Source organism: Lepisma saccharinum, chromosome 19 (genome assembly GCF_977018435.1).
Source record: "Lepisma saccharinum chromosome 19, izLepSacc3.1, whole genome shotgun sequence".
NCBI classification, from domain to species: domain Eukaryota; kingdom Metazoa; phylum Arthropoda; class Insecta; order Zygentoma; family Lepismatidae; genus Lepisma; species Lepisma saccharinum.
In genome coordinates, this window is record NC_139247.1 from 15,231,913 (window position 1) to 15,304,001 (window position 72,089).

The 72,089-nt window shown below is 39.0% G+C and overlaps 1 protein-coding gene across 1 annotated transcript; it reads right to left on the reverse strand.

Moving 5' to 3' along the window:
* Positions 1-5,127: 5,127 nt before the first annotated feature.
* On the reverse strand, positions 5,128-52,052 carry LOC146002808 (uncharacterized). Its single transcript, XM_083140765.1, has 2 exons — positions 51,904-52,052; positions 5,128-8,649 (listed from the first exon to the last, which is right to left on the reverse strand). The coding sequence occupies exon 2, from the start codon at positions 8,509-8,511 to the stop codon at positions 6,196-6,198; it is 2,316 nt and encodes a 771-aa protein (XP_082996891.1). The 5' UTR covers positions 8,512-8,649; positions 51,904-52,052; the 3' UTR covers positions 5,128-6,195.
* Positions 52,053-72,089: the final 20,037 nt, after the last annotated feature.

Sequence of the window (72,089 nt, forward strand, 5' to 3'; positions counted from 1 at the left end):
TTGTTTTAGGGAACGATAAGTAACATTAAACGTCATCAGCGTACAGATGGCAATTCCTTGATTGAAATGTTTCCGATATATCATATCATTTATGTACATGGAGAACAGTAGCGGAGACAAAACGCTTACCTTGGGGTACACCGCAATTCATCGGTAGCCACGACGACTTATTGTCAGAAACGAATGTGCATTGCTGTCTAGCTGCCAAGAATGATCGATTCCAGTCAACAGCGGATTGGGAGAAGTTGAAATAAAATAACAATTTTGCCAGCAGGATATCGTGGTCGACGGTTTGGAAGGCTTTGTTGTAATCGTGGAGAACTAGCATTGTCAGATATATTTTATCGCCGACCTTACATCATTCACCACTTTAATGAGTGCTGTGGTTGTGGGCAGAAACCGGACTGGAAGCTGTTTAAACATATTTATCGATTGTACATAATTAAAAACTTGCTCGTGCACGATGTGTTCAAATACATTTGACAAAATGTGGAGAATACTGATCGGTCGAAAATCTTGAGCGCTTACTGGGTTGGTGATTTTAGCCAGGGGGTTAATGTGAGCCAGTTTCCAAATATTTGAGAATGTGCCAGAGTCCAGGGATGTGTTGAAAACGTCTGCCATTGTGCATGAGATTTGGAAAGCGATACATTCTTACCCGATGCATGTCGGAAGAAAATTTCTATCATTAAATAGTATTTACCATTTTTCAATAGTAGACTTGGAATTAGATGACGTCGTCTTTTATCGATTTTCTGTCATTTTTAATTGATATTAATGACTTTTTTATTCATTATCGAGGGGTGACGCTATTGTTAATTAATCAAGCGGAGAGTATAGGGGGAGGGAGAGGGAGATGAGTCATGGATGACTCATGCGCACGTGGGGTTTGGATTTTTTGATTTTTCCATTAGTGCACAATAGTTACTTTTATGTATCCCGTTTTTACCCTAAACTAACCCTATTGTTGTACTTTATATATCCGTTACAGCCAGATACGAGTCATGGATGATTCATGCCGTTGAGGGAGCTTGAATTCATGGTTTTCCATTAGTGTACAATATATACTATTAGGGAGTCCGTTCGGGCCTATTCTAACACAATCTATGCTTTTCTTATACGTGACGATGAGTCACGTATGATTCATGCACACGTGGGAACTTGCAGTTAAAGCATTGGAACAATATTCACTAACGACGAGACGGTTCCGGCCTATTCTAATCCAATTTTTGGCGTCATCCGTGGTTTATTTTATTATGAAACATAAACGTAACGTTTCAACCTTCTAGCAAGGTCTTATTCAGACTCTGCTCCAAGTACAAATGTAACAAGGTACAGTGTCTCTCAAAAGTTTTAGGACAACGACATTTTAAACTAGGCAACCCAATTTACACAAGGCGTTGGTGGGTTGCGTGTAGAGATAGGTTCAATTTCAGGGTTGCCACATGCTCCTTGGTGGGGGAGAATCGAGATTCTTTCCACTGTTGAATCGGCTCCAGCGCCCACCCAGCGTCGTATAAAGTGGGTATCTGGAGGAGGAGTAAAGGATGCCAGGGACGTGGTGCAGATCACATCAGCCTAACCTTCCACCATGATCAAGAAAGTTTGGAGTTCTAACTCAACACCCCTTATACGGCATCATGGCGTCGCCCAAAGCACAGGAGAGTACTTTATTTTGTAACAAATTATAAATATACGAAGACTTATATTATGTACCACTCAATACCAGCAACATAAGTAAAAGACATGTTAGTCTTCACAAAATATGTTATTACAATTAATGATCGATTTGTGTAATTTGGTTGAAATAAAATTTTCAGCAGAAAGTATCTGTAAAAGTAAGAAGTAACTTACAGTTGCTTTTGAAGTATATGTAACTAACTGAGTTACTTTTTAAAACGAGTAACTGTAACTGTAACTGTTACTTTTTTTAAGCAAGCAACTGTAACTGTAACTAGTTACCTTTTTAAAAGTAACTTTCCGAACACTGATTTAGGAGACTTTACCAACCCTAACCGTAAGAAAATACCGATGAAACTAAAATAAACAAACTTTCGTACGTAGCATGCATAACCTGACTTAAATAAATATATAAATACAAAACCAAAAATAGCATAGTGGAAGCCAATGAACCCTAACAACAACAACAACAACAACAACATTCAACAACTACATCAACAGCAATAATAATAATAATAATAATAATAATGGTTTATTTTAAGTGTTGAGAACAGTATGAAACCTAATACAGCACTAAGTCAAATACAAAAGTACAAAGTTACAAGAATAAAACATAACATAACAAGTGAGAGTAGCATATTTACACTTCAAGTTACAATTTTCAACGATATCTATTATATCTCTGATACTAATAATTGTTCATTGTTATATATAATATTGTGCAATTAACTGTGTATTGTTTTAATAATAATAACAGTCATATTTATTTAAGTGATGATCACGATTAAACAACCAGGTATATCACTAAGTCAAAATTGGTTATACAAAATTAAAAAAATGAATACATAATTATGAAATAAAACAGTGGATCCTACAATCTTATCCATCATCATAAATTCAATTGTAGGTTTCAACAAGATCAGCTACTAAACCTCTGGCTTTGTTTAGGCATGTGAGAATTGAGATATACCTATGGGAATATCTGGGAATTTTATAAGCTATATTATTCAAAAAATATTCACTGTCAAATTGGAAAGTTAAGATCTTCTCTACAAAATTTATTCTTTTCATTTTTCTTCTTTCTTCTAAGGTAACCATATTCAACTGCGTTAACCATTCAGAGTAATGTGGTTGTAGTATTTTTTTAAACTTTGTGCATAATAACCTGATAAAAAGTTTTCGAACTGATTCAACTTTTTGATAATAATAATAAAAATAATAATATATATGTGGCTTATGTTTTAGTTAAAAATACTTCTTCCTTAGTGATTCGAGAAATTATTTAAATAAGAAACAAAACTCTAAGTTAAAAATTAGTAAATATAAGATATAAAACGCGATAAATAGAAAAATTAATACAAGGAGTTGAAAAATCTCTTTGTGAGTTCAAAATGCAATAAAAAAAATGTTGCCTGAATAGACGAGATTGTGTTAATAGAATAAAAAAAATAAACCTAAACCAGTTAAAATTGAAGAAACAGACTTTTTGTGTTCAATACTTAATGAAAAGCACGTTTATATCGTGTTATTTGAGTAAAAATGAGTCTAAACTTGTAAAATAATCAGATGAAAGTTGAAAAAACACACTTTTCGTGTCCAAAATGCAATAGAAACTCTTGCTTCAATCGTATAAATAGTGTAATTTGAGTAAAAATAGGAATACAATTGTGTTATTAGAGTACAAAATAAGCCTAAACTTGTAAATAATAAGTTAAAAGTTGAAAAAATCTCTTTGTGAGTCCAAAATGCAATACAAAATGTTGATTGAATAGCTTAAATTGTGTTATTTGAGTGAAAATTGGAATAAACGTCAGTTAAAGTTGATGAAATACACTTTGTGTGTTCAATATGTAATAAAAACTCTTACATGAATCGTATAAATTGTGTTTATTGGGGTAAAAATACGCGAAAATTGTGAAATATTAGACATAAAGTCAAAATCTGGTCAATCTTATATGTAAAATATGCATTAGCAATCGATCTGTAGCTTATAAAGCAACAATCAAAGGGTCCGTGGTTAGAAACCAAGTAATAAAAGGAAATAGAGGATTGCATCTGCTCTGAATTGCCTTGTTACTAGTTCAGACAAATCTGTTACGCTTTAGGTCAAATAGTCTTTACAATGTTACGAAAGGAGGAAGAAAACCCCTCTAAGTTACTGCCGCAAAACAAAATTGGATCCTCAAAAAAATCAATACAAACGTGTTAAAATATTGGTGCCACGCGACTTCCTTCACATCCCATATAGTTCCGGTAGGTGACCGCTGGGAGCTGACAATGGCTTCTTTCTCCCCTTAGCCCGGCGGTGATCCCTCACTTGGCAGGGAGTGGCGGAGGATATATTCTTCTTTACTGGTGCGAATTCGTACGATAGGGGCTCAGTTATTATTAATAACATGCATTCTGCTCGTATACTTCGTTTTCATATAGGTTACATCGTTCAATTTCTTCACCTTTATAAATAATAGCCTCTACCCTCGGCCCCTTCCAGCTCCTCAATTAGACCAAATATGACTCGCCACTGACACTGAAATGGCGGCTCATGACGTCATCGGCGACTGCAAACCACGGATGACGTCAACAATTGGATTAGAATAGGCCGGAACCGTCTCGTCGTTAGTGAATATTGTTCCAATGCATTATCTGCAAGTTCCCACGTGTGCATCCTCACGTATACGAAAAGCATAGATTGTGTTAGAATAGGCTGGAACGGACTCCCTAATAGTAGCTATTGTGCACTAATGAAAAACCATGAATTCCAAGCTCCGTGGACATCATCAATCATCCGGGACTCATATTCGGCTGAGACACACATAAGAAAAGCATAAATGAGGTTAGATTAGGGAAAAAACGGGATACATAATAGTATCTATTGTACACTAATGGAAAACCATGAATTCCAAGCTCCCTCAACGGCATGAATCATCCATGACTCATGTCCGGCTGTAACGGATATATAAAGTACAACAATAGAGTTAGTTTAGGGTAAAAACAGGATACATAATAGTAACTATTGTGTACTAATGGAAAAATCAATAAATCCAAACCCCACGTACGCATGAGTCATCCATGACTCATTTCCCTCTCCCTCCCCCTATACTCTCCGCTTGATTAATTAACAATAGCGTTACCCCTCGATAATGAATAAAAAAGTCATTAATATTAATTAAAAATGACAGAAAATCGATAAAAGACGACGTCATCTAATTCCAAGTCTACTTTCAATATCTGTATTTCACAAATGTACGTTGCGAAATACAATACTTTAGGAGAATCCTTGTGTATAGTGTACCAAAGAAATGTCACAGTTTCACTTAGTTTTGAGTGGGCGAACTCGCACTTCTTTCTTGAAAGAAACGATTGATTGAAAATGAAAAATTGCAACTCTTTCTTACAGAATTGAAATAAAATAAATATTTAAAGTTCCTTTCAATTCTTTTTATTTGTTGTGTCAAGAAACATAATTTTATGGTGCAACGTTGAGGCTACCTCACTATTCCCTACTTTTATTTTTTCCGTATACCATATTTACTTTTTAATCATTTATTTATTGTTGGAGTTTATTTAGCATTTAATGCCATATTACAGTAGTTGTATACAAAGAACACATAATATACGATTACAAGTTAACGGGAATAACAAAAATTCATGTAAAACATTAAATTACAGATAATTAAAAATATAGAGAACGATATTTAAACTAGCACCAAAATAATAAAAAGCAAAGAAGATAAACATTAAATCCTAACAAAAGAGATACACAACTAATATATTTTAATTTACTTCCTGTGTCTTTTCTCTAACTATTTGTATATCATGTTTGTCCGTTATTATCATTTCAAACTGCTGTAAGTAGATTCTAAGCTTCTTTCGCCAGTCTAAACTCTTATACAGGGTGTATCATAATAGAGTAAACAACTTTAGAATTTATTTCGACTAAACGATATGGAAAACAACAGCGATATTTATTGTGCATCAATCAGTAATACTTCAAGTTTCTATGAATGTCTACAAATAACTACAAATGTCCACTGTGGCTTCCAGCAGTTATGCGACACACATCGCATAGAGATTCTTGCCACACTTTCCCCAAGAACTTCTCATCCACCAAAGCAAGGGCGTTTCTTATTCTCTCCTCTGGCTGTTGCACATTCTGCGGCATAGACTTTGTCTATCACAAAGCCACAAATGCAGAAATCAATGGGGTGAAATGTTTCGCAACTTTAAGACAGCCTGCTTCTTCTGCACTTGTGACAGTTGCCATTTTCTTCAACACTACACCAGCGCCACAATGACCGTATTTAGAAAAGCCTTACGCATGAAATCAAAACTTAAAGATTTTCTCTTTGTTATACAACGAACTTCATTGTTGCGTTACAGATATTTAATAAAAGTAATAAAAATTATAGGTTGTTCACTGTATTATGATAAACGTATGGAAAAAGGCTGCTGTAGCTTTTCTTCGAATACCCTTGGCAGTTCTTGAAATACTTCAAAGTGACTGTGAACACCTCTTCAAGAAAACAGTGAGCATAATCCGAGGAGAGCGAGCAAATCCAAGCTCCAACCCTCTACGTCACTGAGCGCTTTCCCACGCACTAAGGAAGGTGACTGGCAGGACAAGTCACCAAGTTCTAACCCTGCAGTTGAGAAGTCCTTGTTCTTGAGGATAACATCCCTGTTGGCTAGCCGTAACATACGAAACACACCACATTCGCAGGAAATAGGATTGTTTGTAATCGACACACTGGCATTCCAGAAGTAACACTTGGGGGAAGGTTCGAGCTCCTTTTCGTCCACCTCAAAGAAAGTTAGCTGATTGTGTGTGACGTTAGTTACCGTGATCGGGGTGCTGTAGAGAAGGTCGTCACTAGTTAAACCATCTATGTCATTGTAACTTAAATCAAGAATTTGAAGATATCGTAAATCTTTCCTCCAGTCTGACAACATCGATTTTATTCTGTTGTGAGAAAGACGAAGAACTTCCAAAACACGGTAGTTTCTCAATAACCACGAAGTGAAACAAACATGTACTGGATCCACTCTATCGCTGATAGAAATAAAATTATGCGATAAGTCTAGAGTTTTCATTAAAGGAAATTTAGGATATCTAAGAAAGCAGAAATGTGTCAGATTATTGTTACTTAGATTGAGCTCAATCAATGACATTGTAATATCTAAGATAGATACTTCATGCAGTTGATTGAAAGAAAGATCCAGGTACTTGAGTTCTATAATATCTTGCACGATGCTGAAGGAAAATTCCTTTAACAAGTTGTTACTCAATGTGAGTTCGGCCAAAGGTGCTGCATATGGCATGCTAGGCACTTTACTTAGCATATTGTGACTCAGTATTAAACTTCGCAGTCTCAATAAGACTTTGAAAGTGTCATTATTGAGATTGCTTAGCCTATTGTGGCTTAAATCCAGAATTTGTAACTTGGATAATTTCTGAAAGTGTTCCGCATTTACAACGGTCAAATTATTGTTATGAATAGTCAAATTCTTTAGCTGGTCCAGTGACTGAAATAGTTCTTCATGCAGGTTTCCCAACATGTTGTTATTCAATAAAAGATTCTCTAAGGAAATCAAGCCTTGGAATATGTCTTTAGGAAGCTCTGATATATTATTGTGACTTAAATCCAGGATTTTTAGTTTAGTGGCGTTTCGGAAGAAGTCTGGTTGAATCTGTTTGATATTTGAATGACTTGAGTAGAAATTTTCAAGATTGTTTAGGGTGAAAGAAACGTTTGTGTCCACATCCTGTACTGATATGTTATTATTAGTGCATTCTCCAGATGTGGAGGAACCGAGGCATTCAATGTTATTCCACGAAATGTCAAGTTTTTCAATGCCGGAGAATATTTCAAAATTTCTTGAAAATTTCGTTAGATTGGTTGAACTAACTTCAAACGTTGACAAAGTCAGGTTAGTGAAATAATCTAGTTGCAGGTCACTTATCATATTCCCATCCAATTTTAGGAATGTTAATCTAGGGAGGGGTAGGAAAGTAAACTCGTGTAATTTATTTGCTGAACTGTCGACAAACGACAATCTATTTCCCCGCAAGTCAACATAGGTGAGACGGGTCAAACCGAAAAAGGTCAATGGGTGCAAATATTCCAGCATGTTAAAACTCAACTTGACGCTCCACAAATAGACCAAATTGTGAAAAATGTTCCAGGGAACTGACTTGAGTTTGCTGTGAGTGATTGTGATGTATTGGAAATAGTTTCCAGCGGAAAAGAATTCGCTGCTCAAGTTGGTAATCTGTGAATTCGTTAACGAGAAAACTTGCAAGAGAGGATTGTCATAAAGTAAATCCGAAAGGAAATCATTGACAAGGGCGCAATCTATAAAAAGAAATTGTAGTTTTCTCAAGTCAGTTAAATGATACCTTTCAAGACTGAAATTTGCAATGTCCTCACACTTTATGTCTATTTTGTATGGGGTGTCGTTGCTCACTCCGGACAATATTTCTGCTATGGATACATTTTCTGGTAAGACGCAATCAACTAACTTGAGCTGGAAGTCATTTTTCACTGAAAATGGAATAACGCCGTCCTGCTTCGGAGAAAGATGGGTGCCCTTGCAGTTCAATTCAAGGCTGTATCGTGCTATGTTATACAGAGGGTATGATACATTTTTGTTTATTTTGTAGCTAACATTGTTACTACAGTCAGCCACATATTCGAGTGATTCTTCGAAGCAATTGCAGTTTTCGTTCTTTTCACATTTTCCTGTCATATACAGATTGCCATAATGAAAGAAACCAATCAATAAAGCACTTCCTATTATTAAATGCAAGTATGTGTTATCGTTAAGTTGCATATTATTTAATGTTTCTTTCCTGAAGTTTATCCTGTAGATCACGCAGTTCACCAACTTTCAGCGTATAAATGTATTAGTTTGTTCGGAAGATTAATTTGGGCGCCATTTTCTATTTATATTCCAATTTGTCTCACAGACCTGTAAAACACACAAAAAAGTAAAGTAAGTAATTACATGCAAATTTTATTGTGTAAAGAAACAAAAAATAACTATTAGTAGAGTAAAGAAGTGTACATTCCAAAAGTACTAAACCTAAATACAGAGTGTCCCAATAGAATGTGACGGTTTTTAAACCAATTTAGTGAGATAGTAATTTGCAGGGAAAAAGAAAAGTAACACAAGAGAAGATCCAGTATTTGCAGCTTAGTTTACAAGTTTAACTTTTTGAATATGGCATCCGGTAAGTGGCCACCCGACGGCGAACACATTCAGTCAAATGTGCAGACAAAATTAACCATGACTCGCTCCAGTAAAGTAACCATTTTAATTAGGTGTTCCTTGTTGGGATGAAAGCATGCCGAGCGATCTGAAAACGCAAACGAAATTCTCTCTGCACTTGTAAAACACTTTTACACTTGAAAAACGCCAGCCCTGAAAAGACGCCATACTCCACCTACCAGTTCGCCATGCTGACTATGGGACACTGCTGCTACAGAATTGCGCGGTAGGTCGAAATTAGCTTGTCACGCGATGTTCAGCCAGCGAAGGAATGGACTCTTTCCAGATTCGACCGGTGACGCACTCTTGGGCGTTCCGTATTTCACCGGTGTCCGCCAAAGCTTCCACCAGGTTAAACCATGACGTCATCATTTTACACCTGTCTCCAGAGCTGGCGCGGCTGGGGAACCCATGGTGGTCTATCCACCATGGGTGAACCAAAATGGGTTCGTCTGCTTTGAAACTTGTTCTGATTCATTATATCCGCTCTGAAGGCAATGTACGGAATGTCTCGCAGATTTTGCTGCACGGAGGGCGAATAAACTGGATGCAAGTATAAACTGTCGACATTTTTAATAGTACTGCTCCTTCACTTGCTTGCAAAGTGATATAAAGTATGTCGATGCATCAGAACATGCGTCCGTGTTCTTCTGTTACATGCAGGAAAGCCTCTATTCACGATATTCGATATGTTTACAAAAATACCACTCAAATTCGTAGTGCAGATGTAAATTGAGATGTAATTTAGTGAAAATATATGATATTCGTGAAATGTCTTCTGTGATTTAGTCACTATCAGTGACTTTTTGTTAATAAACACAAATATGCGTGCGCTTTCCTAATCTAGTATTCATTTGCTTCAGTATGAAGCTTTACGTGTTTCACCAAAATTGACGTCATTATTCGTTCACCACTTTAATGCACGCTGGTGAATTCTGGAAAGAACGAAATGCAACCGTTCCAGCAATGACCGGCGGGCGACAGTAGTGATGGCAGGTTGGGTGGGTTGGACAAGTGCGCTTCGTCTCAAATTGCACGTAATTCAAGGTCGCAAGGGACGCTACCATAAGCACGTAATGTCCAACAGCTGAAGGAAGGCATTAGGGGTGTGTGGGATCCCGAAAAGTCGGGATCGGGAAAAATCCGTCCTGATCCCCACTTCGGGAAATGACTTCCTGACTTTTCGGGATCCAGAGCAGTCGGGAAATACCGAATTGTCATTTTAAAAAGTCGTTAATTCTCGACGTTTTCTGCAATGTAAACGTCTGGAACTTATCGGAAATTGTTAGTTTTTATTTCAGAAATGCAAAAATAATCACAAGTTGGAAATGTGTGCACGACCTGATAGAATAGGACTGTGACATGAGGAAGGAATTCTGTGAATTAAAGTTAACCCGATTAAATGGAGCTGGTGGTGATGCCCTTCAGTCTCTCATTCTTTCTGATGAGACCACGTTTCATGTATCGTGAAAGGTGAGTAGACACAATTGCCAAATTTTGGGGGTTGAGAATCCACATGAGTTCGAGACATGTAAGCGAGATAACCCCAAGTGTTTTAAGACAATTTCTTGGGGGGTCGTAAAGGAGCATTTCCTGCCTTGGAGGAAGCCTTATGGAGAACATTTATGTCAGTGAGTGAGTGAGTAGTGGGATTGAGAATAAATATTTTGTACTCGCGCCCTCATGTTAGAAATGGGGTTCTCCATAGCTCGTATTGTCCTTGAAAATATCAGCATGTAGTATTAGAGGAAGGGAAACGAGTGAGTACGTTCACTTATTTAAAAACGTTAGAAAGGAAAGTTGTGTGTGTGTGTGTATGCGTACTCTAATATTGTACAAATACTATAAAAAAATGTATATTTTCTTAATAACGAGTCGGGAAAATAGTATTACTTTCAAAATAAGTAATTAGAATTTTTCACATATACGAATTTAATAGCGACACCAAATTGAATAATAAATATTAATTTTGTTATTTTTACATTATTTTGTTTTGCCATTCACCGTAAAAATGACTACCTTGCCATTCTTTAAGTTTTCTAGCAACCTCCGTTTCCATGGTCAACAACAAACATGACAAACACGAAAGTCTCTAAACATTTCATACTGCCACTTTATTTGGGGAAGCGGGGTGTTGGGTGGGGTGTGGTTCCAATCCATTTGTGCCACCTTTGAACAAGATAGAGCCAAGTACAATTGAAATTCAAGTATTGGTTTAAAAACGCAGTGGTGGAAACAAAAAACGTCAGCGAACTGAAAGACGGACCCTCCTGACTTGCCACCGACTCACTTGGGAATCGTATGGACGCCCTCAGACATTGAAGGGAGGGGAAAGGGGGACGGTCTGAGCAATGATCACGAGTCAAACTCGTCCTTGCTTCGATAGACGAACTGAAGCATTGAAATCTGGAACATGACTATTTACTTAAACCTTTGTATATCTTAAGTGCACACTTTTCCACTAGAAGGAACTCTCCAATTGCAAGACCAAGTGCATCCACTTGGGCCAAGACAACGCGTGAGACCGGATGCGGTATTGTTCAACATAGGTTACAGTAGATAAGGAGTGGCTGTGCCTATTTAAGAACTGAGCACTTTTGGTTTCGAGGATACTTTGGCAAGTCTTGAATATTTTCTTGCCTTTGAGAACTAACCTCTCTTTATAGACCCTAGCACACAAAAATATCATTGGCCATTCGATTGATTGATTATTTTGATCGATTGATTTGTTTTGTTTTAATTCGCCTTTTGTGCCACGTTTGGCTAATTTGCGAAGATGTGGGTGATTGGTGATATGATAAAATTGATGAATGGACATTCATAAACATCCATGACCAGACCGGGATTCGAATACGAGACCATTGGCGTCGTAGATCGATGTGCTCACTACTCCGCCACGGGGGCCGGCTTTTGGCCATTCGAAAAGATGCACATGATTCTTGGAATTTCAAGTTCTTGTCATTGCAGTAAGTATATTTCTACATCAACTGGGAAAGCGAGAGAATAGATTTGTTTGTATTAATTGTCAATAGAATACATTTGCCGAAAGTACGTCACGCAGAAAGATCACTATTGAAGTGGTCGCTTGATATATGATCATTACAGTGGTAAGTTTTAGTTCTCTCCTTTTGATTTACATTATTTTTTCTGTGCTAAGGGCATATTGGTGTCTTCAGGCTCTTGGCACAATAATCAACATTTCTAGAGAGGATGACCGCCTCTTTAGTTTTCCTTAATTGTCAGACGTCAGAGGGAGTGAGTTGTCTGAATTAATTCTTATGCTCATGGACTATTTATTGTTAGTTGCGGAAGAATGATCAACTGATCATTTAAAGATATTCAGTTCATTATGCGATATAGCCCGAACACTTCTCACTCATTTATTTTGTTAATTTTAGCATTGATACTTACCTATTTGGAATTGCGGAAGATTCTTTAACTTGAAGTTATGGCTTTTTCCATAAAACTTTTCATATTACGAGTCATTATTTGTCTTCCTTGTTCCGCTTGGGTAACAGACAATATGGCGTGCACTCGTCATGGATCATCGCGCGTCGTGCTTGTGTTTTGTCGATTTGGAGTGGGTGTGCAGTGCTTCAACCTTCTTAACCGAAAAATACCTACTTTCCTATTCATTATGTCATCACAAACCATTGACGGATAGCCTCAAAAATTATTCACGATAGCCCCTCCAACCATTGACGGATAGCCCCAAAAAACATTCACGATAGCTCCACGAACCATTGACGGATAGCCCAAAAAACCATTCACGATAGCCCCACGGACCATTTCCGGCAAGGTTAGGTTAGGTTGGGTTAGGTTAGGTAAGCATAGTTCAAAAAAGAAAAAATCTCGAAAAAAAAAGGCACGTTTGGAAAGACTGGCGATACGCGTGACTTTCGACGCTCGCGCCATCTGCAGGTACATAATGGAAACAACGGCATAATGTTGTCGCTTTACAGAAAATGCAAGTTCTATACATAAAAAGTGATTATTTCTTGTTCTGCCGCATTCTATGGTGATGTTTTCAGTTTCCGCGAAAGAAAATACCTCGAAGAACTTCGACAATCCTACAGAAACTGATTTCAGTAAGTAGTTTCTCCTGTAAATTTGAAGAAATCCGTTCGGGCGATATCGCATATTTACCGATATTCAAAGTTGCGACGGGGTGAGAATCACCACCATACGGCTTCTGGAGTAATATATTTTTTAGTTCCTTTTCGCATCAATTGTTACTTTCCATCAACCAAAATATTATCAAACCGTGTCAGGCTGATGGAAGGAAATGACGATCAACCAAGTAGACGAATAGCGGTGTGCAAGTTCAGAAGACCATATATTCGAAAAACTAATAAATAATGTAAACGCAATGAACTGTTGTGTAGAATTACCCCACCTTCCTCCACTTTGACAAAACAATATATGTACATAACGATGTTGAACTTCTCCCTCAGTCTGATTGTCTATTTTCTCTACAATGAGAATACTCAAGATAATCTTCAGGAACAAGTAACAGTAGTAACCTACTCTAGATGGATGACTTAGAAATTAAAATAGAACCACCTACAGTCAATATATAGGACATCAGCAGTAATCTGAACATCGTCCGACCACTACGAACAGTCCGTCTTGCAATCAAACCTGCACACGGTTGTCTAACTTATCTTGTGGGGGCTCCTAAATCGGGTAATAAGTGTACTGAGAGTAGGGGTACCTCAGGAGAAGAGTGACGACATGTGGTCAACTTTAGGGGGTTACCTATGAAAGTAGCTCTACTATCAGTACACAAGGTCAACCAATATTCTGTCAGTAGTAATATTACGAATCTCAACCGACTAGTTCCTACAATACCGTCTTAGCACCGATTGTCTAACCCTCGTGATCACTCTGAAGTGTACGGAGGGGATGATAATCTTAGTGGATTACTAACGAAACTAGATAAGTTAGTTACAGAATAAGTGATACGGTCCAGATATTGAGCGTATGGCTACAAGGCTTGGTCTTCACGGCTGGAAGAAGAGAAATCATAAGCAGATGATGTTAAATCTAATTCCAGCCTACGATTACGAGGTGTAAACGAAGGATATGTACTTGTGACAGCACAAACATCCGTCAAACTAAACAATAAGGATTATACTTTACCTGTCTTTCTCTGTCAGGAGAAACTTTGATATCCATTGATCGGTCGTACATGGTTGGACATTATTCAACCATCTTGGAGGCGATTATTAGTTACAGCTAGTGTCCTTTCAACTAACACCGTACTAGGTACTATTACTAACGCTGGTGCCGACGACCTAAGGCGAGAAATTTCTTCTAGATACGAGAAAATCTTTGATGGTGATTTGTCCAAGCCCGTTGCACCTTATTTGGTCGATATACCACTGAGATCCAACTCTGCACCGATATTTCGTAGACATTACGAAGTTCCTTACGGTATTCGAGACCGTGTTCAGGATTCTATTCAAAATCTAGTGAAAGTAGGGTTATGGGAACTGGTCGAATATTCTGATTGGGCCTCACCACTTGTCGTTGTTACCAAGAAAGATGCCTCACTTCGCCTCTATACTGACTTCTCAGGAACGGTGAATAAGATGACTGAAAACGTCAAGTTCCCCATTGCTAGAGTCGAGGATATTTTCTCTAAGTTGGTCAGGTGTAAATACTTTACGGTAATTGACCTTCAAATGGCTTACGGACAGTTGGAACTTTCTGAAGCTGCCAAACGCATCACTGTCGTCAACACACCTTGGGCATTATATAAACCTTACAGACTACCTTTTGTTGCCATAAACATAAGTGGAGACGTGTTTCACGTGACACTGCAGATGGCGACGACTTCAACGTTACAATACCAAATAGAAATTCAGCCAACCCCGGTGAAACAGTACCAGAACCTACTCCAGGCAGAGGCGGATACCCAGGACAGGTCCTAGCACACCTCACTCGTCTCCGAGAAGGTCTACCAGGATTCGCCACCCACAGGACCGATACGGTTATAAGCATACCTGATTTTTTTTAATGGGACACCTGGAGTGTTGATACGGTCCAGGTATTGAGCGTATGTACCACTTATGTCAATCTACATTACCATGTCCTTCACTCCGAACCTATCAATAAGTCTATCCTCCAGTGCCCACCTCTGTTGGAAACTAATATTCGGTGAGCCATTTCTTTTACTTTTTACAATTTTCCTACAGTAAATGGTCTCCAATAGATGGCATCTAATTTTATCGCCGTCACTATCTCCAAAATCTTGAATGATGAAGTCAGGCTGCGGTTTCTGCAACAGACATATTTCTGAGGACGTAGTGGACCTTACATCCTTGATCCTAATGCTTACAACTCATTATAAAACCATTAAGCCTTGTTTCCATGATTATGAAAAACAATATACTGACCAAGACAGTAATTTATTTTATTAAAAACATAAACTAAAACGTAACGTTTCAACCTTCTAGCAAGGTCTTCTTCAGACTCTGTATCAAGTACAAATGTAACAAGATACAAAAACAGGGCATTATATATACATAAACATCACTCCCTCCAGACTATCAAAAAGTTCTTATGGGACTTTGTAGCAGGTGGCTTTTCCATGTAAACTGTACTTTCACCTAAAAGGCTAAACATATTTACTTCCATATATCGAATGTGATTGGACTTTTTATCTCACGCTCTTTTTCCTTCATTTTTCTTCCTTCTCCTCTCATCTTTCTCTGTTGTCTTTTCCACTCTTTCTAACACCTTCTTCCATTCTTCGTTTATCTTCAGTCCCCCATTCCAGTTCATTGTGTCTTCTTCACCTTTCTTCTCTATTTCCTTGGCCTCCTTCCATTTTATCACTAGCATTCTCTTCTCTCTTCCTATCTGCTTAGCCTCATCCAACTCTATGTTATGTCCTGTTTCTCTCGTGTGTTTAAATATCGCATTTCTCTCTCTCTCTCTCTTAAGTCTTACATCATCCCTATGTTGTTTCAACCTGTCTTTCAGCCTCTGTTTCGTTTCTCCTATGTACACACTCTGACATTCTTTACATTTCACTTCGCAGATAATCCCTTCCTCTTCTCTGTTTTCCTTTTTCTTGTTTGAATTCTTCGCTATTCCTAAGATGCTTCTCCCTCCCTTCCTGTAAGTTTTAATGCTCGCTTTCCTAAACACTTTGCATATCTTTTCTGTGGCCTTCCCCATACTTCTTACTCCAGACCTTCTCTCTTTTTCTTTCTCTTCCTCTTTTTCTTTGTCTACCGATTCTCCCCTGCACACTGAAACGTTACGTTTTAGTTTATATTTTTAATAAAATAAATTACTGCCTTGGTCAGCATATTTAGTTTTTCGTTACAACTCATCTGCATTCCTGGTTTGCATTTATTCATCCAATTCAAAGTTTTCCATTTCAAACATTTCCATTGAGCCTCCCGGCAGTTGCAGCACTTTGCAGGAAGCAGCCGATTTTGTTTGTTTGACCCTTAGTTTCAAATTGTTTCAATTGTTGAACGACTGACATTTTCAAAGATGAATTTTCATTGTTGCGAACTCTATTTGCTTTGCATTACTGTGTATTACTTTCATATTTGATCGGTATTGCTGCTACAACCATTTTCCGTCACCTTCTTCTAAGTGCCAGCAAGCCTAACCTAACCATCACAGATTATTACTACCCCAAAAGGTTGCCAGCCAATGGCAATGCAGACAATTCTAGCATCAATCACAACTTTTATATTTAGCCATACACTTGTTACCTTTTTCCTCTTATATGTCAAGACAAAGCTTTATTGTTTAAAAGTATTGTTTAGTTGCTAATAATTGATTAATGCTAAATGAAACATAATGATGCGAAAGTATTGGCAACCCAAGATATGGCCTACTTTCATAGATAATGAGGCTATGGCAGAGTTGATTTTTTTATGAAAATTAATTATATACTTTCTTATTATTATTTTCTTTCAAATTGAAATAGTTCGGTGGATTTTCCGCTCATTGGCAATCCGATAAATAACCATTTTATAGCTTTATCTTGCAACCGTTGAACACGACAGTTGGTACTGCAAAGATTCAAGCACTACATGCAATATGCATACGTGATGATAACAAATGACCATCATAATGCATGATGGATCAATATTAAGAACGAATTACATTTCCTTTAGAGTGTTTCCATTCCCATCCTTGTATTTTCCTCTATTGATCTGCATTTTCAATGTTTGATTGATATAATTGACTAAATGCGATGACTTTTTCTTCTCACTAAAATAAATTCTTTCTGGCTCCAATACTACCTCAAGCCTTGGATTTCTTATAACCTAAAGAATGGCAAAAATTACTGCGTACCTCATGACACTTGAGTGGTTGAATAGTTGGAATGGATATTTATTGTGAGTAACCTAGACAAACCATTAGAAAGTACTGAAGATGGCCATGCTATATTTTGAGAATAGCCTTCGAAGAGACTTCGAAGCGCCGTAAACAATTACACAAATATATCTTGTACATTTGCTGGGAAGAGAAAGAGGAAAACTCACGTATTTTGTTGCAAACTTGGGATATCATTAAGCGAGTGTTATTCGTTCCCATTTCTGTTATTGTCTACGTGGTCAGGCGATCATAGGTAGAAGAAATAGCCGATTTCGAGATTTCCGGTCTCAATATAAGCAAGTTGAGGTTCTAACAATAATCGGGTGTATAAAATTCATATGTGGAGAAATGTCGAAATGTCGTAAAATTCCGAGGATGTCAAGCAAGAAAAACATGTAACGCGAATAACTGTTCTAAAAATATGAACGCAATGAACGCTTATCTAAAATTATCCCTCCTCCCACCACTTTGACAAAACAATATCCGTACAAACCGATGTTGAACTTGTCCCTCAGTCCGATTGTCTAATTTCTCTACATTGAGAAAACTCAAGTTGAGACAATCTTCGGGGACAAGTATCAACAGTAACCTACTTCAGATGGATGACCTGCAAATTCAAATAGGGCCACTTACAGTCAATCTATAAGACATCAACAGTATTGCCAATATCGTCCGACCACTACGTACAGTCCGTTTTGCACTCAATCCTGCACACGGTTGCCTACCTTCTCCTGTGGGGACTCCAAAATCGGGTAACATAAGTGTACTGAGAGTAGGGCTACCTCAGGGGAAAGAGTGACAACATATGATTAACTGTAGGTGAATTACCTATTAAAGTACCTCTACTACCAGTACCTAAGGTCAACCAACATTCTGTCAGTAGTAATATTACGAATCTCAACCGATTACACCCTACATTACCGTCTTAGCACCGATTGCCTAACCCTCGTGATTACTCTCGAGCGTAAGGAGGGTATGATAATCTTAGTGGATTACTAACAAAACTAGATAAGTTACTTAGAGAATAATGTCTGGCGTCTAGTCCCCACCTCTCCCTCCATTCTGTACTATTATCACATTCACATCATATTAAAGCACTAAAACAGGAATAATAATTTTACAATATTCTAAGTTTCCATACTTATAAAATTCGGTAACGATCAGATATACCGGAAACACATTTCTTGAAATTTACAGGAGAAAAGACGAGAAAGTACTTACGGAATTTAGTTCTTGTGGACTTTCTGAAGCTGGGAAAAGTGTTTCTTCGAATTGTGCAAGTTATTCGCCTGTAAATAAGGTATTTTTCGACATTCATGTATCTCCGTTGCACTTTAGTTCGTGCCACCATTACCGTCGACAACGTGAATCAAATGTTCCGTGCGTTCGATTACATAACCCCCTAATAGTGTAGCAACCACGCGGTAGTTTTATAAGATGACGTGTGAGCGGGATTTTTTTTTTTCCAATTTAATTTTCTATGTTTGCCTTACTGAACCTAACCTAACCTTCCGTGAATGGTTTGTGGATTAAAAATAATCATTTTTCGGTTAATAAGTGTTAGTGTAACAACCACGCGGTAGTTTTACAAGATGACGTGTGAGCGTTTTTTTTTTTCAATATAATTTTCTATGTGTGCCTAACCTAACTGAACCTAACCTAACCTTCCGTGAATGATTTGTGGATCTATTTTCGCCTAAAAACCTTTTGTGAATAGTTTGTGCGGGATTTATCGGTTCATAAGTTTGGACACACTGCATATGACCTAACGACACAGCATATCAACTGACGATAGACAGCGTGAGTCAACATTGGCCGCCAATTAGCAACGACCAATAAATACTTATGTTATAAATAACGCTTTTTTTATTGAAAAAAAGTAATCCCTAGTTGAAAAATGTTCCGCTATGCATATGAGGTAAGTAGAAATGAATTTTATTTCAAAATAAACGAGTTAAATGTGTTTCTGGTATATCTAACTGCTACCTAAAATTCCTAGTATCAAACATGTATTCGCATCAGCATTTTAGTTCTGTTTATTTCTTAAAGTTCAACTTAATGTAAATACATTTAAATAACATCTATGTTTCTCGATATTAGATAAAGAATGCACATAAACACAGACAACATATTACATTACAAAACTTGCAAATATCACATACATATTGAAACATCACATTCAGTGAACCATTTCTTACTTTTTACAATTTTGCTGCAGTAAATGTTCTTCAATATTGTTGAATTCTTGAGGGAGAGATGGCATCTAATTTGATCTCCGTCACTATCTCCAAGGATCTTGGATGAGCAAGTCAGTTTACGGTGCCTGCAACAGACATATTTTTGTGGCACTGAATAACACCTGGGAAACTGTATGGTTCCACCTTGATCCTGGTTATGCTGGATTCCTTCCTTCGTAGTGCAACCAGAAGAATGGCATCGGTATCCGATTGTTTGTTTCTGAACCCGTGTTCGTCATCTGGGTGACTTGAACGTTGAAGTGTTCTCCAATCGCGACTTTGATGTCTGAAGACGGGGTATCGGTGGGCAGTATTCTCAAGACAACTTAAGTGGCCTTTTCCGTCGAGGATGTTCTATTGCATATCCAATCTTTTGCTCCTGGCAGAGGGTGACTAGCTTGTCGAAGGCAACTCTGATGGGCATCTGTGTTAGACCATCATTGAAGAGCTTGGCTATAGACTCCTCTGTGTTCCCTTGGCTACGCTACAGATGAACATGTAGTGGTTAGCAATTCTGTGTACGAAGACAGCGAGTGGCTTTGTAACTCGATCAGTCTTGCGACTCTAACAAGCGGATGACATTTCAGTAAAGGCTGATTTACATTGGTCGAGTGAGCGGAGAGTTACTGGGACGAGTTACTGGCCTGTCTGTTCGACTCGACACTTCTGTAGCGAGTAGCTATTTACACACTTTCGCTTTTGGCACTTACCTCTTTTACCTCTTTTAGTCCTCAATTCTTTATTTTCAAATTTACTTCTCCTACGCAAAATAGCCCCATATCCTGCACTTATGGCCTCATACGCCCGTAATTTCTATATTTTATTTATTTTTTTATTTCCCCCCCCCCTAAAATTATATAAATTTATAATTGACACAAGTTTTACAAACTTTATATAGTCGGATTTGGAGCACCTATTCATGGTTGATTAAAAAAAAGCAAACTCACAACACTTTACCACAACACAGACGCTCAACTCTCCTCAGAAAATGTTTACATTGAGTGGTATGTCGAGTTTACGTGCGAGTGAAAAAACAATGGGGAAGGAAGCAACTCGGTCGAGTCGCTGTCCTCCGTGGACAGTCACTCGACTGTCCTGACTACTGGAGCTCCAGTACTCTCCCCAGTTGTTTACACGGGGAGAGTAGCTCGCTTCACCCTACTCGCTCCAGATACTCTCCCGTCTACTCGACCAATGTAAACCAGCCTTTAGCCATTTCTGACAGAATTTCCTGTCAACTCAACACCAAGGCCGTCGTCTGTCTTTGAGAGTGGCACATTACCCCAATGCTTTATATTGCATGAGATGTTTACATTTTGGACAATCACTTTTTATATGTTGTGTTTATAATGAATCCTCCATCCATTGTTGAGCTTTGTTGATAATTATTTTATGTCGATTGACCATTAGTTTCAATTGTTGAACCAATAAAATTTCGTGGGCACGTCCGCAGGGGCATTTTCATTATTGCAACTCTATTTTACTTGCGTTAGTTTCATATTTAGCCATTCACTAGTTACCTTATTTCTCTAATATGATAAAACAAAGCTTTATTGTTTAATAGTTTTGTGTTTAGTTCCTAATAATTGTTTCATTCTTGCGTGTAATTTCGCATATATATCACCTGGAAACGAGTGCAGTCTTTTCATTTCAGGAAGTTTTGCCACAAGATGAATGAAAGAAGCAAATATTTTGTTACATTGTAATTGATTCACTGAAAATAATGCTGTCCCAACGTATCCATAGGTACCTGAATGAATGGTACCGAATTCGTTACAACAAGTACACTTTTTGATTATTCGGCTCCCGTATTGGGCGGGATGTCTGATCGCTGGCTACAAAAAATGGATATTTTACAACGTCAGGCACTCCGCCTTTGCCTCGGCTTAATGGCCTCTAGTCCTAATGTTAGCGTTTATGGAGAGAGTACTGAACCGCCTCTCTCCTTCAGATACCAATACTCTACCATGAAATACATATTGAAAACATGGGAACGACACCCTCACCCCTTCAATACCGTATTCGCTATTCAACGACAACTGAACGAAACTTTAACCCTCGATCGCTTTCGCCCTCGGCTTTTCTTTTTGTCTTGTTATAATATTGATCGAGACGCCTACCATCTCAGCTTCACATTTACATCTCCTTTGATTTACACTTTACCGATACTCACCGCCCCTCTCCCTAATATTAATTATACCGATTTCGGTCGACACGAATACTACAAAGAATTATGGCCCGACTACACTTTTATTTACACAGACGGTTCCAAAGATGCCGACCGCGTTGGATGTGCCTTTTATGTCCCTCGATACAATGTTGTACGTCAATTTTCCTTATCGTCAGAAGCGTCTATTTACTCGGCAGAGTGCTATGCCATTTATCAGGCTTTGCTCCACGCTCGTGAAGCACACTACACGCAAACTTTAATTCTCACAGATGCCCTCAGTGTATTATTTACGATCGCTCGTTGTGGTAAGGCAGCTTATCGTTTGCAACTCTTTCCCACCTTAATTTTACAGGAGTACTTTCACCTCCACCACAACGACCAACGAGTACAGTTCACTTATGTCAAAGCGCATAGCAATCTTAATCCTTATCAACACCTAGTGGATCTTTATGCCAAAACAGCTGTGGACGTTCCTTCCCCCTCTCCTATCCGACTTGCCTATACTGATCTTTTACCTCGGGTCAAAAAAAAAATTCATTCCCAGTGGGAAAATTGGGCTCATGCCGCAGTGGCAAAAACCACTACTTATAAATGGTTCAACGATAAACTCCTTATTCGACCCTGGTTTCATCACCTAAAATGCCTCGTGAAGTGATCACTTGTATCCTACGCCTTAGAACGGGACACGTGACCACAAACGATCATCTGGCAAGAATTCACCAAACTCCCTCTCCCAATTGTACCTGTGGAGAACATAAACAAACCCCCACCCATTTATTTTTTCAATGCCCGCTATGGAATACACAACGTCAGGCACTCTTTCACAGACTCCTTCGAAAAAAGGTTCCATTTCCTCTCTCCTTGCCCTCTTTACTTTCATCACCTTCCCCCTCTATTATGTGGATTCTCTATGGATTTGCTCGACAGTGTGAACTTCGCTTTTGATATCATGCCTCATCATTGCAGTGTTATAGTGACAGTGAAGTGAAGTGGAACAAAATATTGTGCTGTTTATATTAGTGCGCGAATTTCCAGCCCTCAATGTTTTCAGACCGTTGCCCAAGACTGCTACCATACAAGCGGTGAGGGGCATGAAGAAGAAGAAGAACAACAACAACAAGTATCATGTTCTATTCTCGTCTCGCGCAAATAAATGTCTAGGTACTTCTCTGGCAGAAAGGTGATCTGATTACACTGGTATACGACCATTTTGCTTCAAGGAGAGTGTGTACATATTCTCATAACTTGCCTTTATGTCTGTCACCCACCATTTATGAGTAATAGGGAGTTTTCAAAATTTTGACCCCTAATCTACCCACCCATTGGGCTATTATAGCGTCAGTTTACTATTGTTAATTTGCCTTGCAGTTCGTGCATTACGTATGTTATCTGCATCGGTGATGTCTGTAGAAACTGTTGTCAGGTTTAAAAAAGTTGTCAAAGTCTGCAGTAGGTTACAACCAGTAAAGAAAAAAGTAATCAGGAATTAGTATACCGCGTGAGGCACCTAAAAGTACCACCTGAAATAGCGAAGAAACCAGAAACAGTAGCGATGTGAGGTTTGCGGGAAACAATAATATCAAATGGGGCTCGTAAATCGGAGGTATGGGGTGGGTCGAAAAATATCGACAAATGGGGCATCTGGAGCAAAGTCATATTTTTTTTAAAGGGAACGATATACAATAACATGCATAATATAAAGGAGCACACGCAGAGAAACACAACGCCGTTGGTCTCATGCATCTACTGCACAGAGGAACGAAGATATGGCCATGTGAAAATATGTAAACAAACTAACAAGTGGCCCACTTGACCCTCAGTACCACGGCATGTACAAGTATGAGATGTAAGAAGCCATTGGATAAGATGAAGACAGAACGTGTTAAAGGAAGAAAAAATACAGTAGACATCGTCAGCACCATGTATTTGACAGTGTTACAGCATAATGAAAATGACCATGACAGTATGTCGAAGAACCACTGCGTAAGAAGCGAAAACCTGTCAAAGTGTGTGTTCAAAGTGGTGGCCGTCAGCTGCGATACAGGCAACGAGGCGCCCACGCAAAGATCGTTGCACAGAATGTAGCATCTCGTAGGGAATGTCCCTACAGGCCGCAGTAATGCGGTGTTGCATATCCGCTGGAGTTGTTGGCACATCCCGGTAGACAATGTCCTTCAGCTTTCCCCACAGGAAAAAGTCTAACGGTGAAAAATCTGGGGAACGAGCCGGCCATTTGACAAGCGCTCCACGTCCAATCCAACGATTTGGAAATGTATTTTCCACACATGCTGTAGCGCGTCTTGCACTGTGAGCTTGGCACCCGTCAGTTGGTACCAAATGTCCCTCCTTGTCTGAAGTGGTATGTCCTCCAATAGTACAGGCAGTTCATGTTGTAAAAACTGTATGTATCGGTCAGCATTCAGTGTCCCTTGTATAAAAAAAGGGCCAATGAGATGTTCACCCACTATACCACACCACACGTTCACACTCCATAGGCGCTGGCATTCCACTTGGCGAAGCCAATGTGGATTTGTCACCGAACAATAGTGCATGTTCCTTAGGTTGACATTTCCATGATTGGTAAAAGTTGCCTCGTCAGTGAAGAGGATACGTGACAAATCGGGTGTGTCGTGTCGTAACAACCATGTGCAAAACCGAACACGGTCCACAAAATCATTCCCGTGAAGTTCCTGATGGAGGGAGATATGATATGGGTGAAACTTGTGTGTGTGCAGAATGCGCAATACACTTCGCTGACACATCCCAGTATCCCTGGCAATTTCACGGGAGCTAACGTGCGGATTCACAGCAACAGCGGCGAGAACATTTGTTGCACCTGCCTCACCTGTAGTTGACTTGTTCCGTATACGTGCTCGTGGTGTTACACTTCCGGTGTCTCTTAATTTAATAAATAACTTACCAAACAGACGTCGAGATGGCTGTCGTCTGTCCGGATATCTCTCTGCGTAAACACGGTAGGCTTCTGAGGCATTCTTTCGGCATTCCCCATAAATCAGGATCATGTCCGCTTTTTCTATGTTTGTGAACACCATAATCTTCGCTCTTACCACTACGACTGCTTGCTATGAACTAACACGATCTCGTGGACCTGCTATCAAAACTTGCTCTGCGTAAAGGCAGTTCTGTCAGGCACCTGAGAAGTCTTACATGCCGTGGTACTGACGGTCAAGTGGGCCACTTGTTAGTTTGTTTACATATTTTCCCATGGCCATATCTTCGTTCCTATGTGCAGTAGATGCATGAGACCAACGGCGTTGTGTTTCTCTGCGTGTGATCTTTTATATTATGCATGTTATTGTATATCGTTCCATTAAAAAAAATATGACTTTGCTCCAGATGCCCCATTTGTCGATATTTTTTGACCCACCCCATACCTCCGATTTACGAGCCCCATTTGATATTATTGTTTCCCGCAAACCTCACATCGCTACTGTTTCTGGTTTCTTCGCTATTTCAGGTGGTACTTTTAGGTGCCTCACGCGGTATAGAAAGGAAGCCGAGGGAAAATGTTACACAACAATCTTCAACAAGTATGTGGTCATGGAAAAAACAAGTGAGTACGCGTAAGGTTATGTTCGGTTGTGGACATGTGACTTTGTGTTCATGAATTTCATTAACACTTGAAGTGTTCTGTTACTGTAGGTAGTGACAATATCACGACGTGGGTGTTAAATAACCCGGACTGTTTCTGCTACCCGTATGGACTGTACACTCCTACAAAACAAGGAAGTATTACTGCCTTCTGCAAAAGATCTATCGGGCATATTTTGGTGTTCATGTCGGTGACCAAGATAAGCTGTGGTCGTTTCCAACACACGTACTGTTAATCTACGTTAGTGGTTAAAAGCCAAATGGAATAGTTTAAGTTTGGGAATTCCGATATATAGGATGGAACCACGTGCCCATTCAACAGACTGTTGTTTCTGTATAAGTGGCATAAACAGGAAGAACAATAAAGCGCCACTGAAAGTCGATTCTGCCCTTTGTTCAAATCCAATAGCTATCTTTCCTGTAAATCTGGAATCCGATGTCTCTTTTGATTCTTCTTCTGACAGTGACGAGAATTACAGTGTCACACAGACATCACAATCACTTCAGCAATTCAGTCAAAGGAAGTTCAATGATTTGGAGAGGGACTCGGAATTACCAAACAATTGGGGCAGAGCTCCTTACTTCACGATTGAAGGGGGAAAATTATCTCTCCTGGTATCTTTCTGGTGGAACAGAGAAAAAAATTCGTACCATATTTTACCATACATGAAAAATCTTCGTTATTGTAACGATGTTGAAGGTTTGCTACGTGCTATTGGCATACAATAAAACCCATCAGAGTGGCGGTTATTGTGTATATTTCAGTGAGAAGTCTAAAAATATTTTTCCTAAATAATAATAACAGTATCTTTGAAAGATACATGGTAATCTCAGAGTATTCTTGAAGAAAGTAGAGAACATGACACATGTGGATTGTTTCTGACTACCTGAAAGTAGGGGAAGGTCTCATAAATTGTACCGGCATGTAAATTGTACCGCTCGCATATCTGGCGACTTATCCAAGCAGTGGCGCTGCCTATTGGAAAGATTGTGTATTAGAAGAAGTTGAGAAGCTCGTGTGAAGACGGGTCAGTTAGAAGTAGTATTGCCTTGGAAGCAGCAGCTTGTTCATTTTTGTGGTCCACGGAGTAAATAATTCCTCGAACATCTAAGCCTCTACACACGCACAGGTAAGTCTGAATCTAGTCTCATGTCAAATATAAATAACTTAACTATGTTAATATTTAAGGGAAGGGTTATTTGAAATGGCTTTACTCCGTTGTAAAATGGGCCTGTGTTGAAAGATAATGGCCGTGTCGTTTAAATTGTACCACTAGCTTTCTTCCAAATCTACCGGTACATATTAAAGGAACTTTTTAAAAATAATTAGAGAGGATATTTATACAAGTTTAATCGGCAGAATAGTAAAGAAGAAATTACATAATTCTAATTATTAACAAGAATAATTATATTTCATAATAATAATACTGATTATTAGTATTCTTCTTCGTATTAATATTATTATTATTCGTATTCTTCTTCTTCTTATTATTATTATTATAATCCATATTATTCTTATCCTTATTAGTATGATTATTATTATTATTTTTTACTGTTGTAGATGGCGAAACCGAAGAAATATGGTTTGCGGTCGCAAGAAGATATGATGAGAGCACTAGATGCCTTCCGAAATGGTGATGCTGGTATTAATGAAATATGCAGAACTTACGGCGTTCCGAAGCTCATATTGAAGATGAGGTTGCAGAACAAAAACCAGAAAGCCTGCAAAGATATAGAGTTTTGGACGTGGCACCGATCTTCCTAGTGAACTGGAGGATGAGCTGGTAAGTTACGTTCTTCAGGTGGGATCCCATATGTTTGGATGCTCTCGACAAGATCTTCAGAAATTAGCATATGATTTAGCTGAAGCCAATGGTATCAAACATAGGTTCCAAAACGGGAAAGCTGGAAAACAGTGGAACTACAGTTTCATGTCGCGCCACCCGAGTCTGTCCCTCCGTCAACCAGAGGCTACTTCAGCAGCAAGGGCTTTTCGGTTTAATAAAGATGATGTAATGACGTTTTCTAATATTGTGAGTTGAGTTGAGTTGTTGTTGAGTTGAGTTGGTGTTTTAAGTCCACTTTATGCACAGTAAGGCTAATCGGGACTGGACCTACAGTTTAAAGTGGGATCCGAACCACTTGTGCCTCCACCGAGTATCGAACCCGGCACCCCTTGATTACAAGGCGACGACGCTACCACTGCGCCATCGGGGAGGCCTCTAATATTGTGACAAAGATCATTGATGAAAATCGTTTTGAGGCTAGTCATATATTCAATGTGGATGAGACTAGTCTCTCAACTGTTCAAAAACCGCAAAAAATCCTTGTTCGGAAAGAGAAGCACCAAGTGGGCGCTGTAACCATCGGAGAACGAGGAACAAATACCGCCTGCGTTTGCTGTTTCAGTGTTGTCGGCATGTATGTGCCCCAAATGCTTATTTTTAAGAGGAAGAGGTTCTGTGATGATCTTAAGCATGGTGCTCCATCTGGAACACTATTTGTTATTTCTGATAGTGGATGGATCACAAGTGAGTTGTTTGTCCAGTGGATGCAGCACTTCATCAAAACAGTAAGGCCCTCTGTCGATAGGAAAGTGCTGTTGATTCTAGATGGACATGTCACACACACCGAAAATCTTCTAGCCATAAATCTAGAATGGTGTGATAATTATCTGCCTTCCACCACTCACAAGCTCCAGCCGTTAGATGTGCCATTCTTCAAACCACTGGACACATATTATAACCAAGCAGCTGACAAATGGCTTCGCACAAACAAAGATAGTAACATTACTCCGGCAAGAGATGCACCGCTCCTTGGAGAAGCATATGGTAGAGCTGCAACTGTGAAGAATGACATAAGTGGTTTCTCACATACCGGAATTTGGCCTTTGGATCTTAATGTTTTCCAGGATTCAGACTTTGTGCCCACAGCTTCTCACTTGGTGCCAGATTGTAGGGATGAAATACAACCTGAGCAAAAAAATCCAGAAGCAGCGCCAGAACGTCGCAGCCAGGAATCTCCTAACCAAATGCCGAAAGTGACCCCAGAGCAAATATCACCAGTTCCAGTTCAACAGAAAAGAAAGAGAAGCCGACCTACTTCTTCAACTGTGGTGCTTACAAAAAACATCTCTCGGACAACTGCAAACCTTCACGGGGTAGTGCAATGAAATCACTAACATTGCCAGAAGCTGACAACTCGACTAGCTGGTATTGCAATCAAGGAAGAAGATATGATAAAATGTTTGAAGTGTAGTGTCTGGTTTCATACAAGGTGTGCGAGAGTAAGTCCAAAGAAGAAAGTATTTTCCTGTGATAAATGTGGATCAAAATAACCTGCACCGATAGTTACATAAACTTAACAATTTGTTTTTGTCAAGTAATTTTATGAGAGCTTACTTATTTTCATTTTACAATATATTAATATGTAACAAGAATTTATTGCATTCTATGTCGTAAATAAAGTCCCATTACTGAATCACACTTAACGATTCTGCATGTTATTAATGGTACGATTTATAAGACTGGTGGTACAATTTATAATACATGCTCATAAATTGTACCACTTTGCATCTTCACACTTTGCATCTTCACACTTTTTCCGTCACCGCCTTTAAACCCAAAACATATTAATTGATTACTTTTATATATATATATGCTTACATGACCGGGCTACTGTATGGTATCATTGCATTTTGTTAAGTTGTTACAGTCTCCATGAAAACCTGAAAAATTCTGAAAGTGGTACAATTTATGAGACCTTACCCTACCGAGCATTCTTCCTGGACTTTCAGTCTGGGTTCACTAAATACCCATGTGTCTTATGGAACAGTGAGGCTAAATCCCATCACTGGGACTTAATAAGATCGCTAGCAAGATCAGAACTCATGCCTGGTGAGGAAAACACACCACATGAACCTCTTGTTTCTCCAGATAAAGTATTATTACCCGTCTCCATGTTAATTTAGGTTTGATGTATCCCTTCTTGCCGACAGTGAGACATTTGTTTACCCGAAGACCAAATTCACCAAAAAAGTGAGCAATGGCGGCGGTTAGGGGGGCGTGGGAGGGCAGTTGCCCCCTTTTTCCCCCAGCTCTATGCTAACCTTACCTACCAAGGAAAAGTAAAATGTCCTTGCCCGGCCTTCAGTTTTGGAACCCATTGCACCCATGAATAGACGGGCATATTGTTGGATCGTCACATCCCGGTATATCTGACCAGTGACGGAACGCCTAGCAAAGACATGGAGAGGTGGGTGTAAGAGTGCTCATCATAATAGATCCCAGCACCTCGGAAATTATCAAGTTTAAAGATGTTCTCTTGCAAGGACGTATTTAAGGGAAGTCCGGACCCCCCCCCCCTATGACTTACTAAGTACAAAAATTAAATATTGAAAATAATAAATTTCTACCTCCCTTTGCGGGTGAAAGTCCATAACGCGCAGCCAAAAAGTGCTGTGGGTCGCACCATTGATGTATCAAATAGACCACAGGGGCATGGTAATAAGCTCACAGATTGAGAATCTGTTCGGAGACCCAAATTTATATCGGTCTTTCCACTTTTTACAATTTAGTATATACTTGCATTTGAGAACATTGGCAATTTCACATATAACTTTAAGAACAAAGAGAAGATATAAAGATGACAAATTAATACACTCTATTTTATTACACCATTAAGCCTTGTTTCCATTATTATGAAAAAATATAAATATGCTGACCAAGGCAGTAATTTATTTTATTAAAAACATAAACTAAACGTAACGTTTAGAAAATGGAAGGAAGCCAAGGAAATAGAGATGAAAGGTGAAGAAGAAACAATGAACTGGAATGGGGGACTGAAGTTAAACAAAGAATGGAAGAAAGTGTTAGAAAGAGTGGAAAGGACAAGAGAGAAAGAGGAGAGGAGAAGAAAGAAAATGAAGGAAAAAGAGCGTGATATATAAAGCCCAATCCACATTCTATATGGAAGTATATATTTTTCGGCTTTTAGGTGAAAGTATAGTGAAAGCCACCTGCGAGAAAGTTCCAAAACAACTTTCTATTAGTCTGGAGGGAGTAATGTTTTGTGTATATAATGCCCTGTTTTTGGTATCTTGTTACTTTTGTACTTGATACAGAGTCTGATGAAGACCTTGCTAGAAGGTTGAAACGTTACGTTTAGTTTATGTTTTTAATAAAATAAATTACTGCCTTGGTCAGCATATTTATATTTTTTCTATTTTATTATTGTTTATCATTCTAATTTATTTTTACGCCTATTTACACCATCATTTATTCATAATACCGCAAAATATGGATACCGCCGTATCCATATATTGCTGCAGTTGCTACAGGCTTTAAAGCTAACTTCCCTCCAAAAATTCAACAACGTTAAATACGTTTAATAAGTCTCTGCTTTCGCTATATTTCCCTATTCATCATGAAATGAAACACTTTGCACTGAAATAGGAACGAACTTTTGACAGCACTAAACAATTTTGCAACGCAGTAACGCAGTCACAGGCACATAATGCAAAACATCTGGCTGATTGATGTGTACACTCCCTCTGCACGGGTTGATAATTCGGCTACTGCACCACAGAGACCGCTTATTTTGGCCAAGATGCATTCAGCAAAGACAATATCAGACATGTTTAAAACACCCGTTTCGCTGCTCTCCTTCCCCTTTCTTCCCCTGTCATGTCATGTCATGTTCCCAGAATCGGAGGGACAATATACCATCGAAATTTCCCTTTTCTAAAATTAAAAAAGAAATAAAGAAAAAAAAATCCCTCAATTTGCAATGATGTATGGGTTGCCTCGACGACTCCCTCACACGATCTCTAATGGAATGGGTTTGCAACACTACATTTGCTAACACACCGATAGCTGCGTTCATAACTTTCCTAAATGATTCAACCTCCCCTGGCACGGTGCCCAAGCCAAAATACCCAATAAGCGTCCTCTACGCAACTGCTGAAACAGCGTCAGAGGGAACGAAACTAGCATTCTGAGAAAGCGGCTCGGTCTACACAGGTTGATATCACTGATCGCACGCTTCACCACCATCTCTCTTGGTGAGCGGCGTGGGAACACTTGATGTTTCGAAGGAGATAGAGTTCAATAAATAAGTATAATAATAATGATTTCCATTACAGGTTTAAGCCGCTACTGGTGTAACATTATACACATATGTATATTTTATTTATTATTTTATAGTTTGATATTTTACATAGGAATATATTGTTTATTTATTTTCAATTTTCCGTTGCTGCGTAATGACGAGTGGTAGGGGGGTCGAAAGGGAGCGGCATCTGCTGCGGTCGCCCAGGGCGGCGAAATGACTAACGCCGGCACTGGCGACATTCAAATCACCTATATCACTCACAGTGCTTTGTGCAATGTCCTCCAAGATCACCAGACCTTACACCATGTGACTTCTTTTTGTGGAGTTTCATGAAATACAGGATATTCGTCTCATCGATGCCGCGTGATATCGCAGCCCTAAGGGAGCTTATCATAGCAGCGATAGACACTATCGACAGTAGGGATGGTCAAAAAAATCCGGATTCTGGATAGTATATTTTCCGAATCCGGATTTCGGATAAAATCTGGATTTCGGAGGGAGAAGAATTACAGAGGCAAAACAGGTTCTTGAAGGATAACGGATTACAGAGGGAAAGCGAATTTTGAAGGGAAAACTGATTTTGATCCATATATTCAATAATTGTCTCATGAATTTAACAATATACTCTAATCTACCAACTCAATGTCAGACTGTCTTCCTCGTAATACACCATGCACTGCATTTATCAGACTAACGAGACTATGGTGTCTGGTCTCACAGCCAGTACAATCCTACGTGGAGCTTTTTTGTGGTTTTGTGATCTGCCCATGTGTGTTTGTGATTGTCACTTCGTCTGCTTCATCTTATCACAATTCATCCTCATCTTCGCGATTAGCCAATAGTGCAAGAAAGGCGAAGTTAAATACAACAAATAAATCAATTAATGTAATATGTCGTTTAACTATTAAAGTATGGGCTATGATAAATTTCTTCTTAATTTAAAGGGATAAGATAAAATATCTCCTTTACAGTTCCGGGTTATAACAATTCCATTAACTTTCAATTGAATCGTTAGAACTCAGAAGTGTCCATGACTGTACAAAGCAAAGTACATACTGAGCAATTGAAGGGCATCAGGGAAAGGACACATAAATGAGAGAAGTAGGGAGGCCATATCAAGATTCACACAGGAAAGATAGATTGATTGATTTGGTGGTTTAAGTCCACTTTATGCCAGTAAGGCTAATCGGGACTGGACCTAGAGTTTAAAGTCTTATCAAAAGACAGGAATGATAGCCAAGAGGTTTTACAACAGGCGACGACATCGGTTATTTTCGCTACTGTTTTCTAGACTGGAGGGGATGGAGAGAATTTTCATCAGAACATTTGGTCAACGGATTACCCTTGCACGCAGATATGTATTTTAAAACACAGAGAGATGGGGGGGCGGGGGTAATACAAGCAGCGAAAAATGGTGGAAGGGAAAAATAAGACTTACAATAGCAATGAGAAAAGGTGAAAGAAATCCAAAGGAATTCGGGAGAGCGCGAGGGAAATCTGTGTGTGAAACTCAAAACTTTATATCTGACAACCCTAATATTTCACTATTTGGCTCCTGCTCAGCCGGTCAAAATTTTCTGGCTCCGCGCATGAAAGAAGCCGACTGCGCTTAGTAATATAATAGATTTCCCTTCTTTTATGAAATGATTGCACTACTTCATGTTTTCATTTTTGACCACAAAATAATTGGTACAGATCAACAAAAAGTTGCTACATGAGATCAGTTCCGCAACAATCAGATGTAATCTGAATATTTTTTCAACGTATGATACGAGAGCAGCTTCGGCGCCAGTATTAATCATGTAGGTGTGCTGAGGGGGCGTGGAATGAAATCTTGTGGGTGTGATGTTGAAAATAAAGAAAGCATACGTTCTTTAACCATTACATCAAATACCAATGAACATTTAATAGGCTTTTATGAAAATATGCCAATGAAACTGAAGACTACTAGTGACTTGTTTCAGTTTTGTTTGCTTTGGCCACTACAAGCGCATGTCTTGTAATTTGAAACGAACAAAGCTTGTTTATGCAGGCCAATGACAATATACTGTGTCTTAAAAAGGAAAAATATTTTTTTAACCAAAAAAATAGTAATGGTGGAAGAAAGACAACAGCTCCCCCCCACTCCCCCATCCCACCCACCCATATAGAGGAAAGCAAATGCGGGTTGTCTTTCAGATTACGACCAATGTCTGTTGTCTACAATGACAGCGGTGTTACTCCCATGTGACGACAAAGTTTTAGTAAGTCATACATGGTAGATGCGGAGGAAAAGGAGAGCAAGAAAAGTTTGGTCGAAAGCAGAAAGCAATATATATGACATTTTGTGTTATATACAATTTCATTGTTTCAGCTGCGAATCATGTAATCTCAGAAAGCATGTTTCGGCGTCAGAAAGTGCTTGCGCATTAAACTGAAGCGTGAACTTATCCAATCTATCAAGATGTCGCTCTTGTGCAACTGCTACGCCAGATAAGGAGCCATCGAGCAATGTGGGCATGTTTGGCCGAAACAAAGAACTTTGTACAATACTACTGCAACAACACTGATCACAAATGCCCTCCGAAATCCGGATTTTGTCCTAAACCCGGATTCTCGTTTTTGCTATCCGGATTCCGGATTTTAAAAAATCCGGATTTGGCCATTCCTACGACAGGCCTATGTTGATGCGCGTGTGGCAAGGAGTAGACTATCGCGTCTATGTGTGTGCCGTGTCACCCATGGTGCACACATTGAACATTTGTAGGTGTAAAAGAACTGTTTGAGTTTATCGTTCGATCTGGAGTGGTTTCATTAACGTAAGTTCAATACTTCACTTGAAATAATTTTTTGTAACCTCTCAATTACTTATGAAACACCCGGTATTAATCTATCAATACACAATACATAATACATAAATGCTCAGAGCGGACTTAACATTAAATAACTCTGGCATCATTGATAATCACATTCTCACATTGCTTGCTTTTGAAACAGTTTTCTCTTCGTTCCTTCAGAATTACAAATTCTTGACGATCGTCCTTCCATATCTTGAATGGAGTTGATTTTACTAATTGGTTCTTTTACTTCGCTTCTTTTCCACTTCTTGCAAAGATGAATTGAGCGATGATATGATGAAATTGATGAAGGGACAATAACAAAGAAGACCCACGTCCAGGTCGGGATTCGAACCCGGGTTTATGGCACCGTAGAGCGCTACGCTAACAACTCCATCACAGAGGTCAGTAGTGTAAAATACTATAGGATGAGGACGAGAAAATATGAGCCCCCCTCAGGCAGATTTGGCCACACTTAAAACTAGCTCAAGATGTGCATATGAGCTTATTGCTCAAGTGTGGTACTCTGTCTGACCCAAGATTTTTGTAAAAATGCCATCGGGAATTTCCCGTGAAAGTATGACCCCCCTCAGATTGATTTGCCTACACTTACAAAAGCTACATCTGTGAGATTGTTGTCCATAAGCTTGTTAAAAATATGCCCCTCTTGATATTGTTTTGGCTACACTTAAAACTAAGCCAAGATACACACATCTAAACTCACCCACACCCACCCACACACACCCACACCCACCCACGCACATACATATTTACTTCCGGTCCACTTCCGGTCCACTTCCGGTTTAAGTTCAGACAATTAATATGCAGAGGCTTTCTAGAATTGCTCTGTGACTCTCTCATTTCTTACATCATAAATATATGATTTTTCACCTATAAGAATAACACTACATATTGTGTCATCAGGGAGTGTATCATGGAATTCACAGATAATTTTAATGTTTGTCCTGTCATTAACCACAACTTGTTTCCTTTTTGAAGTGTTGATGACAAACATGGGTCTCTGTGCTTTGAATTCATCTGGTGAGTAATACATGTCAGTATTGCCAGTAGTGACCCTTTTGTATGCTGTACATGCTTCATATAATTTAAGAAAATCATCCTTGGACATGTTTAAATTATAATTTTCTCTGGGGAACACCTCATTTCTGCCATTTTTAAGATATATGTTTTTGATGTTGCAGTTATCAAATTTACTTGCATTTTTTTCTTGATTATTGTGTCTTCCAGTCTGAAACAGTACCACCACAAAATCTGGCATGTCATATTGTATACTGGAGAATGAATTTGTAGCATCAAACTCATAATAGCTACCAGTGGCAGGCTTCTGCACACATTGATATGTATAAAATTGTAAAGGCACCTGTGGATTTTTTAGGATATCTGCTTTGTATTTAAGAGCATAACTGGCTTCATATTCAACTACTGGAATTCTTAGCTCCATAGTCTGAATAAGGCACTTGCCTTCATCAGGTAGGGTATTAGGCAGAGCTGCCCCAGTAGAATTTAATGTACTGTACCTCATCAAAGCATTATTATCATTTGCAGCTCTTCTAAATGTAATTCTTAAACCACCCTTCCACATAATATCTTTGTAATCTGAGAAGAATCCTGGCAACAGGCGCATGGGGAACAGCACTGTGTGGCTCTTAGATATTATCTTATCACCAGCCTCAAATCCACCTATTTTGTAGTAAGAAGCCTCGGTTTTGGATAATTTTAGTGTGGCCAAAGCTGTAGAGGTAATACCAGGGTAATCTACTCTGTTTATAACAACACCATGTTTTCTGATCTCAATTTCAGAGAACAGATGTGGCACAAAATTGTCTACCAATCTTATGTTTGAGTTAGCCGGATAATCTGTACCATCGAGCTTGACAACATCAAATTTGATGTATAGATCTGCTCTGTGAGGGTGTATAAAGCCATCTCCTACATCAAGATCAACCTAAATCTCTGTGTTGGCTTGATTTAAATTTGCAAAGGTCCTCCGGTTTGGGGGGAATGATTGTAGCTCATAACTCTCAATATTTTCCATTTTTTTGTATGTATTTTTATTTAAATATTAATTTCTATGGTAGCAGTTGTTGTGGCTCCAGCAAAATCAACTAATTCTTCTTTTTCATTAGTGACCATCAACTCAATGTAATCTATTCTATTATGGCATACAGGAAAATATAATGTTGGTGATGGAGTGTAGATGATCGGCTCCATAAATTCAGAGTTAGGTATGAATGTTGCAATGATCCCAGTTTGTTTGTGAGTGCCTATGCCATCTGATTTGGTGATCATACCCTCGGCCACATTACAGTGAATATTTAGAGTCTCTATGGCTAAGAATTTAGGTATATTAATAGCAGTGTGTTTGATGGCTGGTTCAAGTTTTGTGTTGTTCTGGAAGCCTAACAGCTCTCCTATAGTACCCAGATCTACTGTTTCTGTAGCAGATACAATTTCTACTCTGTGAGTGACAGAATTTTGAGTTAACACTATACCTCTGGGTAACTGAGCATTTAAAGTAGACAGATTATACTGCCCTGGAGTGATGACAATTTTTTGATCAACAACTGCAATTGTGTTGTTGTGGTGTGTAATATTGGGGATCAAGTACATGCCATAAAATGCTCTGAGAGCTATTGTTTTGGGATACAGTATATCATCATGTAATCTGAGTTTCAATATTGAATTTTGGCTGGTGAGATGGAATACTCCCATGATGTTTCAGATACCACAGGGCCTTTTGAAAATCTTCAATTGATGGTTTATTTATTTGAGACAGATATCTAAGAACAGATAAACACAGATGTCCACAATTAACATCTTTGAAGTTTTGAACACGGGCATTATTGTAATAAAGATTAGTTGATTTTAGATATTTTACTAAATTTTCAGGTGGAATACCTCCAAATGAATCAAACACAAATGCCTCATTGTTTAAATATTTAAGATAACAGATCCAGTGAGTGCCCTGATTATTTTTGTTCTTATCCAAATTAACTATGCCACACTCTTTGTTGAGTGGTTGTTCTGGTAAAGAATCAGACATGTACACACCTCTAAAATTTTTGATGCCCAGTGGCTTGATTAAAGCTTCAATATCTTGGTTTGTAAGCGGCTCTTGTTTTTTTTAAACTTATTCATGGCTCTCTTAAGACCTTTGCCTTGTTTCTCTATGGCCAGATTATGGCGCTTCAATTAATCTAATTCTGCCTTATTCTTTTTGGCATCTATTACTGTCTTTGCTATGGCAGCTGATCCCCCAGCCAAGCTCCCAACAGCACCAAGTGCTGCTAAGATGGCCGGGATACTAAATATGAAGCCCCCTGTATGCAATTTTTTCCTGGAATGCTGTAATTTTTTTAATTGAGGGGTACTAAGTAATAATTTCATACCATGGCCCTTGGCAAGACAAGAGCTTTTTTCTTGCGCTGCTTTTTGGTTAAAAGATTATCAATAGTTTTAAGATATTTAAGACCTGCATAAGGTATCTGATACATAACACCCTTGGACTTCATCCTAGGTTTATTATATACATATTCTGGGTTTACATAGCTTAATTAAGTGGCTTAAATTTATTTAATTTATCACAACCCCCACCCCAGTTTTTGTTTGGTGTTCATAGCTATGGTGGTCCCCAATGCTGCTATTCTCTCACTTAAAGAAGCATCTTTGCTTACAAATCTACCAAATGCAGCCTCTTCTAATTTTTTGTCTGCCACATGTCTCTTCTCAAGATCGGTATGTGTGTTGTATGCTATGTCATGGTCTCTACAAGCAGCATCTAGAGGATTAACACCAGGGTCACCTCTGTTTAATCTATGGTCCAATTTTGTACCGGGACCACAATACTGATAGCCTGGTATGTGTAGTTCAAATGGCAGCTTGTTTATGATGTCATTAACCAGCCCCCGACCCTCAGAGATATTCCAAAATTTAGGTGGTAGAGTATTAATAATTTTTATAAGATATCCAATGCCCTTAGTGTCATTCACTATAAAATTAGACAATTTGATGCTTATCATGTCCATAATTCCAACTTTTTCATTGTAAAAATTGTGGTTGCCAGCATTTTCTTCCCCAGCTATCACCAGCAACCTATCTACAAGTTTCCTGACATCATCAACCCACACAAATTCTTTAGGCAGGGTGTTGTATTGTTTGATTCCACTACCTGTCTTGATCTGTGACCATATGGGCTTGATTAAGTTGTTGTATTTTGCTCCACTGCTAGACTTGACTCTTTTTTGTGTGGGTTGTTCTGGTATAGAGCATCTGATTTTATTAATATTTCTTTGTAATGCTTATAATCTTGATCTGTATAGCTGCCAGGCCTTTTCCTAGTCATCAGTTCCCACAATCCAGGTGTTCCAGGATACTTAACAAAACCACATCTTTCTCCAAGATGAGATTCTGAATATACAATTAGATCATCTCCCATAAATGTTACTCTAAAATTGCCAATTCTATGTATGATGCTACCATCATGCTCTGTGTCAGCATATAAACCAAACACCTCATCTTTGTTGTCTTTAGGTGTTCTTAAATATTTTTGAGCAAGAAGACCCAATTCAATAGGATCCTGAGTAGCTTCAATTCTTCGAGGAGCAACAGGACTAGGTGTATGAATACTAGAAAGTGGGGTGATTGGATAATCTAATATGTTCCTAGCAGCTACAGGTACAAGCTCTGTGATCAAATTTTGATTCTGCTATGTAACAGTTTTGATATTTTTACCTAATTCAATAATAGCATCAATAATAGGTTGTTCTGTTTGCTTGTGTTGTTCATAGATTCCTCGGTTCTCTGATTTCCATCCCTTAAATCTTTTTACAAGATAATATCTTAATTTAAGATCATCAATAATTGGCCTTTTCATGGTTATTTATATATGTTTCAATGTCTAGAAAATTGTTGATTTTATTTCTATATTTACCACTATTGGGTTTCCTTGTCATATCAATTGTGACAAACCCATAGCTCTCCTGGTTCCAGCACCTACTGCAAAACTTAGAAAAATCAATGTAGCTCAAGTCCCCACCTACATATTCATCATGTATGTGTTTGAGGTTGGTATGATCTTGATGAAACACACATATAAAATTGCTGTTGTCTCGGATCAGCTGCTTCGGTATTTTAGAAAAAGTCTGTGCCAGGTAGAAGCAATCTATGTTTTTGTGTCGGCCCTGTGTAAAAAAATTTCTAACCTTGTTTTGATTATTCAGTATAATGTCATCAAACAAAACAACAGAGTTATCAAGACAATCATGAAGTGGCTTAACATCTGGTTCAAAAGTGGCTATATCCAGTCCATCATATATCTTCATCATCTGCTGATATTTTAATTGTTCCAAGCTCTTGGAGAAGACATACAAGTGCCTGTTTTTCCAGTCTAAGCAGTTGGGTGCCAATAAAAAATTATCAGTCATTAGTGTAGTTTTACCACAAGCCGATGGCCCAACAATAAGACATCTAATATTATCAGGCAGCAGCTTTCCATTTCTCTTATTCTGCTGTTCAGGCTCTGGTAGTCTCTTTATAACATCCCAGGTGTTCATAGTATCACTTTGTCTGCCTCGATCCAGCTGTGTTCTGGGAGACCTAGCCATTTCACCAGTATCTTTTTGCCTTTTCTGCGGATGATTTTTTCTATGAGATATGTGTCAGGCTGTTTAGTTTTGCTGAGTTCTTCTTCATAAAACCTGCCTTTGAGAATTTCTCCTCGGTGGTCTTTTATTATATATGTGTATCGAGTCCCAGGTTTAACTTGAACCACTGTAAATAATTCAGTGCTCCAGTTTCTGGTAAAGCCTCTTTTGAATATGTGCTTATATTTGCTGATTCTTACTTGATCACCTACCTTGTATTTGGCTTTTCTTGTTGTTGGCTGGTATCTAGGATAATAAACAGTACTGATCAATTTTTGCTCATCAGATGAAGTTACCTCAGAGGGTTTCATGTTGATTGTGGAATGGACCGAGTTGTTATATCTATCTAAAAGTTCTGGTAGGATTGTAAGCCATTTATAATTACCTTGAAGGGTAAATTGTTTATACATATGATTTTTTAAGGTTTTGTTGAATCTTTCTACAATAGAGGCCTTGAGATCACTGTAACTCGAGTAATGTTGTATTGACTGGCTTTTAATAAATTGTTGGAACACCAAATTATAGAATTCTGTGCCATTATCTGTTTGTAGATAGCGCGGTGATCTTCCACTCTGATTGATGATTGTCCTGAAGGCTTCTGTAACACATGCTCCAGTCTTGGATTTGAGTGGCACAGCCCAGGCATATTTTGAAAATGTGTCTATGACAGTGAGTAGATACTCGTAGCCGTTGTTGATCTTGTCTAAATTTTTCAGCTGTCCACTTGCCATCTCAACCAAGTCACACTGCCATAAATCATCTATGCCTTTTGTAACCACTGGCAGTCTCTTAAAATTATGTCTGGCTTGTCTGTGTAATTCATCAACAATAATTTGTCTAGACATAGTATGTAAACAAGAATATTGCAACTATGGGGTGTTCAGCAGCTGATACTACAGGATTTTCTAAATATAATTTGTCTCCTATTTGTATATTAAATTCCAGAGAACCATCATCTTCAGCATAAGATGTCTCTAATGTATTAGGGTCTGTAAAATCCTCTAACTCTACACTGGTGACCTTTGGTTTTTTGTCAGCATTTGTTATTGATAAAGTAGGGTAGTGGTGTGCCTGTGGTTGTAGCCAATATTTGATCTTGATTGGTCTAAGTGTGCCCCCAACAAAAAACTGGTAATAAAATTGTGCAGGGGACAGCATATATATTTTGCCACCTGGTGTAAATGGAGAATCATATTCTTTGTTGGGGATACTGTACAATTCAAGAATTATTGTATGTTTAGGATTCTCGATTAGGCCAGTTATTTCTTTTTCTGCTGTAAGCAATCTACTTGTTACAGATTCAAGGTGCTCATTGATAGTCCTAACAACATCATCATGGCCTGGCTTGATCTTTATGTCCACAACAAGTTTTTTGTATTGTTGCACAATTTCTTGTAGCTGGGTGGCAAAAACAGACAGAGCATTTGCTTGGTTGGATTCCATGCTTCCTAGCTGTTGCTTGATGTTGGCTACAATTTGCTGTAAATTTTCAACAACTGCCAATTTTGAATTTTGAGAAGTAAGATCATGGACTTGTCTTCTGATATCCTCAAACAGGGCATGCAGTTCATTAATATGTTGATTAGTTGGTAGAGTGGCCACTGTCTGAGTAAGTTGTTTGATCTCTGTCTGGATATTCTTGATATCTTCTGATTTCAATATGCGATTCACAGCTCTCTTTATATTTTTAAGTTCCTGTGATGTAGGCAGATTTGATACAGTATTCTGCAAAGATTCAAGTGCCAATTTCACATTATTTAATTCAGAAGCATCAGCCACACTTTGCATAGCATCTTGGAGCAGGGTTATGTCTGCCTAAGTAGGTGTTGATTGTTGTAAAATTTCAAGTTTTGTTTGGATATCATCGATCAAATGATGAAAATGAGATAGCTCAGATTCAGTGTTGAGGTTTTCAAGTTTGGTGATTTGTTGCTGGACACTGACAAGGGTATCTACAATACCAGGCAGGCGAGATTCTAGAGTTTCTTGTACATTTGTCAGATCACTTTGCACTGCTGCTATTGTACCCTCAAGATGGCTTATGGTACTCTGAATTTTTCCAAAATCTTCGTACGTTTCAAGTTGCATCTTGATGTTGGCAACACTACGAGTTATATAGCACTCAGAGCATCAGAAGATGGCAGGTTGTTCATAAAATTTTCAAGTGTCTCAATTTTTTCTTTAACCTCGGCTATGGCATTGTTCAAGGGGTCCAGATTAGGTATCTGTAGTGATTGAATCTGTTCCTTTAGAGTGGAAATTACTAGATCAAATCTTCTTGTGACTTTATGCTTTTGACAATTGTTTGGAGCTGTGTCTGGACATTATTAATATGTTCTTCTAATTGTTGTTTCAATTGCTCAGAGTTGGTAGCCTGAGTCTTAAATTTGGCTTGAAGAGCTGCTACAGCCTCCTCTAAAGTTTGAAAATTATCTAATGTAGCCAAGTCAGTATATTTTTGAAGCAGCAATTTGAGTTCTGAGTCAATTTTAAGAAGAGGGTCCATGCATTGTGATTGTAAATTTGTAATCTCTAGTTGAAGACTGGCATTGAGTGTGGTTTGTAAAGCTTGTAAATCACTTCTTAATTTTTTAACTCTGACATCAAGCATCAGAATCTCATCACTGTTATCTTCATGCCTTGTATGGCCAAATATATCTTTAGGCATTTTTTTGTTTTAGTGGTTATTTATTATAAAATATCTAATTCTTAATTCTATAAAAAAAGGTATAAGCTTGTCATAGGATCCTGGGACCTCAATATATAAGCAGTCACCAGCAGAAACAGTATAAACAGTGCCAGAAATCATGTTTGAGTGCTTAATTCTATAAATATTTCTCCCTATTGAAACCTTGACATTACCCTCGGGAGTTGTAATAAATTGTAATTGACCACCTACAGGTAATTGATAATGATTTAAATTATTGTTAAATATGTACAATGTTTTACCTGTTTTATCATCAACATCTGTAAGTATGCTGTTCAGATGAATAATTAACAAACCACTTAGTTTAGATATCATAGATTGTTTATCAGAAGAGGGTGCTGGTGTTGGCAGGTCCATAATAGCCTGTTTTTTGAACCCAAATAAGTTCATTGGCATGTTTATATATTTCAAATCATGCTCTGTAATTGGGCATTGATTACCACTTTTCATATCACAATGCCCCCATTGTAGAGTATGTATGGCACATGACAAAATACATCTCTTATCATCATGTGGGTCCAGAGCCACTTTTCTTACAACATTTGTAGTCAACAAGTGATCCACACTCTGAATTCTGCATTCTGATGTTCTGATTAAACTCTGGGTTTTGAGACAATCTTCATAATCTTTAAATTGGAGCTCTTTGTCAACAGTTACTCTGCCAATGCCCTTGGCTTTTTTGGCAACAGCACCACTACATGTTTCAAAACTGTACATCTTGGCCCTTAACCCAGCAAATGCTACAATAACATCACCAAGTGTCTCATCTTTTAACTTGCCAGGCACCTTTTTGTTGTGGGGTTGAATCTTTGTATGTTCACTGGTATCAAAATATTCAAGCAATGCAGGCTGTGACATATCTTGATAGACATCTTCTGTCTGAATATCAAGAATAAAGCTATCTGTGTCCATGTACATCAGTTTTACACGATCAGCATAAATAGGCTTCAACACATCATAATAGAGCTCCAGCATGTGTAATTTGGCCAATTCCAATATCACAGCCCCTACATAAATAGGCTTATCAAACTTAATCTTTGTTTTTTTCATGTTGAAAAGTGCCATATTTTCATCATAAATTCTTCTGTAGTTGAAATTAGGCTTTGCTATCAATTTTTTGCTCTGGCTGTGGTCAGTAATTAATTTAACATCAATATGTTTTCTGACATTTTCTATGGTTTTGCCATACACTGAATTTACCATCAATTTAAACAGGGTCTTATCAAATTGGCTCATTGCAGATGTTCGAAGCTCTGTGTTTGTATCAATATATGGCTTCAACCATCTTGAGTGCCAGAACCTCAAAACTTTGCCAACTTTGGTTACTTGAACACCATGATGCATCAGGAACTGGAGGTTTTTGTAATATATGACATAATCCTGTTTTGGCTCTAGAGTCATCATGAGCTTCTTCTGTTTAGAGCCAGGTGAACACTTAACCTCAGGAATTGGGGACAGATCAGAAAACTTGTTGTGTAAATCATCAGGAATTGTCAGATCAACTTCTAAGAACAGGCCATAGTTACTGTTATCAAAATCCTGAAGATCTTCAATATTGAAATCTTCAACCCACTCAAGCCCTGCATATGGAAATTTATCCATCATAGCATAACCATAGAGGCTGTTGGCATCTACATACAGTATATAATTTGATGGCAGTGCTGGATCATAATTGGGAATATACTTGTTATTTGCTCTGGCATATCTCTGAGAACATTGCACTATGCCTCCTCTTATACATTGTTCCATAAACAGATACATATCTTGATCTTGGATCAGATCCAATTGCATTTTAGTGTTTAAAAACATTGCAGACCATGCTAGGCCTGGAGCACTGTAAAAATACATTTTCCATCGATGATTTTCTAAATGCCTGAAGTATATCAGCTAAGAGAGTCACATGAAGTTTTAAATATGCCTTATGATAATCACCAAATGTCTGGCATTTTAAATTGTTCCACATCAACTGGGCATGGTGATAATCATCATCAGTAATTCCAGATGCCCTGAGTTTACTGTAGAATGCTTGTTGTGGTGGCAGAGAACACTCATCAAATTTAGAAAAATCTGTAACATAATCAAATGGGTATACACCCTTCCGCCTAATTAATTTCAGGCCCTGATTTGGAAACATAGCACATGTGATTTTGAATTGATCATCAGATAATTGACTGGCCAGAGTGGCAAGGCTAGCTGACAGAATTCTGTAGGAATCAAGAAATCTTAAGTGAATGGGAACACCATTAACTTTAATTATTTTGCTAATAGCTATATATTTCTCATCATTTTCTGCTAAAATATTTAAATTCTGCTTGTCAAACCCCTCGTACCTGATCAGATGATGAAAATCATAATTAGATGCACCATGGCAAAATATAGGGACAAATTTTGGTCTCTGGATCTTAATATTATAGCTATTACACAGGGCCATTTTGAATTTACCATCTGTATGAGAATGGTGATGCACCTTGATATTTGTATCTGAAAATTCAGAATCACATACCGGGCATTTTTCTGCATTGTTGAAATCTTCAATCTGATCCTCTGTTAAAGGCAACATAGGTTTTGATTTTAATAAGACATTCGATGCCATATCATGGCATTCATTTTCTATTCTATGTGCAAATTCTTTGATGGCATCTGGTCCCATGTATAAATATTCTTCATTAACAACACCATCCTGTACAACAACATAATAATAAAAACTAGAAGGCTCATGTAACTGGTATGATGTAATTGAAGATTCATCAGGATCTGGGCTGCATAATGCAAGGGGTATGAGGTTTGATTCAAAATCACAGACTATATATGCTGGGTGTTCCAGCAAGGCTTCAAATTTTTTGAATTTGGCTCTTTCACTTGGCTTAGGCATCACCATATGAACAGGTTTATGATTGCCACAGTGTTTTAAATGTTCAATTAACTTGTTTTTAGCAATTTCTGCATTTTGTTCTCGAACTCCATTTATTATTTTTTGACCATCAAATACAGTCAAACATCTTCTGCACAACTTGAATATTGTCTTAGATTTGTCTAGTTGTTTTCTGACTAAAGCTTCAAGACTGTGTATCAGAGTGTAATGATATGTGTCATCCTCTTCAATTAAGAGCAGATCAATCGGGACAGCAGAATCATCAACAAGTGTACTGATTCTGAGAGGTGCTATCAAGCAATTGCCACGGCCAGTAGAGCAAATAAAAACATTAATAGATAATTGTTTACCATTGATATCCCTGGCCTTTTTTTCACATTTATCAATATTCTGAACAGACATTGGATATTCTAAGCCCTCCATATCATCATCAAAATCATGTTCATGCTGTTTATAATAACTTATTCTTTCTGGATGCCTTAAAACTGGAAACAGAGCAGCTAAAATACACCACAGGAAACATTTCTCATCATTATTTTTTATGTTAACCACAGCTTTTTTGTTTTTGATATTGGCAGGTAATGGCAGATATGTAGAACCTTGTAATAGGCTGAATTCAGAAATATTAATATATAACTTGTGTGGAGATCCACATAGGCTCCATCCTGATTCTTTTGCAGCAAATTCAGAATGTTTAATATTCAATTGATCTATCAAACTCCTTATTATTTTGTCTAAATTTGTATTTGAATATATAGCTACAGTTTCTGTTATGTGGGGCTGTGTAAATTTTGTGCCATTTGGTTTCTTATATTGTGTAAACAATTTGAGGGACAGCTTATAAGAGCCATTTTGTGCATTTAGAATTGCCTGCACATCAGGATTTATACTGTTCAAAAAATTCTTAATATCACATCTTGGCTCTGATACAAAACAGTGATCCCTAAGTTGGCCAGCAAAACTGCTATGGATAGGTACATTGCGTGGCTGCTTTGCTGGCCTAGCATTAACAGGTGTTTCAAGCTTCCTTTTCAGACCAGATGTAGATGGTTGTGGGGGCAATGTTGATGACTGTGCAGAACAAGTACCCATATGTTTATATGTGAAGTATTCCATGCTATATTTTCTATGGCATTTTGGGCATATTTTTGTGGGTGTTCTGTATTTTTCTGGATCACAATTCCTTTGGTTCTTAGCCCAATTAGGGCTGGATATATTCTTATTGCATTGATTACAATATTTTTGATTTGGCATTTTTGTTGTTGGTTTATTATATAAAATTTCTTGGGGTTCAAATCAAAACTCTATACTTAATAAAAAATATCACTTGGGTTCAGCAGTGTGCTTTGTATATTTAGTGTATATACTAAGTGTCTTAATATTTTTGGCTTTGTTGTTGGTTTATTATATAAAATTTCTTGGGGTTCAAATCAAAACTCTATACTTAATAAACCTATGACAGGTTGTAAAGCTAATAGCCTACATGCTCAAAGGTAGAATAAGTACAGAAGCACTGCCCTAGCACAAATGCATGTCTACACAGGCATGTCCTAGAAAGGCAATGACCTAATACCATGTGTCATGTATTGATCTTGTATAACAAACTGGGACAGATATAAACCCTTTGTTCAATATATTAGAAATATGTTTGATATGAATAATTAAAAATTCTGTATATTAAATCAAATAGATTTGTAATTCAATTTATATAAATTTGCAATATTTTTGTGTTTTAATTATAAGATATTCTATATTATTAATATTTAATTTTTAATAAAAAAATATGAGGAGCACTGCAACAACATACCCATACTCCTCAGCCACTCTCACAATACTAGCTGATATGTAATGCAAAATCTCTTTATATAGCCTAAGCACGGACCGCATTGAAAACATCTGAAACAATAAGCCAATCAGAATATACCACATCATCACATTATGTCATAACCAACCAATCAGAAAACAACACATGCCTAATAATTGATTGCATAATATTGGATAATAATTTGTTGCACAACATGATGCAATAGAAGTGGACCGGAAGTGGACCGGAAGTGGGTGAACCGGAAGTGGACCGGAAGTAAATATGTATGTGCGTGGGTGGGTGTGGGTGTGTGTGGGTGGGTGTGGGTGAGTGTAGATGGGTGTATCTTGGCTTAGTTTTAAGTGTAGCCAAAACAATATCAAGAGGGGCATATTTTTAACAAGCTTATGGACAACAATCTCACAGATGTAGCTTTTGTAAGTGTAGGCAAATCAATCTGAGGGGGTCATACTTTCACGGGAAATTCTCGAGGACATTTTTACAAAAATCTTGGGTTAGACAGAGTACCACACTTGAGCAATAAGCTCATATGCACATCTTGAGCTAGTTTTAAGTGTGGCCAAATCTGCCTGAGGGGGGCTCATACTTTCTCGTCCTCATCCTATAGTATTTTACACTACTGAGGTCGGCAAATGAACCGAGTAGATGTAACAGTCATGAAAAGAAATACTTCTCCATGTAGTTTTAATACCAGTTGTCTTATGGGGAAAATACTTCTTTCCACAACTGTATACAAATTCACGTGACCTTAGATAGCTAAATGTTATTGGTTAATTCCGATAGCTAAATACAGAGCGTTTGACAAAGAAATACCACTGCCTATGCTTCTATACTGAAGCCGGGGATTTATTTCACGCACCTTATTTAAAATATAAGGCTCCTGCATAGCCAGATAGTTAACGCTCTCGCCTTTCGTGCGAGCGGATCCAGGTTCGTTTCCCAGTGGAAGCCCCCAAAATTTTGGCGTTGGCCCAGTGTCGTGAGGACAATTGGGGAGCTACTTGAAACAAAGAATTGGCGAGCTCTGGTCTCGAAAGCCAGAAAACAGCGGTGATTGGGCTCGATGCGCTGACCACGCGTCACCTAATGGAAAAGCCGCTACGGCAGGTTCTAGCCCATGGAGGAATGTATATGAACGGGTCGACTTCAGAATGAACGAATCAAGTAGAACTTTACAAGTCACGTTCCTTTGTTTACATACTCATTCTTACACACATACCAGTGTAGTGTTTTAAATATTTCCAAGTTGAGGACGTGAGGTTCCAGTAAATTCTTTGGAAGGATAGACACATACGTATCATCATCCAATGAACGATTGTTTGTTTGTTTGATTTGTTAGTTGAAGTTTACTTTATGAACAGGGTAATCGGGACTGGGCGTACAGTTTTAAGTGGCATCCGAACCAGTGGCGTAGCACAGTTCTCTGAATCCCTCCTGCAAGTAAAATATTGGGGGCCCCCTCAGTGAAAAAAAAATATCGAGTTGATGCCAGAGAGATGAAGGACGCACAATAGTTAGTTTCCCCCCTCCCAATTCAAAATTAATTAACATTTACCCCGCCTTCCCATTTTTATGTCATTGACTTAGGCTATATATCATTTTAGTAGTTTGTCGAAACTAAATCAGGGTGGTCTGAATCTTAGATAAATAACTGGATGAAGAAATTAGAAATACTTACTTCAACGCGGTGGCACAGCCAGGATTATTTTTTTTAAGGAGGGTGGAGGCTTCACACAGCCAAATATTTTTTTGAATTATGAAGTTTGCTTGTTTAGGTATTGTGTAACAATAAGGCATCGACTGATTGAGCAACTGAATCTTTCTACTGGATTCACACTACACTACACTACGTTTACAAAAACTACGTAGCTATAAAGGTATGATATGAGAGAAGTTTCGTATCCATTGCCATCTGTAACTTAATTCTGAATTTCGGAGGAGACCCATAATGTCAAGTTGCCCGGCCCCCTCTGACTGAGACAATACGCCACTGCTTATTATCGCAGACGTCGTTGTATGATATGTTACTGGGAACCAAATTTATTTTTCGTAAATCCATTTCTTAAATATGCGACACTATATGCTGAATTTCTGGGATTATATAAAATTTAAGGAGAACACAGAGAGAACATAGCGGGGCTCTACAGCTCTCCCCCCCCCCACACACACACATTACGGGAGTTGAGGTGGCGGCAGCTACGCCACTGATCCGAACCACTGTGCCATGTACACAAACGATCGCAGGATATTTCTTTCTCTGGAGGAGATGGAATTGTAAACGTGGATACTGCGGCATACACATTAAGATATTTCGTATATTTAAAACTTCTACTCTCAAAAATAGAAATGGGTTATTTTAAGGGGGGCTTCATTTACCACTTTGTTTCTTTTCCGTGTCCTTCACTACTTTTATTTGAAAATGTTGATTATCTCAAAATTTTCGGAGGGGGCTGCCGTACCTCTGCGTACACCAGTACTGCCATTAGCCATGTGCCTTCACCCAAGGAATGAATGTTTGCAACCAGAAGGGGAAATGCCCCCCCCCCCCAACAAGTGCCAGTCAGACACAGGTGCACACATATTTCCGAGGATAAGTATGTCAGCAGCAAATCAACAAATAATACCACCCTGTCGCTAGCACATGGAACTGACTTGTGAGACGCATTTCTTTTATGTGCAGCTACATTGGTGGTTTTCCTTATCTTTACAACAGCACAATTCACGGTTAGACGATATATGTTACTCTGGACACAAAGATCCAGGCATGAGCAGTGTTCTTTGAGAGTGTACCTTCAACTTCACAATATCATCACACATCCTCATCTTCGCGATTAGCCAAAAGTGGAAGGAAAGCGACGTAAAATAAACCAAATCAGTCAATCAAAAATCTTGACACGAAGAAGGAAAAGTGCGAGACAAACTTGAAATGAACATCTGCTTAAAAATTGCTTTCAATGTATGCAATAATTTGCACATTAAGCTAAATTATTCATCAATATGCACTATAAGGGCTTGCATGTTGTTGTTGTGGTAGGATCGTAACGTCTTGTAATAAATGTGTCCCTGGTTCGATAGCCGGTACTTTAAACAGTATATCCAGTCCCGATTAGCGTATCTGTACATAAAGAGGACTTAAGGGGATGAGGAACAATTTCGCACCAGTTGTGCATTTATTTCAATATCGTCCGAATGGGCAATGCATACTGAGGGAAAAAGCTGGTGTTCAATAGAGTATGAATTTCTCATGTTGCAAGTGATAGCGTTTTTTAAAGTTGATTATTAAGCTAGATACGATGTTGGAAAAATATGATGCATAAATATTTTCAGAAACGCATATATTTATTCCTTATGGGGAATCAACTTCAACTTAAAGTTACGGCTAATCAAATGGAAGTTTCGACCATTCCGCCTGTCAATTACTACTTCAGTCTGTCCTTTTTCCGTTGATATATTTTTCTATGCCATCGGCAGTTTGATATTCCCAAGAGAACAAATAAAATAATACTTCCGTAAGAGCAATGTATTTCTCCTTTCCTCCTACGGCCATCCTGACAGTGTTGCCAAACCAGATGCACATAATAGGGCTAAATTTCACCGTAAACGGAGTAAAAACTTTCAAGGAGCTAGATTTACGAAACTGGATAAAGTGTATCCTGGGGTAATTTTAGGTGTCAAATGAGTGAAGGTGTGGGTGAGGGGGCGCTGTTATTACCATTAGCTTTAAAGTTATGGCAATTTATTCTTAGTCGGCGGCATCACCCATCTCAATACTCCACAGATTATCGTGTGAAATCGAAAAAGAAGTATTTTCGGATAACAATATTACGTCGTCGTGACGTCAGCCAAGGCGCTATAAAGAAAAGTAGCTGGGCCGGGATGTAAGAGGGAGTGGGGCGACGCAGCCAATATAACAATATCACGTCACGTACAAGATGTATACTTATGACAGAAGTTGTCTATGTAAGCCGGAACCAGCGATGGCATCATACTGGGGCAGGGGGCGGGTGCCATAGTTCACAGCCAAACGAGTGCACGAAAGAGCCAGATCTGGCTCCAAATGAGCGAAGCTGGCAACAGTGATCGGCAGCTGACAAAGAGAGAAGGGCCTAGAGGAAATTGCCCCTCTCCCCCTTAAAACTAAATCAACACATCCACTATAAAACTTTGCAAGAGTATTTCCAATCAAGGGAAATGAATTAATCCGTTGCAATCAAATTACTCATCCGCAAGGAGAAAAATAACATGCAAATACGCCCCTATCAGATCACTTATTAAAACAAAACCTACAAACCAAGTCAAAATTTGCCGAGCTCCGTGGTGGAGTGTCAAGTACAGCGCTCTACGACGCCAGCGGTTCAGGGTTCGAATCCTGTCCTGGGCATGGTTGTTCTACATAAATGTTCCTCCATCAATATCCTAACATCCTTCATCACTCATCCTCATCGTCGCGATTTGCTAAAAGTGGCAGAAAAGCGACCATAAATAATAAGCATTTGAAGACTAAATCAAGAATCTGAGTCGTGGCAACGTTGCTAGACGTTACGTCACTCCATTTCATTATAAAAGATAGTACAATAAACAGTCCTTACCTCTCAAAGCTCTTTGCTGCAGATATAATGCACTGAAACGACAGGTAAAATCTACATGCTGATGCCACTAATATGGTGAAACTCGAATGCAGGTAAAATTTCACTTCCCTCATAATCGTAGACGCTGCGGTTATAGCATGTTTTCCTTGTTCCGTAACGGACTCATTGGGTGAATTGCCGTGACGTCATAGCTCAAGGTCTACGACTTGCAAGAACGGCGATAGAACGCTTCCCTGGGGCGCTTCAAATGCGGGAGTTGCGATTACAATTTCGATCTGTACTTCTTTACATTAGCACTAGGGGCGACCGCCCTCACCAACTACGGCTCCATATACGCCCTCTAAAGTCAGACATTGTATGTTTACATGCATGATGAGCATTACATGGATCTTGTCATCGCATGATAATGAACAAATCGTATACATCAATACGTTTTGACATGTTAAAGAGCCACACAACATTTCACCATTTTCTTGGTCAGGAGCAGAATGTTATGTTAACAAATATTAGCGTATATAATATTGATGATAATGTTTGTTATAAGAATGTTGTGAGATTGTGTGTATCCAATTTATACACGCTGGTTAATATTTAGAAGAAGTACACAATTCACTTCAAGAATTTCCTTTATATATATATATATATATATATATATATATATATAAAACAACATATTCTTCCTAGTAGCAACAGAAGTCTTCTTGCCCACAGAACTTCAAAACGGAAGGAAAATTAACTTCACAAAATCCCCCCCAAATAATGATGCATGCAACTCATATGCGGATGTAAAATACACGACTTATTACGAGAGGGTACTGGCCATTAGGGCAAGGGAACATTTTCCCCCTGTGCCTCATCTGCTATAGAGTTTTTGGGCTCCTTTGAAATGTTCAACAAAAATCAACAACCTTGTCACCTTTACCCATAATCTATGCTCGTCACAGTATAGCTAAAAATGGAGAATACCGTGTAACGTAACAGGTGTGGACAATGTGAGAAATTTATCTTATTTTTTATTTGAATAAGAGAAGGGATTGGGGCCAACTTGAAAATATTTGGTTTAAGTTACATTTTAAACACATGCATACAAATGAGTATTAATGGTAAAATTCATGAATAACCACATTTGATTGTTTTATTGTTCTGCCAAGAAGAGACAGACCAGGTGAGCAACTTAATCTTCCTCCTGCATTCGAAACTGTACACAATTTACACCATATAAATTTACAATAAACGGAGTAAATGGGTATGAATGAGTTTTTCTTACCCCTTTGATGACCATCTGCAAGTAAGTAAGTTAACCCACATGTGAAATTATCCTATCTTCTTGGACTGAACCAGTACCCCTCTGCTTATTATATCAGACATTGTCTTAGGATGGTAACTCACAATAAAACTGAGTCGTGAAATTATTTATGGTCCCGGATTTGTACTCTTTCTATCCAGGACCTCCCCGATGGCGAAGTGGTAGTGGATCCCACTTTAAACTGTAGGCCCAGTCCCGATGAGCCTTACTGTGTACAAAGTGGACTTAAAACACCAAATCTTTCTATCCAATGTTAGCCTGAAAGAATTTGAAACTCGAATTGCGTCATTGTTGACCCACAATATGTGTCTCTTAATTCGACTTTTGGCGTGTAAGTAATACTACTGCTCAAATTCTGGAACTATACAAAGTTTAAGGAGTACATAGAAAACATTGCGGGGTTTTACATACATCATGCCCTACCGTATTGCGTGGTTTGTGGAAACGGCCGCTACGCCACTGCCCTTCTCCAGGCAATTAGAAACTCTTCCTGGGTTAGGAATATATTCCGCTGATATTCCACAGGAATATATCAGTTCCTGAAGTAGGAACTTCCGCCACATTTTCTCAGTTGGCACTTCCTGAATTTAAGTAAAGAGAAAGAGAAATCAAAATATATTAACGAAATAAAGAGACAGAGGTAGAGAAAAGGTTAGTAAAAGAAGTAATGAAAAAAAGGAAGAGATAGAACGTAAATGAAAGAAGTGACCGAGGTAGGTAACGAAATTATATGGAGAGACCCTGAAAGGAAGAGGATAAAAATAGTGAAAGAGAGAGAAGCGGTAAACGCAAAGAAGGTACAGAAAAACACAGAATAGAGATATATAGACACAAAACGCAAATGAAGGAATAGACATAGGAATAGGAGAGAGAGAGAGAGAGAGAGAGAGAGAAAGATCGAGAAGAAAGAAAACTTACCGATAGGGAAATAACATGGATGGAGAAAGAAGAAGGAAAGAATGGATACAAAGAATAGGAGTAAAAAGAAGTAGCAGAGACAGAGGAAAGAGATGATAAGTAAAGAAACGATAGAGAGGGGGAAAGGAAGAGACGAAAAAAGGAAGTAAACGTAGCAAGAGAAGAAGAGAGGGTGGGAACGAAGGCAAAATAAGCGATATGGAGAGAAAGATAGACCCAGAAATTAACAAACCGATGGGGACATACACGTGCGGGAGAAAGGAGAAGAACTGAAAACAGGAAAGGGAAACAAATGAACGAAGTGATGTGGAGAGAGAAAGACGGCAATTAAGCAAATGATATGCATAGAGAGAAAGAAAGAGAGAGACAGAAAAAGTAAACGAAGAGATAGAGAGAGAGGGAAAGATAGAAAGTAAAATGGAAAGAGAAATAAAACATAGATTCACAGAGAAGTAAGCAAAGCTATAATACATAAAGGGAGAATGATGAATAAATAAATAAATAAAATAAGTTAAAATGAGAAACAAAGAAGACAAATAAAAGAAGCAATTGATGGAGAGGAACCTATATTTCTTAACCCTGGAATTCCAGGCAAAATTTTATACCTTCCAGTATCAGTCGGGTGTCCATTGGACCGGTGGATTTTTTTTTGTACATATTCTGTAATAGAATATTTTTTTTGGACAAAAATCAATTTCATGCAATATATTAATCTTATTTTAGTACCAGAAATTAAAATTACATTGATTTTATCCTTTCAGATGAAAAGCGCTTTGTTAAATTTTGTCATATATGTTTTTGTATAAAATGTAAAACTGCGCAAACATATTCTTTCGGATAAAATCTATTTGGTTGGTTGGTTGATTTCGTGTTTTAAGTCCACTTTATGCACAGTAAGGCTAATCGGGACGGGACCTACAGATTAAAGTGGGATCCGAACCAATATGTGCGTCAACCGGGTATCGAACCCGGGACCCCTTGATTACAGGGCGATGACGCTACCATTGCGCCATCGGGGAGGCCCGATAAAAATCTATTTATTCATTTCATAAAACAGTCCTTAGTACGTACAAGAAATGAAAATTACAATGCCAATATATTATTTCAGTCAGGAAAATACTATGTTACAAATTACTATGTATGTTCTAGTGCAACAAACTAAATTAGAGTACCTTTCAAAATTACCATCAAAATGTTTCCTTTAGGACAAAGAGTACTATTTTCACATTTACTAAACATACTTTTGTACAATAAATATACATTGCAGCACGTTTCAGGTTTAACCCAGACATTTTTCACACACAACATTGCTGTGCTCAGGAAAAACATGAATTTTACATTTGCTGCAGGTGGTTCTTCTCTTGCCGTCTTTCGAGCAGATCGTGCGTCGAGTTTTCATTGTAGGTGGTTCCTCCTCAGTAGACTGGTTGCTTTCTTGTGGATTTATTTATTTATTTACTTATTGAAATTTCCAGTACAGCAGAAGCCATTTTAAACCAGGAAAGAAACAGTAAAACAATAGACTAGGATTAAAAACACAAAAGAAAGGATAACATAAAATAAACAAATATAAAACAAGCCGAAAAAGTACCAAGGTAAAAACATCAGTTTCACAAAAGCATTACTTATGTACAATTTTTTCTATGTTGCTGATAAAAAATGAATATGAGGTGAATATATCTATTTGGTTTGAGATTATATTGAACTGATTCGGTAGCCTATTGAATAGTGAACGTTGTATGAGTGAGAGCCTGGGAGTTGTAGTGTGGAAAGTTTCCTTGCTCCGTGTTTTATGTCTAGGCACTCTGAGTGAGAGTTCGTGGAGTGGGATGCTGCATCTTAAGTTTCCATTTATGATCTTGTATAGCAGTTTCATATCTGAAATGTATCTACGAGTTTCTGGAGTATTAATATGCAGATTTACAAGCAGGTGTCTCAGGCACTCTATATCGAAGATGGAGAAGAAAAAGCTGAGAACACTGTCTATCTTGGAGGTATGAGAATGGGCAGCAAGTTCCAGATTGGTGAACAATATTCTAGAATGGGGGATACGAATGTCTTGAAGTAAATGGAAAGTGCTTTCGGGTTATTGATTTCGGTGAATCTGTAAAGTAGGCCTAGCATACGCATTGCCTTTTTTGTGATGGCTGATATGTGATTATCGGAATTTAGTTTTGAATCTATGAGGATACCTAGATCTCGGTGTTGTGCTTCTTTTGCTAGAGGGAGGTCGGTGAGTGTATAATTACCTTCAAGAATGTTTTGTTTCAATGAAATTGTTATGTAAGCGCATTTATAAGAGTTTGTGGACAGTTTCCATCGCTTACACCATTCATAGAATCTGTTAATGTCATTTTGTAGAATTTGCATGTCTGGTGGCTGTTTTATTTCTCTCATAATCTTGCAATCATCGGCAAACATTAGAATTGTGCTTGAGATGGGGGAATTAAAGAGGTCTGTGAGATCATCCAGATACAATACAAATAACAGAGGGCCAAGAACGCTTCCTTGCGGCACAACAGATATAACAGTGGCGTGGAATTTTTAAAAGTGTTACCGGTTAACAGTATGACTTTTAAGGGAGGAGCCGCAAGACTTGGGCGCCTCCCCCCCTCATGCCCTCCCCCAATGTCTTCCAAGTAGTTCGTATAATATTATTCTGGTACGTCTGCAATTCAATACTAGATTTTGGTAAAGTTATTAATCAGGGAAAAGAATGTTGGTAAAAGGACTGAAGTGAAATCGTAAACATTGGTTGACGACACAATAAACATTAGCCTAATAAAGAAATTTGATACTTACAGAAACATCGAAGGCTAATTATAGAGCAGATCAATCCGTCGACTCTTCTTTGAAAACAGTTCTATGATGCAGGGATCCCGGGTTCGAATCCTGGCTTGGGCATGGACGTTTGTGATGTCTATTCATCAATTTCATCATATAATCACTCATCCCCATCTTCGCAAATTAGCCAAAAGTGGCACAAAAAGCGCAGTAAAATAAAGCAAATCAAATCAAAAAAGTTCTGCGATGCTGTCTTAAAATGAAGTTTTTCATTTGAAATTGAATTTTTGGGTGCGTCATCATGATCCTGAAGTTTTCCATGTTATCCACAACTGAATTCCATACGTTTTTTAACCCGAAAGTAGAGTTCATGGCCAACAAAACAGTTTCGACAACTGCACACATCCACATAACCACGGATAGTTGTTATACCACGAAACATTGAAATGTTGGTCATATCCAGCAGACGACTTGGTTTTTCAATCGTTCAAAATAGGTGTTGGCCTTCCTTTTGTCACAATTTCGCTTTTTTTCTGCAAAAGAACGCGAACCGAAGGATTGTTTCAAAATATCTTCTATTGCACAATTACACACACTGTTCAGATAGGATGAACCCCCACCTCGGAGCAAGCTGCATTCCACTTGTTAATTAATTGACAATGCCCGAAAACAACATAAAGACGAAAGACACCACTCACAAAACTCGCACTGCACAGTCCCTCCCGCCAACCGTTGTTTACTTTATTGACATGTGAAGCACCCTCCTTGCCCCGTCCCCTCTCAGCATCGGCGCTTCCCCAATATCCAATATTTCCTTCGGAACCTTACTACTGCAAGAAGTCCAGTTCTACTACTGTTGCCATCTTAGTTCTTTTGAAACCAGATTTGCCCAAATCGCGAAACTTTTCGTTTCAAATGAGGCGTAGTACATATCTAGAGTATGTAGTGATCATCTGTTTCCTAACTACTCCCACTCCCATGTTTTGCTAAATCCACAGAAATCTCATTTCTGACCCCACTAATATTTCGTATATTTTACGTTCCTTGCTACCTTTAAGGCTTTCGCCTTATACGATAATCGTAATCGTGACGATGAGAATGCATGGTGAATTATTAAAATAAAATTATTATTATTATTTTGTGTATGTAATTATTAATTTTTATAATTATGTAAGTAAGAGAATAACAACAAACATGGAAATAACCATTTCTTGCTGAGAATTCGAACCTGCGACACCTGACACTTCAGAGCGAGCTAAGATAACAATCGGAAAATTATGCTTGTAAGTAATGTTTTCACCCTAAAACAGTGCTGCTACCTCCAAATCATTGCTTCAATCAGAAATTATCGCATTCCTGCGACAACGTATGTCAATCTCAATCGACCCTTTCAACAATTATCACAAATTCCTGTAACCGAAATTATATTATATATTATTATATGTGTGAAATATAGAATTTTAACCCGGTGGAGGCACAAATGGTTCGGATCCCACTTTAAACTGTAGGTCCAGTCCCGATTAGAATTACTGTGCATAAAGTGGACTTAAAACACCAAATCAATCAATATAGAATTTTAGGTAGACATTTTTAGAAGGACAGCGGACCCCCTTGACCATCCCCATCCCTCTACTCTCCTTCTCGCCCATGATGTCGAAGAAGGACAAAGAGGACTTTTGTAATCGCTGATATTTAGTGTAAATAGAAAATATCACTTGGTAGTTTGCTTTTCACCAGTGTGATTTGATTTTCTTAAATTTTGATTTTGCGTTTTAAGTCCACTTTATGCACAGTAAGGCTAATCGGGACTGGACCTAAAGTTGAAAGTGAGATCCGAACCACTTGTGCCTCCACCGGGTATCGAACCCGGGATCCCTTGATTAAAAGGCGGCGACTCTACCACTGCGCCATCATTCCCCAGTGTGAGTGGACACCTTCGGAGTAAGATAGGCGCGATTAGGCGACTTAGCTCTTTTCTGTCAATTGAATATGGCAACACTGATCTGCATCCGGTAAGGATCATCGGCAACTGTGGCGGCTCAACAGGCATGGCAATAACCCGCTTCCTCTTCTCGCCGTAACAGTCTTTGCCGCGACGCGAAGTCTTCCTTGCGTGGGCTCAGGCGCTCAGGGCTCTTTCCTCATGTTGCCTGAGGAGGGTACCGGAACAGTCCTCCTCTTCGCTTTTGCAGGTGTCAGAAAAAATGTCAGTCTGCAATAGTTACTTTACAACAATATTACCAGTTTATGTATGTAATAATATTTTAAGACAGGTTCTTCAATTCTCTATATTTTGCTGTTACCTGCGGTAACAGCGACTACATGCACGCCACGCCTCTGACAGGAAGCCAGTTAGAATGAGTTCCAGGAAGTATAACGCGTTGTTGTCTATTTCTTAGATAGTCTTTCACTAATTTTGACGTGTTTCCAGTGATGTAAAATCTGTTAGATAATTTATGCAGTAAATAATGATGATCCACTGAATCAAAAGCTTTGGACAGATCAAAGTAAACAACATCTTCTTCAATGTTGGCCAGTTGTTTTCCAAGGGCAAAAAATTCAAGAAGTTCCAGCGTTGTATTTTCTTATACCTGTCACCCTTTCCCAATGACAACTAGACAATATAGTGAACTCACATCAACCATGTTGTAGGAATCCGCCATGTTCCGTCTTCTTGTCATTTGTTTTGTGCTGTAATCACAGGTCACTTGGCCCATGGTGTCAACACCTGACTTTGTTTTGTTGTAATTAAGGGTTGCTTGTGTTTTTTCTCAGTTGCAGGATCTCCACCTCAGGTTGATATTGGAGTCTTTGAGAAATAACTGATTTATTGGCAAAAAATCAGGACTGAATAAAAATTAAAAAAAACTAATGTAACATGACATGTAGAAATGTATCAAAACTATACAAGTCACTGTAAAATTACTAGTAGTTAATCTCTAATTGTAGTAAAATATCTACAAGTGCCCAGCGCACGTTACTCTGTGAAGCATATATTGAAGTAGTGCTCTTAGTTTTGTGAATTCTGCACAAAATATATACACGGGTCCAACGGACCCAATTAGGACTCAAAGCTATATTTTTGTTTATGTGCAAAAAACTTTAAAAAATAAATACTTTTCCAAAATATATTACAGAGAAGCACAATAGAGCAAATGTCACAATATGCCAAAATTGGGTAATGCATAGTTTGGGTATGATTATCGATCAAATTCTGGTACGGGTTCCATGAAACCGATCTGGCTTCCCAGGGTTAAAGAAGGAAGGGGAAAGAAGTGAAAAAAGAGATACAGAAATAAGTTAATAAGGCAATAGACAGAGATGGACGGTAAAGGAAGCGATAGGGAGAGAAATAGAGTAAAAGATACACAGAAGGAAGTAAAGGAAGCAATAGAGACATACGCATATAGAGGGAGACCGGAACAAAAAGGAGAGAGATAGAAGGGGAGGAAGAGAACGAAGAAAGATAAACAGTGTAGGCAGATGGAGTTCCATTTTATCTGATTGGGTAGGAGTTATGGGAGTCGACGTTGATGGCTGGGGGAGTAAGACACCCTAGGTCCGCCTCTGACGTCGTCAGTTACCTACGTATACCCTGTCCCAGCTAACTGTAGAGCAGGGCCACGCATATCGGCAGAGGAGGAGCAAAATTGAGTGGTGAAAGCGCAGCGTTGCCAACCGTATGGTCCTGACCGTACATACGGAAATGTCATGTCATGTACGGATGTACGGTCCAGACCCTAGTCCGTAGACAAATATACGGTCCGTTTGCCATGTACGTTCGGTACCCTTTTCAAAAGTTTGCAACGCTTACAGGGAAATCAGGTAACTCCCGTCGCCTATTACACAATACCGTCTCTCTCACTGTTCATTGGTGGAGCCGTTTCGCGTCACTACTTGCGCAGAGACTTGTTCTCGTTCGCCTGATCTACAGTTAGCTGGTACGGAGTTTATTTCTTTAATTGCCAACTCATCTAACATTACTGCCACCTACATTTTAGGCATTTGTGATAATTCTCGTTTACAATTGAAGAATTATGATTTGTCATAAAATGCTTATATTTTCTCATTCCAATAATTTATAAACTACTCACAAGGATGTGTGCTTTCTTTGCTGTAACAACCTAACTTCATTTATTTACTTACTTTTTTGGAGATTAAAATTTGCAGGCTAATATTTCCACTTCTGCAATAAAAAAAAGCAAAGCAAATTTCAATTTCTTTCAATGTGGGTGATTCCATGCCAAATCAACAAGGTCCTCCTCAAGCTTACATTATTTGATTCATTTGAAATTTGGCATACCTGACGAAGAAAAATATTAAAGCTGTAGATTCATATCTTTTGTTTTTTCGAAATTACAGGGTGTAAATTGTGCGGTTTTGACCATTCTTTTCATCTTGTTAACTTCGATAATCAGGGCACCTGTAGAAGTGGTTCTAACGGCGTTGGAAAGGTCTTGAAGGGTTCTTTCACACGTCAGAGTAAGAAAACAATTGAATGTGGTGTAAAGAAAATTTTGGTAGCCATTTTCTCAAAAATGGGTCTTTGATTTTTAAGAAATAATAATAATTATGTGTTATACATACACTATTACTCAATCTTTTGAAAAATTGAGCACAGAGCACAAGTAACAGAAAAGTGATCACAGGAAATGGCAATTTAACAGGATCTCTACATAAACAATAAACTGTATTTACTCCTCCCAGACAACAAAACAGAAATAAATTACGTATGTGCGAATACTTCAGAAGTGAAACGATTCCCTATCAGCATATCTTCGACAGAACTAATCAAATATAACAATGACAACACCTAGACGTAGATCGAAGGATTACTTCTAAAAATATATCATTTAGTAGGAGATTTATGGGGGAAATAGTGCATTCGTTAGTAGAAGTACATTGTGTTTGGCACATGCATTTACCCATTGTGCGAATTAACGGGGGTGATGCCGGGGATTTCCCCCACAAACATCTTTATATCCTCGGCAGAAGGAAAGTTTTCATCCCTGCCAGAGATGTTTTTATCCCCGCCAAATAAAATGGTACGTAGTTTCTTAACTATGGAAGAAACACCACTGAAAACTCATTTGGGAAAATAGTTAATTAACCTTTAAGACGATTGTATCCTCGCTTCGCGTCTGAAGTTTTCTGTCCATTGCAAAAATAAAGTACAAAAGTCTACCGCCATGGCAAGAAGAGTTGATTTCGTCAGCCTTATTCATTGAGTTGAACGCGCAATAGATATTTGGTAACGTTTTCTCGGTGTTACTAGTTCAATAGCTGTTTTTGTGTATGGTTTGGGTTTTCTTAGAATGTAAATACAGTAAAAATTCGTTAACCTGGGCTAATGGGGGGATAAGTTGACCGGTTTGTTTAACGAAAGTCCGGATTAACTGAAATAACCTAAAAGAACAGTAGAAAGTGCATTAAAACTCCGTTTATAGCAACAAAACACTTTTATTAGGGTGTATATAAGGCTCACTGGAACTTTGGCATTCAAATGGCCCATTTTTTTCAAACTTTCCTCTCGATTCGAAAAACCTCTTGGATATTTCAAAATATGAAAATTACATACGCTTAGAATTGCTTCTAGAGCATTGACGTGAATTTTCATGTAGTTTTCTTTCACTGTTGTCTAGATACTATCAATAGTTTCGTGATTACGTACGTCTATTGAACTATTGATAATATCTAGACAACAGTGAAAGAAAACTACATGAAAATTCACGTCAATGCTCTAGAAGCAATTCTAAGCGTATGTAATTTTCATATCTTAAAATATCCAAGAGGTTTTCCGAATGGAGAGGAAAATTTGAAACAAAAATGGCCCATTCGAATGCCAAAGGTCCAGCCGAGCCTTAAAGGGAATAGGCTACACTACACAGTACAGTACAAAGTCTGCGGGAAACAGAATTTCATCAGTGGTTCACTGCCTTTTCTTTTGGAAGTTCTCTTGTTGACTTCTAGCCACATTTAAAACCTTGCATTCTGCTTTTTTTTTTTTTTTTTGGCCTTTTGCCTGTCCGGATTAAGCTAAATCCGGCTTATCGAGGTTCGGATTAACGAGGGTTTACTGTATACTGTTTCTAAATTACGTCTAAATGTTATCATAAGCTTTAATATCCTAGGTACTTAGAGCTGGCAGGCAATAGTAGAGTTTACAAACTGTTAACATACAAATTTGCATACATAAAAAAACCTCCTCCTCCACCCCCCCCCCGGAAAGGAAATCACAAATACGACACTGATTGGAGGCATCCCCCCCAAAAAACAAGAAGCTTAATTACCACACTGCCTTTACCACTCCCCATGGACGTCCGCAGGATTTTTTCCAGGGAGGGGCAAGCAAGGTAATTTTTTTCCAGGGGGGGGCAAAGGACACATATTTTCCTCCAAAATAGTGATACCCCCTCAAAAAACACTGTTTCAGTCTGAAATTATCATGTTTCTTCAACGAATTTATTATAATTAAAATAAATTACTGGGATTGAAATGAAATTATGTGTGAATTATATAATTTTTAGGTATACATTCATTTTCCAGGGGGGGGCCGTGGCCCCCCCTTGCCCCCCCTTCCGGACGCCCATGCCACTCCCAATATAAATCATTAACCTAAAATTGGGATCACAAATACAATTGCATGTAGGATTTCAAATGGAAGTCATGTAGTGTACAACTATTTTCTTTTTACAATTACAACATTTTACTGGTTTCGGTGGAGCCGGTTTATATGTCGTGACCCGAAAATTCAATCGAAAGAAATTATTTTTTCTAAAAACTTAATTTGGTCAAACGCATACATCAAGTGGACTAAAAAAGATATTAATTATCAAATCATATGTTTTTGAATGCTCTCTAATTATTTGAGATACCAAAATCCCAGCTTGACACACTTCAAAGGTACAGGGAAAGATAATCAAAGACCATTTTTCAAGTTTTTACAAGAGTGTAATTAGAAGTTCGGAAAACACTACGGAATGAAGCAGGAAAAGCATAATAATATTACATTAGCAAGATTCCTTGTTAAGTTCTACAAAGTAATGGTAAAGTAACAAGTTTACTTTGTTCACTATTCTTCCACATTATAGCCAACACAAGCTTTTATATGAGATACATTAAGGTTATACATTGCTAGGTTCTACAAACGAACGGAAAACTCAAAAAACGCACAATTTTACAGAAAACACAAAATATGAAGCAACACCATAAACCTAGGGCCGGCCCCGTGGTTAGCACATCGCGCTATGACGCCAGGGATCCCGGGTTCGAATCCTGGCCTCGGCATAGACGTTTGTGAGTGTCCATTCATCAATTTCATCATATCATCACTCATCCCCATCTTCGCAATATTACCAAAAAGTGGCACAAAAGCAAAGTAATATAAAGCAAATCAATCAGTGGCGGCGATTAGATGAGCGAGGAGGTGTAGTTGCCCTCCTACGTTTTGTCACTTTTGCCCCCGCACTATGCTAAACCTTATCAACCAAGGGAAAGTAAACTGTCCCACATTTGGCCCCTTGCCCCTAGTTTTGGAACCCAATCGCCGCCACTGAAATCAATTATTCATTCAACCATAAACCTAGTCAGGTGCTTGCCTCTGTCCATCTGTTCATAGAAGTAGAGGTGTCCAGTTGACAATTCGAGATCTTTCCCAAGGGAAAAATTCCTGAAAGATGTGTGTGCGTGTGCATATGGTTTGAAAAATGAAAGATTAAAGAAACAGTTTATTTTATTGCATCTTACGTTTCTGATATCGAACTGAAATACGTTCATGTGATTAAAGACCCTACCTAACAGTAGTGATCAACTTTAGATGTTGACTGGTATCCCCAAAGCCATGGAGAGAATTCCAACACTAATAATAGAATTTCAAACAAAAGCAAATACTACGCAAATCTTTGGCTTACAGTTCTATTATGAATACTTTTATTTCACTCAATATATTAAGTAATTTCTATTCTATTAATATTGTTCTAAATGAAATGTTGTATGGCTTAATTGTAACCCTATTGAGATAATAAATAATAATAAAATTTTATTGTTTCTGTAGTAACTAAAAGTTTTTCGGAGTAGATCGCACAGAAGTAGATCGAAGGAGTACCTTGGAGGCGAGGGGACAGATAGCCCAGACGTAGATCGAATGACTACCTTGGAAGCGAGGGGACAGATTGCACAGATGTAGATCAAAGGACTATCTTGGAGGCGAGGGGACAGATCGCCCAGATGTAGATCAAAGGACTACCTTGGAGGCGAAGGGACAGATCGCCCAGATGTAGATCAAAGGACTACCTTGAAGGCGAGGGACAGATCACCCAGATGTAGATCAGAGGACTACCTTGCAGGCGAGGTGGCAAATCGCTCAGACGTAGATCGAAGTACTACCTTGGAGGCGAAGGGACAGATCGCCCAGATGTAGATCAAAGGACTACCTTGGAGGCGAAGGGACACATCGCCCAGATGTAGATCAAAGGACTACCTTGGAGGCGAAGGGACAGATCGCCCAGATGTAGATCAAAGGACTACCTTGGAGGCAAGGTGGCAAATCGCTCAGACGTAGATCGAAATACTACCTTGGAGGCGAAGGGACAGATCGCCCAAATGTAGATCAAAGGACTACCTTGGAGGCGAAGGGACAGATCGCCCAGATGTAGATCAAAGGACTACCTTGGAGGCGAAGGGACAGATCGCCCAGATGTAGATCAAAGGACTACCTTGGAGGCGAGGGGGCAAATCGCCCAGACGTAGATCGAAGTACTACCTTGGAGGCGAAGGGACAGATCGCCCAGATGTATATCAAAGTACTACCTTGGAGGCGAAGGGACAGATCGCCCAGATGTAGATCAAAGGACTACCTTGGAGGCGAAGGGACAGATCGCCCAGACGTAGAACGAAGGACTACCTTGGAGGCGAGGGGACAGATCGCTCAGATGTGGATCAAAATACAACCTTGGTGGCGAGGGAGCAAATCGCTGAGACGTAGATCGAAGTACTACCTTGGAGGCGAAGAGACAGATCGCCCAGATGTAGATCAAAGGACTACCTTGGAGCGAAGGGACAGATCGCCCAGATGTAGATCAAAGGACTACCTTGGAGGCAAGGTGGCAAATCGCTCAGACGTAGATCGAAGTACTACCTTGGAGGCGAAGGGACAGATCGCCCAGATGTAGATCAAAGGACTACCTTGGAGGCGAAGGGACAGATCGCCCAGATGTAGATCAAAGGACTACCTTGGAGGCGAAGGGACAGATCGCCCAGATGTAGATCAAAGGACTACCTTGGAGGCGAGGGGGCAAATCGCCCAGACGTAGATCGAAGTACTACCTTGGAGGCGAAGGGACAGATCGCCCAGATGTATATCAAAGGACTACCTTGGAGGCGAAGGGACAGATCGCCAAGAAGTAGAACGAAGGACTACCTTGGAGGCAAGGTGGCAAATCGCTCAGACGTAGATCGAAGTACTACCTTGGAGGCGAAGGGACAGATCGCCCAGATGTATATCAAAGGACTACCTTGGAGGCGAAGGGACATATCGCCAAGAAGTAGAACGAAGGACTACCTTGGAGGCAAGGTGGCAAATCGCTCAGACGTAGATCGAAGTACTACCTTGGAGGCGAAGGGACAGATCGCCCAGATGTAGATCAAAGGACTACCTTGGAGGCAAGGTGGCAAATCGCTCAGACGTAGATCGAAGTACTACCTTGGAGGCGAAGGGACAGATCGCCCAGATGTAGATCAAAGGACTACCTTGGAGGCGAAGGGACATATCGCCAAGAAGTAGAACGAAGGACTACCTTGGAGGCGAGGGGACAGATCGCTCAGATGTAGATCAAAATACAACCTTGGAGGCGAGGGAGCAAATCGCTGAGACGTAGATCGAAGTACTACCTTGGAGGCAAAGGGACAGATCGCCCAGATGTAGATCAAAGGACTACCTTGGAGGCGAAGGGACAGATCGCCCAGATGTAGATCAAAGGACTACCTTGGAGGCAAGGTGGCAAATCGCTCAGACGTAGATCGAAGTACTACCTTGGAGGCGAAGGGACAGATCGCCCAGATGTAGATCAAAGGACTACCTTGGAGGCGAAGGGACAGATCGCCCAGATGTAGATCAAATGACTACCTTGGAGGCGAGGTGACAGATCGCCCAGATGTAGATCAAAGGACTACCTTGGAGGCGAGGTGGCAAATCGCTGAGACGTAGATCGAAGTACTACCTTGGAGGCGAAGGGACAGATCGCCCAGATGTAGATCAAAGGACTACCTTGGTGGCGAAAGGACAGATCGCCCAGATGTAGATCAAAGGACTACCTTAGAGGCGAAGAGACAGATCACCCAGATGTAGATCAAAGGACTACCTTGGAGGCGAGGGGGTAAAAAAAAACCAGACGTAGATCGAAGTACTACCTTGGAGGCGAAGGGACAGATCGCCCAGATGTAGATCAAAGGACTACCTTGGAGGCGAATGGACAGATCGCCCAGATGTAGATCAAAGGACTACCTTGGAGGCAAGGTGGCAAATCGCTCAGACGTAGATCGAAGTACTACCTTGGAGGCGAAGGGACAGATCGCCCAGATGTAGATCAAAGGACTACCTTGGAGGCGAAGGGACAGATCGCCCAGATGTAGATCAAAGGACTACCTTGGAGGCGAAGGGACAGATCGCCCAGATGTAGATCAAAGGACTACCTTGGAGGTGAGGGGGCAAATCGCCCAGACGTAGATCGAAGTACTACCTTGGAGGCGAAGGGACAGATCGCCCAGATGTATATCAAAGTACTACCTTGGAGGCGAAGGGACAGATCGCCCAGATGTAGATCAAAGGACTACCTTGGAGGCGAAGGGACAGATCGCCAAGACGTAGAACGAAGGACTACCTTGGAGGCGAGGGGACAGATCGCTCAGATGTAGATCAAAATACAACCTTGGAGGCGAGGGAGCAAATCGCTGAGACGTAGATCGAAGTACTACCTTGGAGGCGAAGGGACATATCGCCCAGATGTAGTTCAAAGGACTACCTTGGAGGCGAAGGGACAGATCGCCCAGATGTAGATCAAAGGACTACCTTGGAGGCAAGGTGGCAAATCGCTGAGACATAGATCGAAGTACTACCTTGGAGGCGAAGGGACAGATCGCCCAGATGTATATCAAAGTACTACCTTGGAGGCGAAGGGACAGATCTCCCAGACGTAGAACGAAGGACTACCTTGGAGGCGAAGGGACATATCGCCCAGATGTAGATCAAAGGACTACCTTGGAGGCGAAGGGACAGATCGCCCAGATGTAGATCAAAGGACTACCTTGGAGGTGAGGGGGCAAATCGCCCAGACGTAGATCGAAGTACTACCTTGGAGGCGAAGGGACAGATCGCCCAGATGTATATCAAAGTACTACCTTGGAGGCGAAGGGACAGATCTCCCAGACGTAGAACGAAGGACTACCTTGGAGGCGAAGGGACAGATCGCCCAGATGTAGATCAAAGGACTACCTTGGAGGCGAAGGGACAGATCGCCCAGATGTAGATCAAAGGACTACCTTGGAGGTGAGGGAACAAATCGCTGAGACGTAGATCGAAGTACTACCTTGGAGGCGAAGGGACATATCGCCCAGATGTAGATCAAAGGACTACCTTGGAGGCGAAGGGACAGATCGCCCAGATGTAGATCAAAGGACTACCTTGGAGGTGAGGGGGCAAATCGCCCAGACGTAGATCGAAGTACTACCTTGGAGGCGAAGGGACAGATCGCCCAGATGTATATCAAAGTACTACCTTGGAGGCGAAGGGACAGATCTCCCAGACGTAGAACGAAGGACTACCTTGGAGACGAGGGGACAGATCGCCCAGATGTAGATCAAAAAACAACCTTGGAGGCGAGGGAGCAAATCGCTGAGACATAGATCGGAGGACTATCTTGGAGGCGTTGGGGCAGTTCGCACATACGTAGAACGAAGGACTACCTTGGAGGCGAGGGGACAGATCGCCCAGATGTAGATCAAGGGGCTACCTTGGAGGCGAGAGGGCAAATCGCCCAGACGTAGAATTAAGGACTACCTTAGAGGCGAAGGGACATATCGCCCAGACGTAGATCGAAGAAATACCTTGGAGGTGTGTGGCCGATGTCCCAGACGTAGATCGAAAAACTACCTTGGAGGCGTGGGAGCACATCGTCCAGACGTAGATGAAAGGAGGACGTTGGAGGCATGGGAGGAGATCCCCCAGACGTAGATCGAAGGACTTGCTTGAAGGCGAGGGGGCAGATCGTCCAGACGTAGATTGAAGGACATCCTTGAATGCGTTGGGGCAGAGCGCCCAACGTAAATCGAATTTTAACGTTTTAGGTGTTGTGGCAGATCGCCCAGACGTAGATCGAGTGACAAACCTTTTAGGCGTTGAGGCAGATCATTTATTTCATGCAATTATTTTAAAATAATTATTTCTTAAACCGAAGGACAAATTTGGAAGCGTGGGAGCTGATCGCCCAGACGTAGATCGAAGGACAACCTTGGAGGCATGGGAGCAGATCGTTTATTTCATGCAATTATTTTAAAATAATTATTTCTTAATTTGTTTTATTAGATGCAAGATAGTGGTTTGCCAAAATTTCAACAAGCTCCTGCAAGACATTTATATTGATATGATATGAAATTTAGATACAGTCCATATCGAGATGTATTTTGTGATGATTTAGATTCGAATGTGCTAGTGATACAAGAAATTCGGATTTTAAACTCAAAAATCTGTGTATTTCACAAGTACGAAACTGAGGCTTGACACTTATTTAAACCCGACTCCTTCATAAAAACTTCCAACTTTTGAATAAACGTTGCATTTCCATTTTCGCATGACTTTATATAATGCTAAATAAATGTATCATTTTTTTGGATCATTTGTCTGTCTGCAAAAGCCATATGCATAATCTTCTTTTTCTGCTCCTGCAAACATATTGTCATCCAGAAATAATCTATACTTATACACCTATCTAGGTACATACAGGGTGGGAAATAACCTTTTGCTAGGGGTCTGCAGGAAAACTGTGTTAACATGGAGTCATTTGAGGTGTGGTGTGTTAAAGTGGGCTTTTTTCTGTGTTTCAGGAATAAATTCCAAGATGACGAATCTATTGCGTGACAGTGAGGAGCAGCGAGTTGTTCACGGTAACTCCATGCATTCATCAACCGCAAATGGGTCGCAAAGAAACTGCATCGAATTGAACGTTCTTGACTGCCAAGGTTATGCCGTTCCTCAAGGATCCCAACAATACCCTGGATGCAACGTAGGTATGCTTCCTTCACAACAAAGCACCTTGCTTCAAGGCAAATGCTTCCCAAGACCTTCTTCGGCGAAGTGGCATTGACTTCTTCAGCAGTTCTGAATGGCCGGGTGCATCACCGGACCTGAATGCAGCGGAGCACTTTGGGGCTGTTCTGAAGGACGCAGTTGAGTCCTTGATGATAGTGGAACACCGACCGGACCGCTATTCTCGGGCAACACTCCTTGCACATCTGGAACAAGTCCTCCGTGACATGGAATGGAATACGGACTAGTTTGCGAATCTTCTGAGCTCCTACCCTGATCGTCTTCGTGCTGTGAGAGAAGCAAATGGCGGACATACTAACTTTTAATTTTGTTTTTGTAACCACAATTGTTGTACTAAACATTTGGTATTACCATAATTTCTTAATTGTTGTTACTTTTTACTGTGGACGCCTAGAAAAAGGTTATTTCCCACCCTGTACATTATATACATACACACACGCGCGGGCGCGTAATATTGGTTTATTGCAAGGTATGTTCTCTTCAACAATGCAAAGGAAAAGACAACAATATGTTTGAGTCGCCGTAGAAAGCACCGATTGTATAGAAGCCTTTTCCTGTCTTCTTTTCTGTCGAGGTGTTTAGCTTCAACACTATGAGCCCTCGAAAAATTGCTTTACAAAAACATGTGACGATCGTGTCCGTCTGTTGGTGCGTCCGTGTAAACTATAGAAATACCAGAAAGTATGCGAGCCACAGAAACTGGTGCTATGGTTGATCTCCAAAATAATGTAAAACTAACTCGATTAACCCGTCCGAAAGCTGTGTCAATCAAAAGTAACCTGTCGAAATCTCGAAAATTTACAAATTTAAAAATCTGAAATTTCCTACACAAGAAGTCATAGTAAATGCTAATTTAACGGATGATAAGTTATTTTGATTCGGGGTCAAAAATCGACAGATTTTAATGTTTTTGTATCTCCGAGGCCATTCGGATTAGAAATTCGAAACTCCATGATTGGAAAGAACTTTGAATGTTCTGTATGAAGCCATGTCCATGTTCTCGTTCTGCTTGGCCATTTATTTGTCTGTTCTACTCAACAATCGAAATATATCGATGCTTATCGATTTATCAGAAATTGTTAAATTTAGATACATGTTTCTAATTCTAATCTAGTGTGATAAAAACAATCTTGTTCTGCCTGTTTGAGATGGGCATGTTGAAGTAGACTAATAAACAATAAAACTTCATGAGTTGGTATATTAAATGGGACATGGTATGTTTCTTGATATCATGTTTGACATGAAAGTTGTGAAGTACCTTTAAGTACACTGTATATTTGCAATCTTAAGATGTTCTGCTTTTAAACAATGTAGAGCACATTGCTCTTCACTGATATATAATTTTGACCATCGAAGTTGACATTTTTTCTGGAATTGCTCAGTACGCAAGAGGTAGTAGAACATATCATTGTTTGTGATCATGATAATGTAATTAACAATCATGAAGGCAATATCAATATTTTAACACCTTAATTAATGACATAAATTCTGTATAATACATATATCGATTATACCAGTATGTGTCGTTGAACATTGTCTTCTATCTGACGCATGCATAGTCCTTGAATTAGGAATAAAAACTGTCTGCATATGTGTATATCAATCAATATTTTTTGGAAGTCATGGACATGTAACAATGAATGATTATGTTACTTGGCCATTGTTGCAATTCCACTTTAAAATAACTATTATTACAGTTTTAAAATGATTCTTGTATAGCTTCCAATTAAGCACAAAATTCTTGAAATTATACCTGCCATTATGACATTTATAAAAATTAATTTAAAATATTTTACATTTTTGTAGTATATTTTACGAAGGTACTTACGCTATTGGGGAGACACCTCTACCAAATTCCTA

What these genes read in the sequence shown, in the direction of transcription:
- LOC146002808 (XM_083140765.1), bottom strand. Translation starts at nt 8,511, where the DNA reads ATGCAACTTAACGATAACACATACTTGCATTTAATAATAGGAAGTGCT.